Source organism: Cannabis sativa, chromosome 1, assembly GCF_029168945.1.
Source record: "Cannabis sativa cultivar Pink pepper isolate KNU-18-1 chromosome 1, ASM2916894v1, whole genome shotgun sequence".
Taxonomy (NCBI): Eukaryota; Viridiplantae; Streptophyta; class Magnoliopsida; order Rosales; family Cannabaceae; genus Cannabis; species Cannabis sativa.
In genome coordinates, this window is record NC_083601.1 from 53,889,165 (window position 1) to 53,961,253 (window position 72,089).

At 31.7% G+C, this 72,089-nt stretch overlaps 4 protein-coding genes across 6 annotated transcripts in view; 2 read left to right on the forward strand and 2 right to left on the reverse strand.

The window, feature by feature from the left end:
• The window catches only part of LOC115705922 (multiple RNA-binding domain-containing protein 1), a 7,616-nt gene extending 7,359 nt beyond the window's left edge, over nucleotides 1-257 (reverse strand). The window contains exon 1 of the mRNA XM_030633397.2: nucleotides 74-257. The gene's annotated coding sequence lies outside the window, so the exon portion shown is untranslated. The remainder of the gene's footprint in view (nucleotides 1-73) is intronic.
• Nucleotides 258-38,673: 38,416 nt separating this feature from the next.
• LOC133033619 (myb family transcription factor PHL6) lies at nucleotides 38,674-42,217 on the forward strand. 2 transcript variants are annotated; one of them, XM_061108595.1, is made up of 7 exons: nucleotides 38,674-39,029; nucleotides 39,993-40,843; nucleotides 40,943-41,141; nucleotides 41,226-41,302; nucleotides 41,384-41,423; nucleotides 41,504-41,579; nucleotides 41,674-42,217. In XM_061108595.1, the coding sequence occupies exons 2-7, from the start codon at nucleotides 40,211-40,213 to the stop codon at nucleotides 42,062-42,064; spliced, it is 1,416 nt and encodes a 471-aa protein (XP_060964578.1). In that variant the 5' UTR covers nucleotides 38,674-39,029; nucleotides 39,993-40,210; the 3' UTR covers nucleotides 42,065-42,217. The 2 variants fall into 2 exon arrangements, with proteins under 2 accessions (XP_060964578.1, XP_060964579.1); XM_061108596.1 differs by lacking the exon at nucleotides 38,674-39,029 and adding an exon at nucleotides 39,122-39,352.
• Nucleotides 42,218-45,142: 2,925 nt separating this feature from the next.
• LOC133033620 (cytosolic sulfotransferase 15-like) lies at nucleotides 45,143-46,369 on the forward strand. Its single transcript, XM_061108597.1, has one exon. The coding sequence runs from the start codon at nucleotides 45,226-45,228 to the stop codon at nucleotides 46,210-46,212; it is 987 nt and encodes a 328-aa protein (XP_060964580.1). The 5' UTR covers nucleotides 45,143-45,225; the 3' UTR covers nucleotides 46,213-46,369.
• Nucleotides 46,370-48,294: 1,925 nt separating this feature from the next.
• Nucleotides 48,295-64,573, reverse strand: LOC133033621 (uncharacterized). Of its 2 annotated transcripts, none has more exons than XM_061108599.1 (11): nucleotides 64,098-64,573; nucleotides 62,950-63,688; nucleotides 61,504-62,134; nucleotides 61,051-61,222; nucleotides 58,950-59,307; nucleotides 58,442-58,552; nucleotides 57,111-57,453; nucleotides 49,565-49,790; nucleotides 49,198-49,419; nucleotides 48,668-48,815; nucleotides 48,295-48,570 (listed from the first exon to the last, which is right to left on the reverse strand). In XM_061108599.1, exons 1-11 carry the CDS (start codon nucleotides 64,550-64,552, stop codon nucleotides 48,541-48,543), a joined length of 3,435 nt encoding a protein of 1,144 aa, XP_060964582.1. In that variant the 5' UTR covers nucleotides 64,553-64,573; the 3' UTR covers nucleotides 48,295-48,540. The 2 variants fall into 2 exon arrangements, with proteins under 2 accessions (XP_060964582.1, XP_060964581.1); XM_061108598.1 differs by having other exon boundaries at nucleotides 57,111-57,456.
• Nucleotides 64,574-72,089: the final 7,516 nt, after the last annotated feature.

Sequence of the window (72,089 nt, forward strand, 5' to 3'; positions counted from 1 at the left end):
ATATATATATATATATCCATAGCAGATTTTACAAATAAATATATATACTGCTGGGAATAGATTTTAGAAATACCTATTAATGTGTAAATAATGGGAAAGGAGATGATCTGGAGTTGTAGTTGAGGAGGCGACCGTTGACGGGAGAGAGAGAGAGGCTATGCTAATGCTTCAGTCCAAAAGAAGAGCAGAGTGAGTGAGTGAGTGAGTGAGTGAGTGAGAAGAAAGGGTTTGGTTTTAGTTTATGAATATCAGTTTAGTTTCTACAATTTTTTCTCTCCTTTTTTTAATTTAAAATAAATAAATAAATATAGCCTTTTCTATGAAAAAAAATTTAAGTTAATTATTATGGGGGAAATTTAATTAATCATACTTACATTAGCTCAAGAAAAACATTTCTTTATTATAACTTTATTAGGATAAAAAATTACCGTTTATTGCCATATGAAAAAATAAACAAAATTAGAAAACAAAAACTTTTTTTTTCTTTCAAAATTAAGAGCTAAGGCTGAGCATTGATCGGTATAGTCATTTTTTTATATAAAAATCCAGAATTCAGTTTTCGGTCTGGATTGGTGCAATTCAAAAACCGACCGACCAAAATTTGTTTTAAAATCGACCGTTTTAAATTTCAGTTTGGTCGGTTTAAACCTCCAAAACCGAACTTCTTTTTTTTGTTAAAATATGATTTACTTTATTCTATAAGCACATTATTCTACATTCTACAACTACAACCATACAAATTAATTGTTCAAAAACTAATTATCTTATTCTTTTAACTTTAATATTATAATAATATATAATAATAATTATACATTATTATTATATATTATTATTAACTACAATATATAAAGCAAAAAAAAACTTAATACATTAATATATATATATGTATAATGGTTAGTTTCGGTTTTTTCGGTCGATTTATTATCTAAAAAAAACCAACCGTTCAATGATAATTTTAACCGTGAGCAGTTTTTTCGATTTTCGGTTCCGTCGGTTTCGATTCCAACAGTGTTCGGCAGGTCAATTTGAACTGTTTTTTTCAGTTTTCTGGATTTCATGCTCAGCCCTCCTAAGAGCTTTACATGTTAGGGTGAAGTTTCTTCTCCTCCACAAACAAGTCAGTTGCTCCATAATCGGTGAAGCTTCTCCAAACAATTCTAGATTTGAAATCAACAAAACCATCAGCGATGTAGAAGTTTTTGTCGATCACCATGAATGTCACTGAGAAGATTTTTTAAAATCTCGATGGATGTCGGTGAGAAGCTTTGCTTCAAGATTTAATCATGGCAACATCGACCAACAAAAAGAGATCTCCATAAAAGCCAACGAAAGAAGATCAACTATTAAGGAGATCTCCTTCATACTTGCCCAAAAAATCTGGTTTTATATATATCTTTATATATTAAAAGTACATTCTTGGTTTAACAGAATATACTTTACAAATAAAAGAATATTCTGTTAAATTTAACGTAGGTTTAATCCTCCCGTTAATTTTAAAAAATATATAAATAAAACTAAACCCTAACTCATTTACACCGACCGTGCGACACTTCACTCATTTAAAAAACCAATCGACTCTTCCATTTTAGTCTCCCAATCCCAATCTGAACGACTATAAGGTGAGCTTTGTGATGAAGAAGTCTCAGAGGTCAATCGATTTTTTTCGCTGGGTTGGAGTCGACGATTGAAGGCATAAAGAACGATTTGGATTCTCAATCGCTACTTTCTAATCGAAAATTGCAATTTTAGTCGCTTCAGTCGCTAAGTGCAGAGGTTTCAAATTTGTGATTTACCAAAGATTTCTACAACTTCTTCTTCTGCTTCTTTCTTCTAGAGTGGATTGATGTCTAGGTAATTACACAGTCAATTTTGATTGCCTCAGTCGCATGAATAGTGGTATCAATTGGGTTTATAAATATTGCATGGTATCATATCGGGGTTTGCAATTTTAGTTGACGAATGAAGGTACCCACTCCCACTCCCATCTGGTTTCAGTCGCTGGATTGGGGTACCCAGACCCATGGAAACATTGATTGAATATTTAAAAGAAGGCAAATGTTTGTTCACACATAAGTTTTTGAAGCAATTGAATGTTTTCTCTTGCAGGTGTCCAACGAAGACTTATCTTTTCTTAGGAATGCTCTGTATCGGAGACCACTATTCATCATCTCTTCTGTTGTGGATGAAAAAATTTGCAAGTAAGATTTTCTATCTTTTCGAATTTTATTTTGTGAGTACTAAATATTAAAATATTTTATTTATGGAAATTATTTTCTAATTAAGGAAATGATTTTCTATTTAAGGAAATAAATAAATAATTGATTTTCTAATAAATGAATATTTTATATTCATTGAATCTGGACAAAATCAATTATGTAATATTCTATATATGGTCAGATTTCTATATTCATTACCTGATTTGATTTCCTGAATTAATTGTCAAAATATTCTGACAATTAATGTGGCGCAGATACTGATGGAGTATCTCACCTATAAATATAAGGTCTTGGTCCCCGAGCTCCTCACTCATTCTGAATTCATTCAGCAAATTCCATCTAAAGAGAGTTGAGAGAGCGAGGAAGCCCGAACTCCAATACCGAAGCTATCGCAGGGATTGAAGCTCAAAGATCAATGGCTAGAGGTATATTGATCCTTTCATTGCATATATTATAGATATGATTACAGTTGTTTTTCCGCATTTCATATCGTTTGTATATGCTATATTACATACATTATATTATAGTCTAACAGTTGGTATCAGAGCGGTTTAATCTCTGCCTTGATTTTATTTGAATTTCATATATATATATACATATATACACTGTTCATATATATATTTGTTTCGTTCTGTTCGTGTATATATATATATATACTCATATTCATATAATCCTAAATATATATATTTTCATACGTATATACATATATATATCTTTATTCATACTGCTCATATATATATATTATATACTTATACACGTACGGTATATTTATATTTTTATTTTTCAGTATATTTACGTGTATATATATTTATATATATTGTACATTATATGTATATTTTATCGCATAATAATATTCATTTTTATTTATGTGATATATACATGCATGTATATATATATAACATAGAGATAATCGGTGTAAAGTTTAATTTTTTCTGTTTTTTATTTTTATCGGTGTTTATTTCGAATTCTATTTATATTGTTATATTCGTATAGTATTATAGATCGATCTAAGCATTGAAAATCTTTTGAAAAACTTAAAGATGGAAAAAAATTTCAGTTAAAATTTTTTCGGACCCGATTAACTTCGTGTTATTAAAGTATATATTTTTTCGTGTTTTCGTGCATAAAATCTATGTGGATCTCTTTATTATTTGATTTAGAACATTTTAGATTTGAAAACACGCAATTTGGTCGTCGGAAACGCAATTTCCGATCGGGTTTGGGTCGGGTTCGACGGACCCGCGTGCAGAAAAACGGGTAAAAATCGACTCGATTTGGCTGGAGAAGACGACGCAAACGACATGTCATTTGTAAAAAATGACGTGTCGTTTGTAAAAAACGATGTGTCGTTTGTAAGCTTTATTGCACTGTCGTTGTTGAAAAACGACATGTCGTTTTTCACATTGTGGAAAACGACATGTTGTTTATAGTCTTATGCGTCAGCCCTGCATTGAGTAAAACGACGTGTCGTTTTTCCGTTGGGGAAAACGACGTGTCGTTTTCACCTGTATTCAGCGCCCTTTCAGATTGGAAAAACGACGTGTCGTTTTGCTTTTTGCCAAAACGACATGTCGTATGGCAGTGTGTTTTTTCAAAAAAAAAAAAAAAGGTGGGAAAATTCCGAATTTTTTTATAAATTTTTATTTATTTGGAATATTAATTATTTTCCTATTTTTTTGTTAATTTAGTCAATAAATTGCATTTAGTTAATTTTCCATTTTTGTTTAATACATATATATATAGTATAAATTGAAAATGGAAATTTGTTTAATTTGGTAATTTATTACATGATTTATTTAGGCATGTAAAAATTGTGCTAATTTGTGCATTTAATTATATATTACCAAATTTATGCAATTTATTGTCTAAATTAATTTTGAAAAATCTGCCATTAATTTCATATTAAGGAATTAGCATTTAATTAATAATCATACATTAATTGTATTATTTTGTATTTATTTGACAAATTTATGTTTAATGCAATTAATTTAGATTTGTATGATTTAAATGCTATACATAAATTCCTTTTATAGTGCTAGATATATTTAGAAATATTCAAACATTAAGATAGGTTGAATATTTTATTTAGCAATTAAGTTTCATAAAATTTCATAAAATTATTCATAAAATATTCATAAAACTTTATAAAATGAATAAAATATGAATAAAACGTAAGTAATTTTGTGGTTTGACATAAGAAAACATGAACCTGGGACAAATGCTCATATCTAGAACAGTTTTTTATAATCTTCAGACGACCACACTAGGAGCACTAATCTCAGTGATTGTCTATTATGTTAATAACGAGATTACTTTTAGGTAGAGCCCAATACCTAATGTCTAAGTGAAAATATAATTTTAAATAATTAGGGAGTTGCCACGGCATCTTTAATTATATAAAATTATATATTAATTGAAATTCACCTTAATGGACAAAACTTGCAATTAATTATTTGGATATAATAATTTTACCCCACATGGATTTTATTGTATTTTTATAATTAATTAGGATAATATATTAAGTTAAATTCTCTTAATTTACCCCACTGGGAGTTATGAGGATTTGATTTAATAGTGTTATCACAAATTTTAATTAAAGATAGATTTCATTCCTCCATTATTTCTAAATTAAATACTTCATTAAATCTATCGTAAAGTTCATCTAATTTTATTAGATTTAAAATTTAGCCCAGAGGCAATTTTAGATTTAATAAAATTTTCATCTTCATCATGTTTCTACATTGGTAAAACATGAATTCATTAAAGCCTCAATTCTTTTAACATCTAAATTTTTGTAATCCTATTCTTGCAGCTATTTCACCCACCTCTAAATACGCTGAAATCACAAGTGAAATCCCTGAGCTTAGGAGTGACAACTTCAAAATCTGGAAGGAACGAGTTCTTCTCCACCTAGCTTGCACTGACATGGACTATGCAATAAGGAAAGACGAACCAGCTGCTATCACTGATACTAGCACTACTGCTGAGATTGCACTGCGTGAAAAGTGGGAGCAATCTAATCGTCTTTGCATCATGTTCATTATGTCCAGAATTCCTATGGGAATGCGTGGATCGGTGGAGCCACCTGAGAAGGTGAAAGATTTTATCAAAGTTATGGATGAGCAGTTTGACACTTCAGATAAATCTTTGTTCATCAACCTCATCCAAGAGTTCTCGTCCACAAAACTCACCGGTGTCAAAGGAGTTCGAGAACACATTTCTAAAATGAGGGACATCACTGCTCATTTGAAGAAACTCGACGTTATCATTCCTGATACCTTCCTGGTTCATTACATCCTTCACAATCTTCCTCCACAGTATGGGCCTTTCAAAATTTCCTACAACACACATAAAGAAAAATGGACTATCAATGAATTGATGACCATGTGTGTTCAAGAGGAAGCCAAGCTTCTACAGGAGCAAGGAGAAAGTGTTCACCTGACCACTCAACCTAAGAAACGCAAACCATTCAAGAAGAACAAAGGGAAAAAGCCCGTGGCTCTCAAGGCTGCCATAAAGAAAGATTCCATCAAATGTTTCTTTTGTAAACAAAAGGGACATGCGAAAAAGGAGTGCAGCCAGTTCAAGAAATGGATGGATGACAAAGGTAATCCAATTTCCTTAGTATGTTATGAATCTAATATGGCTAATGTTAATCTTAACACATGGTGGATTGATTCCGGTTTAACAATTCACATAACAAATTCCTTGCAGGATATTCAAAATCTAAGGAAGCCAGTGGCAAGTGAGCAAAGCATCTTATCTGGAAACAAGATGGGCTCACATGTGGAAGCTATTGGAACATGCAATTTAGTTTTAAGTAATGGTTTTGTTTTAAAGTTAGAAAAGATCTTTTATGTACCAAGTTTCTCTAGAAACTTGATTTTAGTTTCAAGACTTATAACCTTGGTTTTTCCTTTACATTTTCAGACAAATATTTCAATTTATATTATAAATCTGAATGTGTTGGAAATGGTATTTTGTCTGATGGTCTTTACTGCCTTAATTTACAAAATAATACCACTAATAATGTTATGCATGTTCACGCTGGCACTAAAAGATGTGTTATGAAAGAGGATTCCTGTACATTATGGCACCGGAGATTGGGACATATCTCCATTGATAGAATTAAAATGTTGGTAAAAGATGGGGTACTCAATACCTTAGATTTTACTGACTTTGATACTTGTGTGGATTGCATTAAGGGAAAGCAAACCTCCAAGTCTGTCAAAACTGGTGTCCATAGGAGTTCTGAAATATTAGAAATCATACATACTGATATATGTAGTCCAGATATGGAGTCACATGGTCAGAAATACTTCATCTCATTCATAGATGATTACTCACGCTACATGTATATCTACTTACTTCATAATAAAAGTGAAGCATTAGATGTCTTTAAGATATTTAAAGCTGAAGTAGAGAAACAATGCAACAAGCAAATTAAGATAGTGAGATCAGATAGAGGAGGTGAGTATTATGGTAGATACACAGAAGATGGACAAGCACATGGTGCATTTGCGAAGTTTCTTGAAGAAAATGGGATTGTTGCCCATTACACCTTGCCCGGTACACCCGAGCAAAATGGTGTTGCAGAAAGAAGAAACCGAACATTAATGGACATGGTGCGGAGTATACTTAGTAGCAACTCTAACCTTCCTAAATCCTTGTGGACTGAAGCATTAAAGACATCCGTGTACATATTAAACCGAGTTCCAACAAAGGCAGTCTCAAAAACTCCTTTTGAATTATGGAAAGGTTGGAAACCAAGTTTGAATCATGTACGCATTTGGGGATGTCCATCTGAAGTCAGAATATATAATCCACAAGAGAAGAAATTAGACCCAAGGACCATAAGCGGATTCTTTATAGGGTACGCTGAAAAGTCTAAAGGTTACAAGTTTTATTGTCCATCTCATAGCACAAGAATTGTGGAATCAAGGAATGCAAAATTTCTTGAGAATGCCTTGATCTGTGGGAGTGATCAATCAAAGGACTTAGGTCCTGAGAAAGATCCTTCAGAACCTTCCACTTCAAAAGCAAGATTGATAATGGTTAACACTCCTGTAGTTCAAACGAATGTTGAACAACCATTACCAATCACTGAAGATCCACAAGTTGGTAATGATAATCCAGTAGATCAAGATGTTCAAGAGTTGCCTGCAACTGTTGAACAACCCTTGCCGAACTTTGAACCAATTTCTTTGCTCCCCAAGAGCCTGTTGGTGAAGTCTTAAGAAGATCTACTAGACCTATCAAACCAAAGATTTACAAAGACTATGTTGTGTATTTATTAGAATCTGATATTGGAATTGGAAATGATCCAGAAACGTTTTTACAAGCTATGAACAGCAGAGAATCAAAATTGTGGTACAATGCTATGGATGATGAAATGAATTCTATGAGGTACAACAGAGTCTGGGAACTTGTAAAGTTGCCTAATGGGGCGAGAGCCATTGGTTGTAAATGGGTCTATAAAACTAAGAAAGATTCCTTAGGCAACACTGAGAGGTACAAAGCGAGACTTGTTGCTAAAGGATTCACTTAAGAAGAAGGAATTGACTATACGGAGACTTTTTCTCCTGTATCAAAGAAAGATTCCCTCAGAGTCATCTTGGCATTAGTTGCTCATTTTGATTTAGAGCTGGAGCAGATGGATGTAAAAACTTCTTTTCTGAATGGTGATCTAGAGGAGGAGGTATACATGAAACAACCAGAAGGATTCTCCTCTAGTGAAGGTCAGGATTTGGTATGCAAGCTTAAGAAGTCCATCTATGGATTAAAACAAGCATCCCGTCAATGGTATTTAAAGTTTCATGATGTCATCTCTTCCTTTGGATTTGAAGAGAATGTCATGGATCAATGCATATACCTGAAGGAAAGTGGGAGTAAGATCGGTTTTCTTGTTTTATATGTGGACGATATTCTTCTTGCATCAAATGATAAAGGGTTGCTACGTGAAGTGAAACAATTTCTTTCAAAGAACTTTGAGATGAAAGACATGGGTGAAGCATCCTATGTCATAGGCATTAAGATTCATAGAGATAGATACCGAGGTATCTTAGGTTTATCTCAAGAAGCCTACATCAACAGAGTTTTAGAAAGATTTCATATGAAAGATTGTTCACCGAGAGTTGCTCCAATTGTGAAGGGTGATAAATTAAATTTGAGCCAGTGTCCAAAGAATGATTTTGAAAGAGAACAAATGAAGAACATTCCTTATGCTTCTGCTGTCGGAAGCCTAATGTATGCTCAGGTGTGCACAAGACCCGACATTTCTTATTCTGTCGGAATGTTAGGAAGATTTCAGAGTAACCCGGGGATAGACCACTGGAAAGCTGCAAAGAAAGTTATGAGGTATCTTCAGGGTACTAAGGATTACAAACTGATGTTCAAACGAACTGACAATCTAGAAGTAGTTGGCTACTCAGACTCAGATTTCGCTGGTTGTACTGATTCACGTAAATCTACATCTGGTTACGTGTTTATGTTTGCTGGTGGAGCTGTGTCCTGGAGGAGTAACAAACAAGCCTTGACTGCTACTTTTACTATGGAGGCTGAGTTCGTTTCTTGTTTTGAGGCTACATCACATGGTGTATGGCTAAAGAGTTTCATTTCAGGCCTTAGAGTGGTTGATTCCATTGCAAGGCCGCTAAAGATGCTCTGTGACAATTCAGCTGCTGTTTTCATGGCTAAGAACAAAAAAGGTGGAAGTCGAAGCAAGCACATCGACACTAAGTACTTAGCTATTAGAGAACGTGTTAAAGAAAATAAAGTGGTCATTCAACACATTAGCACTGAATTGATGATTGTCGATCCTATGACAAAAGGCTTGCCACCTCATAAATTCAAGGATCATGTGGAGAACATGGGACTTGGTTCCCTTATGTAATTTGTACAAATAAAGTTATTATTAATGAAACTCTTATTTTGATTTTTCTCATATTTATGCGCATCTTAATTTTACATTTGAGAAAAATTTCAGAGGACCTGAATAAACATAAGGTTTGGGGTTTATTCACTTAAGTACATTGCCACATAAAGTACATTGTTATATAGTAAATGTATTGTAATACATGGAAGATAATACTCGACTCATAATGAGGACATGTCGCTATGATTTGTATGTTTATTATATAATGAGGAACGTTGGGTTTGAATATTTTAGTTTAAATGCTGACCAAGTGGGAGAATATTAAAATATTTTATTTATGGAAATTATTTTCTAATTAAGGAAATGATTTTCTATTTAAGGAAATAAATAAATAATTGATTTTCTGATAAATGAATATTTTATATTCATTGAATCTGGACAAAATCAATTATGTAATATTCTACATGTGGTCAGATTTCTATATTCATTACCTGATTTGATTTCCTGAATTAATTGTCAAAATATTCTGACAATTAATAAGGCGCAGATACTGATGGAGTATCTCACCTATAAATATAGGGTCTCGGTCCCCGAGCTCCTCACTCATTCTGAATTCATTCAGCAAATTCCATCTAAAGAGAGTTGAGAGAGCGAGGAAGCCCGAACTCCAATACCGAAGCTATCGCAGGGATTGAAGCTCAAAGATCAATGGCTGGAGGTATATTGATCCTTTCATTGCATATATTATAGATATGATTACAGTTGTTTTTCCGCATTTCATATCGTTTGTATATGCTATATTACATACACTATATTATAGTCTAACACTAAACTATTCTTTTTTTTTTTCTCTTTTAGTTCTTGAACATAAGTTTTGATTCCCCTCTCTTGAAAATTTTCCTTTGCTCTGTTTGGTTAATGATAATCTAGGAGTAACCAAAAGTATGTGACTAAAATGGACTATTATGATTGCTTTTGTGGGTTTCTTTTTCTTTCTTAAGTTTTCTCAACAGCCAAACTGGGATTTACTTATTTTAAATAAATGTTCTCTTTTTGTTAATTTTGTTAGCAGATTTTAAATAATTTATATATATATATAATAGCTTTTGAAAGTTAATGTATTTTTCAGTATAATGTGAATCTCACTGTGGAATTGAAATTTTGATTTGCTTCATTGGACGGTCATAAAGCTTAAATAAATGTTCTCCTCTCAGCCTTCTCACGCGATTTAGCAGATGAAGCATGGTTGTTCAAATCGATGAAGCCAATCGAAAAATCGGGTAAATCCAATGATGCTCTCTGATGTATGGACGAAACTTCTCAACGATTTTGGTTGGTTTAAGGTACTATCTTTCGCTTTAAGGTTTAGATTAATCATCTACCTTTATTTATGAATTCTTTTTTTCTTTCTATTAGAACTTCGATAATCTCGCTGGTAAATCCCTAAATTATAAATACTTATTTATCTAGTTGATCAATCAATTAATCCATACCTGTATATGTATGAATTTATCTATACATAAGATTGATCAAAGATTTGAAACAATAATCATTTTAATATTCCTATTAGATATGAAACAAAACAATGTGTCCTGTTTTGTTGGATACTTTGGGGTCTGGTCCAGAGTTGGCCCACTGCCAAAACTACATGAACCACTGAAATTGTGGCCTCAAAAATCAAAGCCCCATTTTTTTTCCCTTTTCACATTCTTTTATAGCTCTGTGCTTGTCTCAAATCAGGGTGCTTTGATTATTATAGCAGTGGTTTGGTTACAAACAATGTCTTCCTCTTGTTCTGTGTCCACACCACTCAGAACAGAGCTCTTTAACTCCATTGGTAGCTCTAAGAGGCTCATAATTAGCCCATCAAGAACGTTTCAACATAGTAAGCCATTTCTTTTCTTACTTTACTTATTTTTTATTAATTATTATTTATTTATTTGGTGGTTGCCTTGATGTCACTTCTTTTGATCTGATTATATGTGAAGGCTCTACGTATTTATAGTAGTTAACTGGAAGTAATTTCTTGTTGTTTTCTGTTTAATTAGTGCTTTTCACTTATTTTGTATTAATTCTGTATTGTTAATACAAGTTTGGGGTCATTTCCAAAAAAAAAAAGAAAGGCTGAGGTTCTGTTAAAAATAAGAAATGGAAGTAATATCTTAACTTGATTTTAATTTTCAAATTCTGCAGATGTAGAGTTCAATTATGTAGTATGTTGTGAGTGTGTGTTCTCTAATTCTTCAATTAATAAAGAATATACTACAATAATACTAGAAAGCATTAGATTATCGATGTCTTGAGAAGCTTCTGAGATGGTTTGTTTTCAGTCTTGTAAATTTCTCACTATAGGTTCCGCCAGCATCTTGAATAGTGATTATCTCTTGTCGGTTTCATCTTGAATGTATATTGGTTGACATGAACCGACTTTTTATTTTACTGGATGCAGGGCTGGTGCTCCACCTGTTCAAAGAAGGTTTGGAAATGGAAGGTTTGCTTCTAAGGTACTCTTTTGTGCTCAGACTATTAGTCTTCTATAAGCTCCTGCAGATTACTGTTTGGCATTCATTTTCTTTATAATTATAGGCTCACCTTCTGGTTTATGTGATTTGCTGGGGGATAATAATTACTATTCTTGCCACCAGTTTCTTGAATAATAATTCTTAATTATAGAAGTAATGATAACATAGGGTTGGAAGTAATGAAAACATGGAAATGAGAATGTGTGTGAATTTTCTTTTTATTGCCCAATGGACTTTAAACGGTAGACTACTCTTAACCAAACATACACATTGTGCATTTCAATTTTGGCAACGGGTGTTCAAGGTAAGAGTATTTCTTTTACATCTTTAAAGTTCCTTTTCGATTATGTTGCTTTCCAGATGAAGATGTATTAAGCTCAGTCCACTAGTTTCGGCCCAATTTTTTGGGTATCTCCGAATGCTTGCCTTGCTATTATGATTCTAATGATTTTGACCATAGCTGCCTTCTCATGAGTTGTCATCCAAAGGTAGATACAGATGCACTTGAGGTGGATGATGAGAACTCTCAAAGAAATGTTTTGCAATATACCCTTTGTTAATTTTAATAACTTCAACAGAATTGACGTGACTAAGGAGTTCCCAGCTATTATCAAAGAGATATTAATATTCAAGCATTCACTATTTGAGTTGGTTATCCTCAATGTGAAAACTGATTGTTTTTTATTGCCTTGTACTTAATAGATAAAAGTTTAGTGGACATAAGGTATTGTTGGTTATCAAGAATACATAATATTTTCTTTAAATTTTCTGAAACAAATATATTGATCCTTTTAATTTTTCCGAAACCAAGAGTAAATGTTAAAGTCATATGTTGTTATGACTTATCTTAAATTATTTCATCACAGTAAGAATAATTACTATATGAGTATAAATAAATTGAGATAAACTTACTGTTTATTATTAATAACAATGTGTATAGCATAGATTTATATATACAATTATGACATTTTTAACAAGTTTATTTTTATAAAACAAATCGTTTAAAAATTACAACTAGTTACCGAATTTTTAAACAAAAACCACTAGAACTTAAATAAAATTAATATTTACGTGGCTCGCCACGTAACTTTCATCTAGTATATAAACAAATATGATGATGTTTAGTGTATTTGATTTAGTTATTTTTTTAATAAATTATTTTTATTTGGTTGCTTCACATATACTACTGATTTTTATTAATATTTTTTTTAGTATTCTTTGGTACTTTTGGAAAATTTGGAATGAAAATTAATAAATGAAATTTTCTGGATAGTATAATGAGAACAAGTTAAATTTTAAAATAAGACTATGTTGTTTTATATAGTTGTCATGTCTTTTTTGGTTGTTGTCCATGATCTCGCAGAATAAAATATAAATATATATATATATCTTTATCTTTATATATTAAAAGTGCCTATCTAACGGCATTTCTTGGTTTAACAGAATATACTTAAAAATAAAAGAATATTCTGTTAAATTTAACGATGTTAATAGGTTTGATCTCTCGTTAACAAATAAATAAACCCAATAAATAAACCCAAAAAATTAAACAATCTTTTTTTTAAATTAAAAAAAAAAAAATCATCTTAGCCACATATCTCTCTAACAAACCGGATATTTTCAATTTTTGATTTTTTTTTTGTTATTTTTAGTACCTATGCTACCGTTCAATTTCCTTGGTTGCATGTAAGATTGCATATTTGAAAAAGAAGTAATATATGATGGAAGTATAAAGAAGAGTGATAACCACACGAAGCAATGCATATATTGTTGGGAATTATTTTACCAGGATCTTAGATCTACTCACAAGTATGTTTATTAACATCCTAAATATGAACTTTCTAAAACGATAAAATAAACACATATAAAGTTAAGAAAACCTTACATTGATGCAGCGGAATAAATGTCTCCTTCCCCTCAGATCTCTAACCCTTGGTTCCTTTCTGTAGCAGAGTATAATCAAGATCTGAGCCCGAATCTCCTTCTTCTTCAAGCTTTGATCCTTCACAGTCTTCCAATCTATGATTGAGTTACTGCTTGCTGTGTGTGGGCACTTACTCTTTCACTAGGGTCACGAAAAAGATGAAGGAAAAGAGGGAGAAGTATTTCGGCCAAGGTAGAGAGTGAGGGTAGGCTCAGTTTTTCTGAAGAGAGAAATTTCTGTCAGAAAGCTAATGAAAGCATGTGTTGTGAATGAGCCATCACTTTCTATTTATAGGCAACTTACTAGGTTTAGGTTAGATTTATTTGGCATTAAAATAATGAAAATATTAATTTGAAAAAGCCTTATAAGTGGTCGGCCATATGGTGTTAATGGGCCTCACTTAATTTTGCAATTTTATCAAATTGTATCTCTATTTTCTCAAAAATGCCAATTTTCCAATTCTAACCTTTTAAATGCCAAAACTAATTATTTAATAACTAAAATAGATTATTAAATAATATTGTCATTTAATTTAATTATTAATTAGACATATAAAGTCCATTAATAAATAAATAAACCCAGAAAACTCTTTTCCTTACAATTTCACCCCTGCTTAGTGAAAATTCATAAAATTAGACATAGTCTAACTTTAGAATTATAATTGACCAATCACGAATCAATTAATGAGTCTTACAAGCAGAATATTCTCAACTAGAATGGGGACCATGGATCTATATGCTGAGCTTCCAATAAGTGAACCAAATTTACCAAGTAAATTCCTACTTATTAATTCTTCGTTGAATCCACTCTTAGAACTTAGAATTGCACTCTCAGACTTATATAGAGCATATTGTATGTTTCACGATACCAATATACTATCTCATTTAACCATTGTTATAATCTTATTGTGATTTAAAGATCCTCTATATAGATGATTTACATCGAGATGGGATTTCTTTACCGTTCTCACCCCTTAATGTATTTTGCCCCTTAAAACACTTAGCTACCTGTAAATGGTGTTTAGTGATCTAATAATTAGTCAGTTAAACAAGAGCTCATCCATTTACTTCTATTTGCTAAGCTCGAAGGGAATCATCACTTAACTTCTATACACCAGTAGAAGCTATAGATTCCATATTTATGTTCAAAGACTCCCACTCAATCATACTATCATGTTCCCAAAATATACGTATCACCCTGACCCAAAAGTAGGCTTAACTAATAAATCAAAGAACATGAATAGCACTCCTGAGTTGAGCCCAAGCATATCAGGATTTAGATTCTTTTAATCTTAAGATCAACTACGATATTGACTTGGAAAGATATGTATAAGGGTAAGTTTGTAATATCTTAACTTAGTTGCAATATCGGTCCAGTCCAATGTATGCTCCATACATTCGAAACTAGTATACTTTACTAATGTCCCGGAAAGAACATAACACTTACGCCAAGTGTAAGTATACATCATCGCTGATTATCACATTAGTGTAAATCCAATAACACTGATGAAACAGGGACCAAAACTTTTGATTCATATGATCACAATCACATTCCACTGTGTTGACGATACTGTAATTGTGAATAAACATATGATCTGGATTTAACTGATTTTGTGTGTATGAATGTAATAAACATATTAAACATATTAAACCATTAGCATGTAAAATTCATGCAAACATCAATCACTTCAAATTTCTTATATTGATAACTAATCAGATTGTAAAGAGTTTTATTTAGGGCATAAAACCTAACAAACTCCCACTTGCACTAATATAAAACAAACTGTGCAAATAGGTCAATCTGATGTCTTGATCTTCAGATCAAGTGTAGTATATTTGAATCCACCCAAACTTCTGGAAACTAGTTCATAAATACACTTATGAAACATCCTTTACTATATGCTTTACTCATCGAGGATACCGAAATCTTTCTTGTTTTAAAAGTACATACGAATTAACGAGAAGACATATCTCTCATATTTTAAAATATGTAATTGAGATAATACAGTGTAGACTTTTCTTCAGTGATATAACTTTCTGGTATTTTCGAATAGACCAAGTTATAGTTCTTCTCTGGTAGAGCTTGAATTATTATACAATAATTCCTCCACCCCCAAAGTAAGCACCATCTCATATAAATCGAAATTAGATGGTGAGATACAAAGACAACTGATACACAGTTCCTTAATATCTGACATATAGATCACTTTCATAAATCCTTCTTGAATATCTTCTAATGTTCCCTATTTGATTACATCTCAGATAGCTCCCACTCAATAGCAGATGTCTGGTTAAATAATACTTCTAACCTCTGATTGTTTGGAGAGTTACCTAGTTGTGACTTTTGTATTAGTCTGAAACGACTAAGTCATCAACATAGCAGACTAGTATTTGAAGTGAAAAATACAAGCCAGAGATTAAAGTAATCAAAATTAAGATACCATCAAATTTTATGAGGATTAAGAATTCTATTGTTCAAGTCATTTGAATGGACTGAACTAGAGTTCTTTATCTTATTCTCATAATTCTGATAAGCTATACCTATCCATGTGAATGGTTAGATTTGCTTTTCAGTAGTGTTCTTAAGTACCTATCACAATTATCAACCTAATGAAGATGGGTATAGAACTTTAAAATTCTCCCACTCAATTAAGGTAGTGTGAAACTTTAACAAAGAACTTTCAAAGGTATCAAACTTTTACTTACAACAGTAAAATTGAAATGGAACATACAATCAAGATCAAGAATTTATATTGACAATAGCTGACTCATTATATTACTTCTATGTTTAAACAAGATATGTGTTTCATAGGGAATTGTGGAATAGACTCCACCCCTAAGAATATACATATAGGGTACTATGGATAACCTCCACCCCTAAGTATATAGAGATTATGATCCACCCCTAAAGGTTGTAAAGATCATGATTCTCTAAGTGTGATAGAGTTTATGTGGAGTTGAATACTATCCAGAGTTCATTAGATATAAAAGATCGTTGAACTGCATAGTTTTCTTAACTTTTCTCCACCCCTATCAGATCATAAGATCCTTTTATTAAACAAATTCTTAATAATTGTATGAGAATTAACAATTATTAATAAACATAGAAATAGTTTCTAGTGTTTATATAATATAACTCTATGAAGAGTTGTAAATATTATAGAATTTGCATCAATAATAAAAACACTTACACATACAAACATACAAATATAATGTGGTAATAATTGATGAAGATAAATAAAATGAAGCTCAATCTCATAATTTGCAATGGTGATTTCGAAAATAAAACTTTATTAATAAAAAAAATGTATTGCAACAGTATGAGAGAAACAGGGATAAATATCCCTAACTAAAATTTGAAATCCAAATTGTCTTTAAACTAAAACAATTAATTCAAAAATTGAAGAGCTTCATCTTCATCTGGACGATTTCACCCTTGGTCCAGCTTGCTGATCCAACTCATATGAGTTCAAGTAGCTTGGCCAATCAGAAGAAGAAAACAAATAAACAAAGTTAGTCCAGAATCATAAATCCAATTGGATAACAATTCACTAAACTCTTAAAGTTTATTAATGGAAATACCTTGTTTCTTTGCAAGAAGTTTAGGACACTGGGGTTTCCAATGACCTTTTTCATTGCAGTGGAAACATTTTCCTTTAAGTGTAGCATCACCAGAAGGAGCAGCCTTTTTCATGGCTTTTGCTCGCTTCTTGGTGTTCTTCCACTTCTTCTTCGATTTGGGCTTTGAAGCAGAGGCAACATTTGCTTCAGGTTTTATCGTCCCATTACCATTACCAGGATTATGAGGTTTACTCCCTTTCTTCTTGGGTCCTCCAATCAAATTTTCATAAGTTTGAAGGTCATTGACTAATTCATGAAAGTCAATTTCTTTCTTATTCATGACATAATTTGATGTATATGGTAGAAATGCTGGAGTCAGGCTATTCAAGATAAGACTAACTTGAGTAGCACTGTCCATTTCAGCACCATGATCCTGGGCTTCTTGGAAATAACTGGACATGAGGAGGACATGATCACGCACGTTTTGATGAGGTTCCATCCGTGCGTTAATGTACTTCTTAGTCGCGTCAAAGCGTGACTGAAGTGATGCCTTACCGAATAGCTCATTTAACTTCGTCATAACTTCAGCAGCCTTCTCAGTTTTAGAAAACCGAGTTTTGAGGGTGTCAACCATGCTAGAAAGCATAAAGTATAGAGCTTTGTCATTTGCTTTCTGCCAACGCTCATACTTTTCTTTCACAGCTTTGGATGCATTATCCCCAGGCACTTCAGGTGACGGCTCAGTTAAAACAAACAAGGCACTTTCTCCTATGAGAGCAATATTAATGTTCTCATTCCATTTATTAAAGTTAGATCCATTCAGCTTGTTTTCAGTCAACAGTGATAACATGGGATTCATTTTGACAAAACAGGATACTACAAAATAATAGAAATCGACAAATAGAAATTAATAATGGTTTAACACAAAATCAATTCAGAAATTATAAGCACATAGCAAGTAGGAATGATATGATAAAATACTTAAAAAAAATTCAATCCTAAATAATTTCTAAGGTTTTCAACAAACTGATATCAGTGTCCCGTTTAGGCGAGAGTCAAAGCTACCATCCATTGAATAGAGTTGTCAGCTCATCTAAAATGTTAAACATTCTAGCAACCTTTTATTCGATCAAGATCAGAATCCAGCGTTGTCCCGTTTAGGCGAGAGTCAAGGCTATTCTATCTTATGAGCTTCTACCATTGTTTCGCAATTTGCAAGTCAAATATGGTCGCCACCATTAGGGTGATCTATACCATATAAAACACTTACAAACCACTTATCATGCGAGATTAAACGGTGCGAAATTGCTAATGAACGTTCCTCCATTAGGGAGGATTACTCACTAAAACAAACGCGGTGTAAAACCCATAATGGAGATCGAATATCTTAATAATAATAAAGCTCATTGTTTAAAATGTATTTTCTTTATTATTCTAATAAATAAATCTCATTAAATTCTAAATTCAGAATTAAAACTCAAAAAATAAGAATTTAATATAATATTTATAAAATTATACTTAGATGGTGATTGAAATTAAATTAATTATTTCCATCTTAGTAATAATCTTAAATATAAATATTAAGGAAATTAATTTAAGTTGAATTAAATAAATAATTAGCAACTTAAAAATTTCCTTTGAGAATATATTTATTGGGTTTGAAAATTTAAAGTATATAAAAATATACAATTTTCGAAAATAATAAAAAAATAGAAAAGAAATACTTCAAGCAAAAATATCACCTATCTAGATATTCTTTTGACTAGTTAATTCAATTTCTAATAATATATATATTTTAAATTCACTTATTTTAAATTAATCAATTAAATGAAAAAATCATTGACTTGAGTTGGTCCAAGAATTAATTAAAATAAATAATTAATTTACAACTCAATCTATTTTTCAAAAAATTCGCAAATATTGCATAATTAAAATGCAAATTTTGAAATTGATTAATAAAATAAAGAAAAAAATATATATATTGAAAATTATTTAAATTTAAGTTGAAAAATTAAATTTCAACCTAAAAATAATTTTCTATTTAATTAAGTGTCATGAAAAATCAATAAATATTTAAGTATCATGATGAAAATCAACTTAGATATTTAGATTTTTCAAGTTAATTAAATGTATTAAATTCAAGAAATAAATAATTAAGTGTAGAGAAGGCTTAATTATTTATTTCTATTTAATACTAGGAAAAATATACTTAATAAAATTGTACCAAAATTAATTATTTAAATAATTAATTTCACAAAAGTATAATATTTTCCTATTTAAATATTAGAAATAATAAGTAGTCTAGAAATTACTATCTAGAAAATATCTTATTTGACTAAGTATCTTTTCAAAATTTGAAAAATATCTAATTTAAGTTGTATAGAAAAAATCTAAAACTTAAATAATTTCAAATCTAGATTTAATTAAATATCACAAATTAAGTTGTAACCACTTAATTTGAAGATATCTTTTAAAGTTAATATTTGAACAGATATTAACCAAAAAATATCTAAGATATTCCATTTCAAGTTAATATTTGAAAAGATATTAACTTAAAAAATATCTTAAGAATCTTTAATAACTAATGCCTAAGATTCCTCAACTTGATTTAAAATTTAAATCAAATATTCAAATTTAAGTTAGATAAGAAAAATCAGTTGATACAACTAATTTATAACTTAAATAGGAATATTTAATTAAATAAGCTCCAGAAAGAATCTTAGTTAGTTAAAATTCTATATTTAATTAAATACAAGAAAAATACAAATAGTTTGTCTAGAATTAATATCTAAAACTAAAAGTGTTTTTCTTAAAATTAACTTTAAAATATTAAAATGAAAATAAATTTTCATATATTTTAAAAGTTAATTATGTTGCTAATTCAATTTTTATTAGGTCAAACTAATATAATTAACCTAGTACAGTTATTCAAATCAGGCAAATGGGCCTTCACAATTGGGGTAGTTCATGTGAGGGGGTGCTGGGTTCAGTATGTCGTACCCACTTCTATGGCACCCAACTCTCACACAAGGCCCAAAAGAGAGGAATTTAACCTTAAAATGAATAACTGTTATTAATTGAATAGGTCCAATAACTAAATGGACCTAAATAAAATCTATCATGGTGTGACATTTTATTTAGCAACAACCTATATGCATCTATATAATAAAATAAACATATAGGCTCACACAGGCACACTTTGGATGGATCCTATCATGTTGCTAGGTCATACACAGATGAAAGAAGATTGTAAAATTTACCTGTTACAAATTATTAACTTGACCAAGGGAGCCATCAGATCATTAGATCTGGCAAAAAGTAACCATGGCTATTTGCAATCAAGTAATAATAGGTTTTTAAAACTTACACACAAGCTAAAAACACATACTCCTGCAACAAGGTTAGCTGGATAGTTGGAAGTAGGATTTATTTAATTTTAAATAAATAATTTCGAAAAATAAATAATTAAAAAAAAATTTAATTAATTTCAAAAAATAAAATAAAATTAAAAAAAATTAATTTCGGAAATAAAAAAAATTTCGAAATTTTAAAAAAAATATTTAAAATTAAACATGCTTTTTGAAAAATTAGGTTTCAACCAACCTAAATATCATTTCAAAATTTGCTAACTACTTTTAAAAATTAAATGTTATTTTATAAATAAAAATTAGAAAAGATAAATAAAATATCTTTTCAGATTTTTAAATTTAATTTAAATAAATAAAATAACAAAATTTAAAAGTTAGCAAAATATCTTATATCTATTTAAAATTACATGATTATAAATATCTTATTTTAAATTTAAATAAGGTCAAAATATCTAAAAAGATTTAATTAAAAAATCTTAAAAGATAAGATAGTTTTAAAATATCTTAAAAAATAAGATATTTTTAAATATCTTAAAAGATATTATAAATATCTTTAAAAGATATTATAAATATCTTAAAAGATAAGATATTTTTAAATATCTTAAAAGATATTATAAATATCTTAAAAAAAAATCTGACCTTAAATTTAAAAAAATATAATCAAATTTAAAAATAAGATAGATTTTTTAAGCAAAAAGATAAATACTAGTTCTATTCAAATTCAAATTACACTAATATTTTGAATTAAATTAAAAAAATTAAATTAATTCAAAATGATAATTAGAATTGAATTAGGAATAGTAATAGTATATATATAAAACCATACAAAAAATTGGAAGTTAAATCCATGAAAAATTGAAGAAAATTGAAAAAATTCGAAACTGTACGGACAGTTCTGCGATCGCAGGAAACTATCAGCACAGCCCCGATTTTGTCAAATCTTCAAAAAATCATAACTAATTCAAATAAAATCCAAATTGAGTTCTGTAAAAGGCTAACTTGCTTAATTTTTTCCATACTATCCAATAAAAATAATTCCAGAATCCAAATAATAATTATTTTTCACGAAAATTTCACAATCATCAATCAATCATCAAATAACACTCAATACAACATGACACCATCCAAAGAACATACAAACAATCGTTTTAAAGTCCAAATTACATGTAAGTAAATCAATTACCATGGCTCTGATACCAGTTGTTGGGAATTATTTTACCAGGATCTTAGATCTACTCACAAGTATGTTTATTAACATCCTAAATATGAACTTTCTAAAACGATAAAATAAACACATATAAAGTTAAGAAAACCTTACATTGATGCAGTGGAATAAATGTCTCCTTCCACTCAGATCTCTAAGCCTTGATTCCTTTCTGTAGCAGAGTATAATCAAGATCTGAGCCCGAATCTCCTTCTTCTTCAAGCTTTGATCCTTCACAGTCTTTCAATCTATGATTGAGTTGCGCTTCTTGTGTGTGGGCACTTACTCTTTCACTAGGGTCACGAAAAAGATGAAGGAAAAGAGGGAGAAGTATTTCGGCCAAGGTAGAGAGTGAGGGTAGGCTCAGTTTTTCTGAAGAGAGAAATTTCTGTCAGAAAGCTAATGAAAGCATGTGTTGTGAATGAGCCATCACTTTCTATTTATAGGCAACTTACTAGGTTTAGGTTAGGATTTATTTGGCATTAAAATAATGAAAATATTAATTTGAAAAAGCCTTATAAGTGGCCGGCCATATGGTGTTAATGGGCCTCACTTAATTTTGCAATTTTATCAAATTTTATCTCTATTTTCTCAAAAATGCCAATTTTCCAATTCTAACCTTTTAAATGCCAAAACTAATTATTTAATAACTAAAATAGATTAATAAATAATATTGTCATTTAATTTAATTATTAATTAGACATATAAAGTCCATTAATAAATAAATAAACCCAGAAAACTCTTTTCCTTACAATTTCACCCCTGCTTAGTGAAAATTCATAAAATTAGACATAGTCTAACTTTAGAATTATAATTGACCAATCACGAATCAATTAATGAGTCTTACAAGCAGAATATTCTCAACTAGAATGGGGACCATGGATCTATATGCTGAGCTTCCAATAAGTGAACCAAATTTACCAAGTAAATTCCTACTTATTAATTCTTCGTTGAATCCACTCTTAGAACTTAGAATTGCACTCTCAGACTTATATAGAGCATATTGTATGTTTCACGATACCAATATACTATCTCATTTAACCATTGTTATAATCTTATTGTGATTTAAAGATCCTCTATATAGATGATTTATATCGAGATGGGATTTCTTTACCGTTCTCACCCCTTAATGTATTTTGCCCCTTAAAACACTTAGCTACCTGTAAATGGTGTTTAGTGATCTAATAATTAGTCAGTTAAACAAGAGCTCATCCATTTACTTCTATTTGCTAAGCTCGAAGGGAATCATCACTTAACTTCTATACACCAGTAGAAGCTATAGATTCCATATTTATGTTCAGCACTCCCACTCAATCATACTATCATGTTCCCAAAATATACGTATCACCCTGACCCAAAAGTAGGCTTAACTAATAAATCAAAGAACATGAATAGCACTCCTGAGTTGAGCCCAAGCATATCAGGATTTAGATTCTTTTAATCTTAAGATCAACTACTGATATTGACTTGGAAAGATATGTATAACGGTAAGTTTGTAATATCTTAACTTAGTTGCAATATCGGTCCAGTCCAATGTATACTCCATACATTCGAAACTAGTATACTTTACTAATGTCCTGGAAAGAACATAACACTTACTCCAAGTGTAAGTATACATCATCGCTGATTATCACATTAGTGTAAATCCAATAACACTGATGAAACAGGGACCAAAACTTTTGAATCATATGATCACAATCACATTCCACTGTGTTGACGATACTGTAATTGTGAATAAACATATGATCTGGATTTAACTGATTTTGTGTGTATGAATGTAATAAACATATTAAACATATTAAACCAGTAGCATGTAAAATTCATGCAAACATCAATCACTTCAAATTTCTTATATTGATAACTAATCAGATTGTAAAGAGTTTTATTTAGGGCATAAAACCTAACATATATTTCTGTTTCTTAAGCTCTGTTCTTTAATATGAAAAAAAAAATGTTAATTTCCATTTTAACTTTTAAAAAAGTCCATCTATTTGTTAGTAATAATAGTTTGGTGTTGTATAAGGGTCAGTTTTTGGATATTAATTTTAAATTTATTTTCTTTTTTGCATGCTTGTTTTGGTTACTGAAAAAATGCATGAATGAAAAGATATAACTTTACTGTTCTGATACTTTGCAGATACTTTTGGAAGATACTAAGGAATACATTAGCTATGCACCCAAGGAAGAGACTAAAGCACAAGACAAACGCCCTTTTGATCTTCTGGTATGTTAGTTTTGATTGGGAGAGAAGACTTTTTTTCACATTACCTTGAGTATCACTACATGTTGATTGGTTTGGACAGGTGATTATTAGCCCAAAGCTTCAAAAGAAAAGCAACAGGTATATAATGTGTATATTATCAGCACGTATATTATGTAATTGAAAGACTGATATCTTTCACGTATGCATCAAACATTTAATTTCATATTGTGTATCAAATTGTATATATTTCAAGATAAAATCTGCTCTATTATATTTATATATATATATTGAAGTATCACTGAACCTACCTATACTATTAATATTTTTTATCGTCAATTATATGAATTTACAAATATATATGGTTTTGTGTCCAACTAATTAAATAAATACATATATTTGTTACACAGTTTAAACAGACATTTTTGCTAATTTAAATTGTGACATTCCAGTCGCAGTTCTCCACTCATTGAAGGAAGCGTTGAAGTGCAGATAACACTCTTAAACTTCTCGGTGATCCGGAGGTGAATATCATTTTGTCATGTGATGTTTAACTTTCTATGTGTTAATTTTATACTGACTACCATAGTATTTATTTTAGTTAAGATTATTCATTATTTAGTTTTTGAAAGCTTTATTTTCACGGTTTTAACAACAATATAATGTTCCACTTAGATAGATTTTTCTATTTTTTTTTATTTTTTGTTTAAATATGAATTTGAATTAGAATTTATTTTTTGTATTAAATAAATATAAATTTATTTTCTATTTAAAAGTTATTTAAATTTTATTTAAATTACTGTTATGTTTTTATTTTTTATTTTTTTGAAGTAGCTGGATATTTTTAGTTAGGCTTATAAATATCACCAAGCAGTTTTAATTGTACAAGCTTTTATACGCATTCTTATCTCTTGGACTTGCCTCTATCAGTTGACACAAGTAAACTTGAAATATTAGACCAACATTCCTCTAGGCTTAACCTCCTAATGCTCCACACTTGGCTATCCTTCTTCCTCAGCATAGCACTTATTTGAAGACCAAAGCTTGCTATTCATCCTTGTCTGTCTATATCAATATTTCAAATTATTATTTTTTATTTTATTACTGTGTATTACATTACTCTTTTCTTTGTTTGTCGCAACACTATGAAGATTTCTTCTCCAAATTTCGGTGATGTTGCAGAAAACATATTCTCATGTATTAATTGCAGTTCAATTAAAATCATATTCGGACGAGGTAACTATAAAAAAATAAATATGTAAAATTTATACATTTTCATAAATAGAAATATATTAAAACTTATTACTAATTATTTTTATAGAAACATAAGTTGTTTGTCCAAAAAACTACGGAGCAATTATCAGCAAAAAAATAGAGAATTTAGTTGTATGTAGACCCAAAACGAACAATGAGTTCAAAGTACAATCAATTCACCATTCAAGCAGCTGAACCAATGGAAGATTAGGCAGAAGTTTCACTATACTCTTTTTAGTTTTTCTAATAATATTCCATATATTAAGTCATTTTTTAATATTTTTTTCTTCTATTTTAAGATCGCACATTTACTTTAATTTTTGTTACATAATGTTTGCTTTAAAATCTGCAAAACTTATGTCTTGTTCCTCCAAATTTTTTATAAGTAAATAATAAGTATTATTTTGTTATGACTTATATATACTTAATTTTATTTGAATACCCAATTATAATAGCACAAATATTACTTTAATAAAACAAATTATTCGTATGATCATACCTTCACACACAATCTAAATAAGAAAAACTAAAAAAAAAACTAAACTTCAACTAAAATTAATATTTACGTGCCTCGGCACGTAACTCCTAACTAGTATATATATATATATATAAATAAACAACACAAATACAAAGAATAGTGTGACTTTTTTATTAAGAATATCCATGAAAAGGTCAACTCGATAAAAATTATTGGGCGGGTTATACTTTTTTTTTTTATTGAACGGACTAAAATTAGATATTTGCAACCTCACATTTATATATACTATAAACTGACTAAATCGACCGATGTAGACTCTTAATTACTGCCGAAATTTTCCTAGACGACCGCACCTCATCCATTCCATATTTTCTCAATATTTTCTTCCTTTTTTTTCTTTTAATTTATTTTTAAATTTACAATGTTGAAGAAATCAGCATATTAGCTTTTTTTCAAATGTATTTAGCAATTTAATAATAAGAGACCATAATAAATTTCTTTAAATAAAAATTATTCTCAAAAGCAAAATAACTTTATAAATAATTACAAAGAAAAATGTTTGTATCACTACCAAAAATACTACTTTTAGTGGTATTTTTTACTTTTAGTCAAAACAAAATTACTTGTTATTAAAAAGTATTTTCTAGTCAAAAAAAAAAATTGACAACTATGCGAGTCATTGTAAACGACTCTCTACTTTTTTGTTAAGTTGTAATTTTTCGTTTATTTTTAGAATTTGTAATTTTTTGGTTAATGTGGTCAGGTGGACTTATGCTAACTTAATTGCTAGTATGGTAAATCTTTCTTCAATACCGGTTGCTATCTTTTGTAATAACCATAAAATCTAATTTTTTTCTATCTATAAAATGCCTTTTTTTCAAAAAAAGAAACTGTTATAGCAAAGTTATTTGTGAATACAGGTATTTTAAAGATCACACATTGCAACACATGCTCTGTCTTGTTTTTGCATTATAAGTCTTTTCCATCAAAATATTCACGAGAAAATAATACAAAAATTTAAAAATATGATATTCTTAACTTTCATAATAAAAGTATAAGTATGACATAAAAAATCTCATAAAAATGTAAAAAAAAAAAAGTCTATAATCTCAAATTATTATTTAATTATACTATAAAAAAGTTAATTCTTAAATTGTTTCCAATAATTTCTACTTTTAAAAATTAACCACACATAACATATTTTTTTTTAGTTAATTAGGATTTTTGCCCCCTAAACTTTGACATATACCAAATCATGCCCCTGAACTTTTTAGGTCGTTAAAAATGCCCCCTGAACTATTGAGATTGTTGGATTTAAGGACTTTTGTCTAATTTCATTCAATTTTACTATTTCAGTGATTGTTTATGTACTAAACCATGCTCCCCAGACTTTGATACCTACCAAATCATGCTCCTCGAACTTTGACATGTACTAATTTATGACCTCTGAACTTTCATCCATATTAGAATTTTTTACTGAAATTGGAAAAAAGTCCTTAAATCCAACAATTTCAATAATTCAGAGGACATTTTTAACGACCTTAAAAGTTCAGAGGCCAAAAATCCTAATTAACTTATTTTTTTTGTAAGGACCACACATAACACATTAGAATCAAATATTAGGGATTTGTCTATCGATAAATTACAATAACATATAGAATAAATGGATGATTCCAAAAAAATACAGAAATAACAAAAAAATTTATAAAAATACGGTTGTACGGAATTTAAATATTTTTACGATTTTATAATTTTATTTACATAAAATACAGTATTTTGATATATTTTTATGTTGTACTCTTATTAATTTTTTGTTATTTATATGTTATTTTTTTGTTATTGTTTGATATTTTTTTTTAATGTTATATTTTTATTACTTTCATGTAATTTTCTTATTATTTTTGTGTTGTTTTATAAAACACCGTAAAAATATAAAAAAAAAAATTAACATAAAAAATATAAAAAATTTACAAAAAAAAATAATATTTTATGCACTTATCCCTATAATAAAAGTGAAAATTACATGAAATATGGGATTTCATAACAAAGTTAGAAAAATATGGCATTTTTAGGTTTGCCACTTTTCTATGGCATTTTTTCACATTTAAGTTTTTTATGGTATTTGATATGCCATATTTTTATAAACTTATTATCCAATCCCATATTTTATGTTTTTGTTTTTAGCTTAATTAGTTTTATTTATTTTTTTTAATATATTTTACACTTACATTTTAGGGTTTCTTTTTATTTGAAAAATTTACACCAAATACTCATTTTTTTTTTCAAACATTACATTTTTAATTTGACAAGGACATTTTACTTTTATACTTTTATTAATTTTTTTTTTCTTTTTTACTTATTGAAACTTCAAAAAGTTTTTTTTTTTGTCTTTTTTATATATTTTTTAGTCAATTTTAGCTCTCTTTTTTCTTTTCAACTTTTAAGTCAGTTGCTACTTTTTTTTTTCTTTCTTTCGCTTATCTCTCTCTATTTTTTTTTTCTAATTTCTCTTTGTGTCTCTCTTTTTTTTTTTCAATTTTTTTTCTCAACCTAATTTTTTTCTCTTAATATATATAATAAGTGTACATTTTTATATTTCATTTTTTTTTTTTACAAAAAATTAAACTTGTTTTTTTATTTAAACTACTATTTTTTTTTTTGTTAAAAACTAATTACTCCATTAAAAACAACAGAAAAAAAAACTAGTTTCATCAATATCATCCTGAAAAAAAAAACAATATAAAAAATCATAATCTAAAAAGAATCCAAACTTTAAAAACTAGTTTCATCAACATTGAAAGAAACTAATAATTTCATTTAAAGAATACAAAAAATAGTTTCATCAACAAGATAATGAAAAAAATTACAATCTAAAGACGATACTAACTTTAAAAACCAGTTTCATCAATATTAAAATAAACGAATTATTTCATTAAAAGAGGCAAAAGAAATAGTTTTATCAATAACATAATAAAAAATACACAATGCCTAATAACTAAACTTTTACAAATTAACGATACTAAATTTAAAAACCAGTTTCGAACATATAAAATTTATATCAATACTTAATAATCAAACTTCTAACTTCATTCTTTATTTTGGCATTTAATTTTTTATTTGCTTGCTCAAAAATTAGAGTTAATTTAAACATACAATATGCAGCAAATATAGCAAAGAGAATCACAAATTAAAATCAAAGAGAAAAAAAAGAAACAAAGAAAATTAAAGAGACAAAAGTGCAATAAAAACCATAAAAGAATAACAAAAAAAAAAATGAAGGAATGTGAGAAACCAAATAGTAAAACAACCAAAATAAAAACAAACAAATAAAAAACCAAGCGCTTTCTTGAGATAAATTAATAAAAAATTGAATAAAACTCAATTATGAACAACAATAAAAAAAATTAATTACTTAAAAAAACCAGCTTATGAAAATAATAAAATAATATGTATGCGAAATCGATTAATTAAAAATAAAATAAAAATTATTGTTCAAATATCATACAATAATAAAACCGGTTTTATACAAACGAAAAAATATATAATAATATCATAAAAATTGAGCAACCCCATTACAGAATAGTTAAAACATGTGAAACCAGTTTCGACAAGTGAAATCAGTTTTGACGTTATAAAAAATCATAACAAAATACAAATGTTAATAATAAAGTTAATTGAAACGAGTTTCATCAGACAATCAAATAAAAACATACACACACACAAATATACAAAAAAAAAAAAAATACTAATCACAAATATAATCAAAACAACACATAATGCCTACCAATAATTTAATAACAAAATATAAGTGTAAGTTTCCAACCTAGAAACAAAATAATAAAAAAGTAACTTGAAAAAAAATTCTAATAACATAATGAAACTATTTTTTTTATTCTTTTAATGAAATTAATAGTTTCTTTCAATGTTGATGAAACTGATTTTTAAAGTTTATATTATCTTTAGATTATAATTTTTTATATTGTTTTTTCTTCGGTGATGATGTTGATGAAACCGGTTTTTTTTTTTTTTTTTTCTGTTGCTTTTAATGAAATAATTAGTTTTTAACAAAAAAAAACAAAGAAAAAAAATAGTAGTTTAAATAAAAAAAAAAACAAGTTTAATTTCTGTAAAAAAAAAATAATATCTATAGTTGAGATCATTTTTTATTTATTTTAGTATTTTATTTTTTTAAAAAAGAAAAAATAAATAAAAAGAAACACAAATTTTAAGTTTTTTATGGCATTACTCAAGACTTTTTCCCATATTTGTAAGTTTTTTTAAAAAATGCCATATTTAGTGTATTAAGTTTTTATGCCATATATATCAAAACTTATCTTTATTTTCCCATATTTTTGTAAATAGCCCCTTGCTTACGCTCTTCAAAATAAAATTTGCTTTTATTAACTTTTTTGGGCTTGTTTTTTTAGTGCAACTATAACTAATTAAAATGGGCTTTCACATCAATGGTAAATTTGGGCTTTTTCTTCTTTTCTCTTTTCAATTTGATCATTATAAGAAGCATCCCCTTTTATAATAACCATAATTTAATTTATTTATTGATAATTGATCAATAAAAAAATAAAAAATTGAATCAATTTAAATATATTATTAGTTAGTAGTAGGGTATCAATATTTGAGTTCATATATGATTGAGATGGGTTTGGTACCTAAAAAACTCATAACATCATTTGTAGTGTTTCTTAAAATCATTCTAAAATTTTGAGGTCATGGACCCTACTTTGCCTCCAAATTTCAAATTGTACTTAATTGAAACACAGAGCAAAAGAAAGATGGCCCAACCCAACCATTCTCACTTCACCACTAACCACAAATTAAATTAAAAAAAAATACAATAAAATAAAAAAAAAAATAATTAAAGCTAAATTGACCATTCCTTTGCTCCATGAGCTAGCCACTATAACACTTATTCGAGTTTCCTCATCTTCTATAAGAGTATCTCCCGCGATATTATTTATTTATTTTTTAATTTTTTAATTTTTATAATTTAAAATAATTTTTTTTATATATATTTTTACAGAATTCTACATAGAAACTCCTTTAGCAACTAACTGAGCAACTTAAATCACAATTAAAATTCACATAACAATCCACATAAAAACCACAGAAAAAACCATCAGAACAACTCAAACTATAAATTTTTTTAAAAAAATAAAAAGATAGTATATGGAGTAATTTTTCTTATTTTTTTAGCTAAAATAACTAAAAAAATTAGAATAGGGAAATATTTTTATTGTTGTTGCTCTAACCATATTCTTTATCATAATTAGTATTTGATTATTTTAATTATAATTTATAATTTAAATTTATTAAATTTAAATTAATTTATAAAATAATAGAAAAATAATGGTGTGTTCCATTAAAATACTATTAAAAAAGTTAGCAAGGAAATAGAAACCTCTCTATCCATTTTTTATTATAGAGATTAATTTTTTATATGATTAGAGCTTATTTTTGTAAATCTCACTCTCTATTTTAATTTAGAGAGCATGGTTGGAAATGTTTTAATCATTTGAGTAATATGTTATATATGCGATGTAAGATTGAAACTTTTGTTTTATTAAATGATAAATTAGACCTTATATTTTTTAAAATAATATATAATAATACTTTGAATTGATTTTTTGTCAAAATAAAATTTAATAATAACACAATCTAGAGATGTTATGACAAAATTATGTATACTTTATGTATCTATTTGTACTAAAAATTATATTTGAGTTGGTTATACTAAAAAATATTAAAAATTGAGCTCAACATACCATTTTTAAAAATAAAGAATCTAATTTATTATTTAATAAAATAATAAATCTAATCATGATATAAAATAGTATTAACCCATTTTTATAAATTATAACCCTTCAAGGATTTAAACTCATACCAAAATTATATTTAACACCTTAACTATTGTAACTAAACGTTTTATTGCTATATAATACTATAAAAATACAAATTTGTAACAATATGGTTGCTCAAGTAAATTAAATACAATGATTTTTTTTTCTTTCTTTCCATTATATGTAATAAAGAATATCCTTTATTCTTTAACCAAATTACATACATAATTATGTGTGCATATAATTTGTTTGAACAAGTTGTAGCTGCTGAGATATGATAGTAGAATTGTCATTTTCTAATGGTACCCACTCCCAATCCATATCATTGTAGCTTTTTTGTGATGGAGATGCCAAGTTGGGCAAATCACTTTCTCTAATGCTATTTATCTTCATTTATTGGTCTATACCCACCTAGGCAGGTAATGTAATCAAAAAAGAAACCCAATTAATTTTACTTTTTTATCACTAATCATTCATAGCTAATTATGACCACTTATCCTTTTCATTTTTTTTAACATAATAAAAAAAAATTAAGATTACAAAGGTAACTATGTTAACCAATAAGATAGTTTTTTCCATTCAAAAAAATTTGTTATCTAACTTAAGAGTATACTTGTGATTTAAAAATATAAGGTTTTTTTTTTTCTTATTTATACTACTGTAGCTAATAGAAAAAAGTGATTTGAAACTTCAACATCTTCTCCTTTGACTGTGACAAATTTTTGACAACCAGAGCTACTGAACTTCGACTCAAGAGAATGATTGATAGAGGAAGAAGAAGTTAGGTTGCAATTTATGTTACAATTTGGGTTGCAAAGAAGGCATAGTTAAGATTGATTGCGATATGGTTTAATGGTTATTCAGGGTTTGTAATTTGCGATTTAGTATGATTGAGATTAGGAGTGAGCAACATTCAAACTAATTCAATTAAACCGAGTCAATTCAATCTAATCTAATTACAAAAAATTAGATACCAATTATAATTGGATTGAATTGGATATTAAAAGTTTGATTCTAATTGGATTCGATTAGTTATTGGATGTCAATCTCAAAATCTAATTACAAACAGATCAAATCTAATTAAATTTATATATATTAAAAAATTATTTGTATTTTAAAAAATTTACATGAAAAATTAGAAAAGTAACTTTTATTACAATTTTATCTCTACAAAGGTAGAATAACCTTTATACCTCTTTTTTTTTTTTCTTTATTTACCAAAATATCTCTTGTACACATAAATTTTTTATGATGATGTCATTATACTACAATGACACTCCAATTATTTTCCTTATCTTTTATATACACGTCCTCTATTTTATTTTCACTTTTCATTTTTAACTTTTCATTTCAGTTTCATTTTAAATTATTTCTCAACGATCAAAATCAATTTTCTCTCCAAAAAATTGCTCCTCATGATCTCCAACTGTCATTGAAGCTCCACTCAACGATTTATCTTTCTATTTTTTTCTTCCAAATTATGTGTAAATGGATGTGACCTAAGAAGTCCATTTGTAAAAGTTCTAAACTTGCAACAATTAATGTTAAATTATTGTTGAACAAAGGGATATGGAAACTAACTATAGTTAAAGATGATGACTCAAATGAAGATTTTGTTCAACCACCAACAAAATCCATCACGGTCCTTTGAAGAAAAAATTGTAGAGAAAAGAGTTCGATTCAAGAAGTTAAGATGGGAAAGAAGCATGCAGATCAAATTCTCAAGGTTTAATTTCAGTTTCTTTTTGGGTTTTCCCTAATTTTGGAATGTTGTCTCTATTTTGTTTAGTGTTAGAGATCGTGAAGAAAGACATTCAACAAGAAGGACATTCGGGCTCAGATCTTGATAATACTCTGCGACAGAAATGATGTAAGGGTTAGAGATCTGAGTGAAAAGAGACATATTATTCCGCTGCACCCAATGTAAGGTTTCTCATACTTCATATGTGTTTATTTATTGTAACGCCCTTACTTACGTAAAATAAGATGCCATAAATAAACTGGCGTTAAGATACTAATGTTGTCTTTATTAAAAAAAATAACACTTTTTAAAACATGGGTACCCAATTGAAAATAAAGTATTACCACTTAGGGAAAAGTAACAGAAAATTTAAACGACATCATCCTCGATAAGTTTAATAAATTAAAAAAAACTTTCAGCGGAAGATGGCCAAGACCACACGCAGTTACATGATCACACGAGATACACCCAATGCTGCCCAGACTCAACTTGTCACCGAAAGCTTACAGGCTTACTTATCTGCACATAGGGGGTAAATAAGGGGTGAGCTGCAAAGCCCAGTAAGGAAAAACAAAATACTATGTACCAGCATTCACACATCATAGCACAAACATATACATCAAACATACAACAACCTAATCATAAGTATAAATAGAGGCAGCCACACAAATACTGAAATACCACACACTCACACTCACAATCACACTCCAGCTTCCATACAAATCTGGAGTGTCTTACGTTCTTAACCAGAACGCAGTACCAATAACCAGTGCACCCTTACGTACACTGCCTCACTTAACACATCACCATACATGTGTGGTTTCCAACCACTTCCAAGTACCTGGAACATGATTAAACAGCCATATACAATTCATCGATAAAACACTATTTCACTGAAACTATCACATTCCACAGTTTCAATACAATTTATTCAAGCAGTCATACTAGATACTCAAACCATATAAAAAGCAAGTATAAAGTATAATTATTTTTCCTTACCTCAACTCCGCTGTAATTAACTCCTACGATACCTTCTAGGCCCTATAACAATTAGTGAAACCCTTAGTCCACCAATAAACTCAATATATTTATTACTCTTACTGTACAGCAAGTTTAGCCTAGAATTTGACTCATAAAACGTTTGAATTAGAAGTCCTACTGTTCACAAAGTTTTTAGTTGATTGAAAGACCTTTCTAACGGTATAAAGATCATCAAAATCGGAGCTATAACCTAGGAGTTATGCATGTTTTCTCAAAACAGTTTCTTTAAAATTCTGGATCACGCCGATTTCTGAATACAACCTAAAAATAAATGTTTTAAAAATAGTTGCACCCCGATCTAGACAATACTTTCTTCATAAAAAATGTAGCTATTTTTTCTAAGCTTTAAAACGAGATAAAGATCTTTTAAAATGGATCAAAAGTGAGAGAGATATTGAATTTTTATTGAAGACACTTTTTCTGAAACAAAACTTAAAACGAAATACCATAATCGAGTAAAGATCCTAACTTTTGACTGGTAAGAACTCCGAACTAGGGAAAGGTTTCTTCAAAGAAAATATGGATTATTGAATTATCTTTCTAAAAGTACAAGAATCGCTGTAAAATAATAGATATCGAGAGAGATATCACACTTTTACTAAGGCAATATCGGAAAGAAATTTTAAAAAACTGTAAATCGACAGTCAGTGTAAAACATGAATTTTTTGACATCGAAATAATCAGAATTAGGAAAGAGTTTCTTCATAAAAAATATAGATCATTAAATTATCTTTAAAACGGTACCTAGATCACTGAAAACGGACCTATGGGGAGAGAGATATGATAGTTTTATGAAAGCCTGTTTCTCTGAAAACGAAAATAAAAACAACTACGAATTTTACCTGAAGATTTCGAAGACACGGAACGATGATCGGTTGATTGCTGACCCCGAAGCTCTTAAGATTAAAACAATTGATTTGGTTCAATAGAGAGGATAAAAAAAAATTGAGAGATGGTGAGAATAAAGGAATACGATACTATCTGGCTGCTAGGGTTCTAGAGTATATACGTATATAACATATCGTATAATAGGTTTAAATTTAAAAATAAAAATCTAACTAATCAGATAAAATTATGCTGATTTAAATTTAAATTTTAAATTTTAAACTAACTAAATTTATTTATCTCACTATTTAATATATATATCTTTTTTTTTTCTAGTCACACACGCACCACAACAACAACAACAATAAAAATATTTATAATAATAATAATAATAATAATAATAATAATAATAATAACAATATAATTGTATCACACTTAATATACCAAATACCAATATATGTATATAAACTGGATATTACATTTATAATCGTTTTAGAAGTTCATATTTAAGGTGTTAATCAACATAGTTGTGAGTAAATCTAAGATCCTAGTAAAATAATTTTCAACAATTATCCCATTAGCCCGAGTACATCTTTCTCATGGTACTCAAGGTCATATACTCCGAGGACTAAGGGAATGACCATGTTGGCTATAACCCAATGGTAATAGGCCTAGTAATTCCAATCATCATCGTGATACACCATTATTCTTCTCAACATAGCTACAAGTACAATAAGGACATGCAACAAAGAAAAACTTTATTAGTCATTATGTCAACAAAGCTAATGGGTAACACAACCAACTTACAACATAGCAAGAGGCACTCGGCCCATGTCGTACACTTATGGTGTTGTTAGCTCTAAGAATTAGGTGTTTCATTACCTTCTCTCAAACTCACGAGCAATTAACAATCCACAAAAATAGCAAAATTCTCTTGAAGAATCGGACCACAACAACCTCCAAGAATCATTGGAGATATTTTCCAATCCAATGCGGGTTAAAGCTTAACTCAATGTCTCGCCCCCTAAAGAGGGGTGCACCACTCCCTTCTCCATATAAAGGGTCAAGCATAGTCTTGAGAGGGGATCTAAAATTTTATCAGCATAAATTCTGCCATTTTTACTCTTTGCATTCAAGAAACTCTCTAAGCAATTCTAGTGTTCATTTACTTATTACTATTGCATTTTTGGTATTATATTCTCACTTGTTGCGACTTTGCGTCAGTTGACTAACCAATCAACAAAAACAAATAAAATAAAAATTATATTTTTATTTCCATTCAATTCAACTTTATTATCTCCAACTAAACACAATTTAAATTCTTAGTCGATCATACACATACAACATATAGTCAGAAGCGAATTGTGATAACTTTTGTTTTTACCATACAAGCCGAAAGAAGAAAAGAGAAATGATGAAAGTTCGCCCAAAAAAAGCGAGTGAGCCAAGAATCAAGATATGCCATTACTCTTTTCTGATATATTTTATGTTTAGAATTGTTACCGTGGGTTTTTGAAGGAATTTAATAAAATAAAATTTAAAAGTTAATTAACTGTAAGTCTCATATAAGAGAGATAATATAGAGGTTTAAATTATCTTAATTGGATGAGACAAGATAAGACTTCAAATAAAAGGTCAACAACTCATGCTAACTTACGTGCGTATATACCTAAAGTAGAATTTTCCCCTTAATTACAAACTACTTAAAGGAGTGACCAAATATTAGTTAGTTGTTTTACAATCAAGGAATATGTATGTTCAAAAAAGGAATTAATATGTAAACTAGACTCTTCTTAAAAAATTACTTTTTTTTTTTTACCTTATTCAATTCTAACTCAATCCCTGCCGTTTATCTTAAACCACTTTAACAATAGAGATAAAAATAACTATCATTCATCACGTATACTTTTTTATCAAATAATAAAGGTACATAAAAATGTTGAGTAATTTTATATGTAACAAATATTGTTTTAAATGGATTTTAAATATTATAATTTCAGTAAAAAGAAGACATTAAAGAAGACGGAATAATAGACGAGAATATCGTTAACTAATTGTGAGGCATTACATATAGAAGGTGTTGGGTACCACTCATGCTCAAGATTAATATAAAAGTGTCATAAAATTGTTTTTATACTAAATATAATATTGTTATTGGACACTAATACTTTTTATAGGTAGCGCTCACAATTAGTTAGTGATATTTTCTAAAAATTATTTTTTAAGTTATATGAGACTCGATACTTAATTACATCAATAGCGGTATGACACTGAAAAGAATACTAAGCACTTTCAATAATTTTCTACTAAATATAACTCAACTTTTACATCTCTCAGAGATGGTCTTACATTAATATTATTTTTTTGAATATAATATTATGAAAAATGCTAAAGGGTACTTATAGTAACTAACACTTTTATGAGGTGTAATATATTGGTACAATTTAATATTAGGTCCCACTTGTTTTACTTTAATAAATATTATAAATAATTACTACCAATTAGAAGACAATACTTAATCACAATACTAGGCACAGTAACTGTCTCAAGCTCTCCTCTAATTAGGCATATCCAGATCCGATCCAATCATATATTGGATGTTAGATTTTACCATCCGATCCGATCCAATTAATTTCCACCATCCAATCGATCCTATCCATTGGATGTATTTCATATATATTTACTTGTTTAATTTGAATTTATCCAATATTTTAGACCTAGTATTTTTTGGATCTGATCGGATCCATTTAATATTTTAGGTCCAGTATGTATTGGATTGGACTGGATTCATCCAATCCAAAAAAAAAACAGTAAAATTTTAATGTTAATTTTCATATATACATATAAATTTGACGTATAACAATATAAAATCTAGTTACTCATTCAAACTAAAAGAAAATACTAATTAGTTTTATTGGATTTTAGATGTATTGGATTTTTAGACACTTCATCCACCATTCGATCCGATCCAATTAGATATTCAAAAATAACATCTAATTCGATCCAATCACAATTAGATATCTAATGTTTAGCGGTCGGTTATAATTGAATCGATCGACTCTTATTGGATTAGATCGATTTATGCACACCCCTATCTCTAATATTAAGGTATTAGTGTGGAGCTATTTTTTCTTGAAAAAAGACATTAATAAATAAACGTCATCATATAATTATACACTGCACCTTTTTATATACAAAATTAATTAATTAATTTTCTTTAGTATAAATGCGTACGGATAGAGACCCCGCCATTTGTTGTCAAATGAAATGCGTGGTTACCATTCAACCAAGTGGGACCCATTCACATTTTAATGTTATAGATTTCTTCCTCTCAAGTGATTCTTTATATATATAAAAAAAAATTAGAATTTTACGGAGTTGGGTTTTATGGCGTAATATTTATATACACTAGACAAAACAAAAGCACAAAAATGGTCAATTTTGGTCCTCAAAAAAACCACTAATGAGGGTTGGTCTACATGGACTAAAATGGTATATTCTCGTTGCATTATTTTGCCAATTTGTAATGTAATGATCAATACAAAGAAAGAAAATGAATTGATATTTGTTTGTTGAATAAAATAAGTAAGAGAAAAGTCCAAAGATGAAGAAGAAAGGAGATGACATTGGCATCTGACAAATGACAAACCAGCTACTTTCAAAATGTAACACACCATTGGAGCGTCTACTTAACTTCCTCTAACAGAGCGCGTGGGATACCAAATTTTATTTTAACTATACTCACTTGCTTGCCCTTCAATGAAAGTTGAAAGCTTTCCATTTTTACATGGCTTACCTCATCACATCATCCTTAATTTCTCACTAACTCAATCATTAGCCGCAACCCAAAATAACCAAATACCAAATCTCAATTCATTTTTTTCTTCTTACATTTCTCTACAACTCTTATCTTCTTCTTTATCTAAATCTACCTTCTTGTTCCTGATTGGGGTTCTTCTGCAACTGGGTATTTTCTTTTTCTTTCCTTCTTTTGTTTTTGGTTGGTTTAATGTAATGAAGCAAATAATAAAAAAGTTTCATACTTTATGGTTTTTTGGTTTTGTCTTCAATTTGTTTTTTTCTTTTTTAGAAAAGTCTTCAGTTTTTGTTTTTGGTGATTTGATGTGATTTTTTTTTAATATTTTATTTTTGGAGAGTTGGGCATTCTACACTTGTTATGTTAAGTTTGTTATTTTCAGCATATATTTTGAGTTTTGTTTGGCTTGTTTAAATCTAGGATTTCCATGGCCAATGATTTTGTCCCATTTTTGCATTCTTGAGGGATAAAATGTAAGATGAACTTTGTATTTATTGAATATTACTAAGCAGATTAGATTGATTTCTTGACAACTTTATGGTGCTAGTGTTCTCTGATTTTTGTTAAAAACTCATGTATCCAAATTTGTTTCAATCTTTTGATATGTGAAATAGTGCCCAAATAGGTGCTGGTGTTGCCTTCTATATGTGATCTCAGAACAAGTTTGAGTCCTTGGAATTTCCTAGGTTGCCACCTCCAATTGGAGATATATAATATTATCTTATCTTTTTAATTAATACTGCATTTACTTAAACAAGGCCTAAATGTGATTGTGATCTCAATTTGCTGATTGATGATGTTTGTTTTTGACATAGTGATCTTGAAGACACTATTTCTTCTTTTGGTGATTGGACTTTTGAGGCAATTTGGTTTGTTTTTTTATGAGATAATTGTGGCTCTTATGAGCAGAAAAAGTCAATGTCATTTCGGATTAGAACTTAATTATTTTGATTTAATGATGACTGTAGGATCATTTTCTGCAGTGTGGTGGTGCACTCCTAGTTTAAGAAAAATTAATCAATTGAGTAGGAACAATAAGGGTCTATAATCATATATATTTTCTTTCATATTAACATTGAATAATTATAAACTATTGTCATTTTCTGTTTGCAGGAAATACTACTTCATTTGATGGATTGGATTATTAGGCAGAGTTCCTTTAAACTAAGCAAAAGTTGTTGAAGTACACCAATATGGCCACACCAGAGAAGCAACTGCAGCCAATTTGATTTGTCAAAATGTGAATTTTTGTTTCTTTTAGGAGAAAAAAGAGTATGGATTGAAACTAAATCAGGAGAGGATATTATTCAGCTCGGGTTTCATCTACCGCCATGAGTCATCAAAGTATTGTTTCAATGACACAAGGAGAGGCTTCCAAAGAAGTCTCAAGCTCATATTGCATTCCTTTATGTCCAGGGCAGAGTTTATTGGGTGGTGAATGTTCATCTTCACTTTCATCGCCGTTCATACGCACACAGTCTCTTAGTTCTCCTATACATCCTCCTAAGTACAGTTTTGGATCTAGTTCTAGTAGTACTCCTATGTCTCCTGGTTCTCATGTTGAGCATACTAAGAGTTCATTTTCGCGGTCTTCTGTCTTCTGCACTAGTTTATACCAGTCTTCAATGAGCTCAGAAACACAAAGGCATCTTGGGAATTTGCCTTTTCTTCCACCTCCATCGTGTAACCAGTCGGTTTCTGCTGTTGCATCAACAAGTTCTCCATTGCTTTTCAGTGGAGATTTAAGCAATCAATTTGATGAGGACCAATCTGATTCAGCAGAAGCTCTCATGAAAGACTTTCTTAATTTATCTGGGGATGCATCTCATCATTCTCACAGTAACTTTCATGGTCTGAGCTGTGCAAGTGATAGTGTAGCATTCACTGATAACTTGGAATTGCAATATTTGACTGATGAACTTGACTTTGGTATCTCTGACCACGCAGAAACTCCCAGAGTTGATGTAAGTTCATTATGATACTATTATTTCTATTAGGGGTTCAAGCTGCATTGCCTTTACTTGCTGTAACCTTTTGAATATTGATTTCTTCTGTTCATTCAGGAAATATATGAGACTTCACCAAAACCATCCATAGGATTGATGTCTGATGACGGTTTTCGCTCAACGGCTCCACCTGTAGACGCCCTTTTAAACGTCCCATCTCCTGGACCTGCTGCTCTACATAAACCCCGAATGCGATGGACGCCTGAACTCCACGAGCGATTTGTAGAGGCTGTTAACAAGCTTGATGGAGCTGAAAGTAAGTAACCAAATTCTCCTTTTTGTATTGACATGGCGATGGGGATGCTAAAACTTCTTACTTTACCTTGCTTTTTGAATGTAGAGGCTACTCCAAAGGGTGTATTAAAGGTTATGAAAGTTGAAGGCTTAACAATTTACCATGTTAAAAGTCACTTACAGGTAATGAAATTTGATTCTTACTTTACTTGGTTGAGTATGGTTGGTGATGGAATTAACAGCTAATCCTTTTTATTATTGTAGAAATACCGACTTGCCAAGTATATCCCAGAGAAAAAGGAAGGTAAGGAAGACATGATGGTTTTTGGTCATTACTAAAAATGTCTCAAATGAATGAGTTTAACATAAACTTTGTCACCACAGAGAAGAAGGATTCTGCTGGCCTTGAAGAAAAGAAAACACCATTAAGTAGCTTCGAAATCGATAGCAAGAGAAAAGGGTCAGCATTGTCCTTCCTGTGTTTTATATTAAACCAATCATTGTCTTCTATTAAGAATGAAAATCCAAGCTCTCTTCCCTTTTTTTTTTTACAGGAGTATTCAAATCACCGAGGCTCTTCGAATGCAAATGGAAGTTCAGAAACAATTACATGAGCAGCTTGAGGTTCAAAGGGCTCTTCAATTGCGCATAGAGGAGCACGCGAGATACTTGCAAAAGATCTTAGAAGAACAGCAGAAAGCTGGTAGTGCCTTGGTTTCCTCTCAAGCTTTGTCATCATTGAGTAGCCCGAGCTGTGAAGAGTCTCACCAACAGCCTTCCCCTTGTGCTGTTGTATCATCAAGCCAACAACTAGACTCTAAAACCGACTCTGCATCGTCCTCTCCCCCATTCAACAAGCACAAATCTACTCAAAGTAGTCATGATTGTGATCCAAAACAAAGTAACAAACGAATCCGTCTTCATGATGATGATGATGATTGTTGAAAATTCTCAATTGTATGTTATGTGAGCTTTTTGTATATCATTGAGTTAGCCAAATTTGTAGTATATTTGTTTTAGTTTTGGTATTAGTTTTTGACTCTTTAAGCAATTTGATTGATAGATATGAAAAACTGTTATCTTATCTTTCGTTTCAAACAACCTCTCCTCACCTCTATTAATGCATTGTAAAGTTTTATATGCATTTTTCTTATTACATGGTTTTTCAATTAATGAATATCATTTTTTTGTATATTTTATATTATTTAAGACCGAAACAAACTACCTTTCAAAAAAAAAAAAAAGACTGAAACAAACCACACTAATATAATTAGCCTAATGAATATGCTATTATTAGTATTATCTTCTTCCCCATCAGAGAAAATACTTTAAAAAGATGGTGTATTTTTGGAATATCATAACCCTCTCTACAATTTCCAATGGCTTCAGGTCAGTATTTTTGCTCATCTTTTATCATCTTGTTCTTTAATTTAGCAAAGGTTCTATAGATTTATGATTTAGAGTTTTTTTTATGTTAAAGTACTTTTAACAATATATTTAGATCTGTCATATATATTTTTTTGAATTTTATAAATACTAACATTATAAACCAAAGAAGGAGACTGTTATATGAGAAAGTATTAGAGTGAGTGTGCATTTGAAGTGTACCCTATATGGTGGGTCTAATGAAATGTTTAGTGGGCAATATGAATACTTTTGAAAGGGTGAGTTTTAAATTCCCACTTGTCAAACCCCTCCCCTTACCCCCACAAAGCTTATAACAAAAAATATTCTTTTTACACGTTTTTCTTTTAATCAAATTCACTTAACTTCTTTTGCCTTTTTACATCTTTTATGCTACATTTGCTTACATGTTCTTCATACAATGTTATCTAGAAAATAATCAAAACTCATAATAATACATTTTAAAAGTAACCAAAAACACAGTGAGGGTAGCAGATGATTATAACGTTATTAATATAATTGAATAAAAAATCTCTCAGTTATTCAGGCGCAGAAGTTCTAGCTCTAATAATAGTTGCATTTAATTGGTTGTTGGAATTGGATTTCCTCTTATTTCTTTTGAGCCTAGTTATTTAGATTTGATCTTTGCATTTTTTAAGAGATTTTCTTTCTGTAATAATTTAGGCTCTCTATTTAATGTATTTTTTAATTTACTGTCTAATTTTTCTAAGACGTCCCTTATTCATGCAAATTATTCGGCCAATATAACTACTCACGAATTAGCTGCGCATAAACTTAGAGTAGATATGGTGAGCTAATTTGGATGGAAGATCTTCTGATATATATATAGAACACTTCTAAATGATTATTATTTATTGATGGGTACTAAATAGATTTAACTATAAATATTAATTTTAAAAATATTAAACTATTAGATTTTGGCCTAATATCGAATAATAAAAGAAAATTTTCAATTTCTATACTTAATTTTGCTACTTAATTAAAAAAATATTAAAAAATACTTCTTTTTACACTATATAAAATATGTTTATATAAAAAATATTTAAGTCAAATTCAATATTTTTTTTATTATTTTTTTTTTTCAATTGATGGAACAACCCCAACCTATATAATGTAAAAATGAGAAAATTTTCTAATTAAATAGAAAAATTAATCATAAAAACTTAAAATTTTCTAATATTATCTACTCATAGGTAAGACCCATCAAGAGTGTACCCACATATAATATATATGTCATGTAAATTCAATTACACTAAATATGATACTTTTTTTAAAAAAATATAGAGTAAATTATCATAAATAATAAGGAATACCATAAAAAACTTAAAAATTTATATAAATTTTACTTCTATATAATCAAAACTAATTTTTTGAAAACTACATAAACTAATTTCTTGATAAATGATATTTGGTAATTTTTGCTCTGACCGATCATCGCTATGGGTTGATTATCGGTCACTTTTTGTCAGAGGTGGAGCTGGTGAACGAAAGTGAATAGGTGTAGTTGTTGAGGGGTGGTAGAGTTAGGGTTTGATAAAGAAGAATAAATGAAATTTTTTATTTTTCTAAAATTATTTATCTAAATATTAAATATGGGCTTTAAAAATTGAATTTATTAAAAAATACCATAAAATAGCTAAAAAAAGTCATAAAAATAGTCAAACTTATTATAGCTGTCAGTAAAAAAAAATGAAACCCATATTTTCTTGAAACAAAGATTGCCACTTTCATTAAAGCAAATCAGCTAACAAAATAGCTTCCAAACTAGAAGGGACATACCCCCTACTAGAAATACAATCAGGACATGAAATAGAAGAATGAGCTAACTAGTTAGCCGCTTGGTTCCCAGATCGTTTAACAAACTGAACTGAAATATGAAAAATATAAAAGGACCGTATAAGATTAATACAATCCAAAATAATAAGACCAAGAGGAGAAAGAATTTGGCTCTTGCTATTGATAGCATTAACCAACACAAGACAATCTGACTCCATAATCACCGCTGTAGGACAAAAGTCCTCAGCAATCCTGCCTTCTTCCTAGCTTGATTTAACCCAACTCAAAGCCTCTTTCATTGACAACGCCTCAGCAACAACATGATCAATTTCACCTCAAAGTTTGACAGCAGCAGCAGCAGCAAAACACAACCCAGCATGATCTCTAGCAATCCAATTGAACAAAGCTCTGGGGCCACATGGTGCCTTTGGAGTGGTGTAAAAGTTGCTACTTAACAGCATTGCATGCATGCCTACTGACCAATCCAAATATGTTAAAGTAGGTAGCAAGCACTATTAGAAATAAATATAATGTCCATCCAAATGAGTTGTATAATTGACCGATTTAACACATCATATATATTCCAGCCCATACTCATACATACTAATGCTCCACATAATTACTCTACTCTCAGTGCTCTTTACTTTTTACACCTAATTGATTTATAAAGATGTTCTTTTTACGTAGTAAAATTAAAAAGCAGGGTGATGATGCAATGTGCATGATTTGGACTTCCATGATTTATAGTGTATTATTACTTTTCCCACATGCATTGATTTGCAGTACTACTCATTAATTGCATGCATGTTTAATTTATTAATTAATTACTCAAATTTCATTCCAATATTTTGTATATATAAATACATGTGAAGAGTGTTTTACTCACAAGAAGTAGTAAGATAAATATGAAGAATCCCATTCCCATATCTATTAATAATAATGATATTGATATTGATCTTGATAAACTTCCTAAAACCAAAGGATGGTTAGGCTCTTCTGTTCTTTCTCTTTACCAAGGTTATTGGTGTCCTTCTAGAATAATTCCAAACATCAAGCTCTTCCAAACACACTTTCAACCTCAAAGCCAAGACATCATTTTAGCATCATCTCCAAAATCAGGCACAACATGGCTCAAAGCTCTCCTCTTCTCCATTGCCAACCGCTCTCGCTACACCCTTTCAAACACTCCCTTACTCACTTCCAATCCACATCAACTCCTACCCTTTCTCGAGTTCAATCTCTATGCCGAGGCCAAGGCCCCTCATGACCTTGGCCCCGATGCTCCAGTCACCACACCGCGCCTCTTCTCCACACACCTTCCCCACATATTGTTGCCCGAGTCGGTCATCAAGAGTTCAGAATGTCGTATTGTCTACATTTGTAGAAACCCTCTCGACACGATTGTCTCATTCTGGCATTTCGCCACTAGAGATCGTGTCGAGAGCCAGTCACAATGGATGATAAAGGACTATGTGGACAAGTTTTGTCTAGGCGAACAAGGGTTTGGGCCCTTTTGGGATCATGTGTTGGGATATTGGAAGGAGAGTTTGGAGAAGCCGGAAAAAGTATTGTTTTTAAAGTACGAAGATTTGAAGGAAGATATTGAAGTTCATGTGAAGAAGATTGGTGAGTTCATAGGGTGTCCTTTTTCTGAGGAGGAAGAGAAGAAAGGGGTTATTGGTGAAATATCACAGCTTTGTAGTTTGAAGAATTTGAGTGATTTAGAAGTGAACAAAAGTGGCAAGTTCATGCCAAATTTTGACAACAAAAGTTACTTTCGAAAAGGACAAGTTGGAGATTGGGTTAACCATCTTAGTCCCTCCATGGCACAACACATTATTGAAATTATTGACAAAAAGCTTGGTGGTTCTGGCTTAGAATTTATATATTAACTGTGATTTGAATGAAACATCAAAAATCTGGGTGATTTTTATTTAATTAGTTACTGTTATTACTATTAGCTTGTTGTATTGGAAGACTTATTAATGTTTTTAATGCTTTTGGCTTTGCTTTTTATTATGCTGAATTTGAGTGTATTATTTATTGTGTGTCACTTTGTACTTCTGTTTTGTGTTAAGGTGTTGATGGTGTTTGGTTTTGTGTAATGAAATAATAATAGTAATAGTAATGTAATAATTAATAAGAATTGATAATAACATTTAGTTTATTGTTGAAAAAATTATTTTAATTAGAATTATTGATTTTGATTTGAAGTGTGAATATAATAGAATACGAGAGCTCTATTTGCATCTTATAAAATGATAAGTATACTTTATTGTTAAAAAAAATAAACTTAAATAATTTTTAAAAATTACTCTTCATATTTTTTTAAATTTTTTTTCCTCACATTATATTGTGAATACTTATTTTGATTTTATTTTCATATTTTTTTTTTCTAAATTATGTATATATTTTTTTTCTAAGAAAATTTTATATAATTTTTTATTTTAATTTTTTGTCATAATATTTAAAATATAATTTATATTTATTTGATAGGTATATATTTTTTTTAAGAATATGAAAAAAAAAAGAAAAAAGTTTAAAAAACTTAATACAATCAAAGATATAAATTTAATATAAAATAAAAACTATTAAAATTATTAAAATAGGATGTTTTTAAAAATCTTGGGTTATAAATAAATTTTTTCAATAGAATAATATGTGTATTGACCAAAGTATCCTTGTTGTTTTATTTTTATAATTATGAAATGTTTTTCTAAAAGAAACAAAGATAAAATAGACCTTTATCTTCTTTTTACTAATATTTTTATTAAAATATTATATTACTCTATAAATCTATAATATAGTGTAATTGCAAGGAAGATTATATTAGTTTTTGTATGTAATTATTATCAATGTAATAACTTGAGTACAAAAGCTAAAATAGAAACCAAACAATATAATGGCTCTTTCATTATCATCACGATTTACATTTTAGTAAACAAAACATCACCTAAGAATGTGGAATTTCAAAAGTTTAATACTCCTCTTTTAAGGCGCGTTTGATACGTCGTATTGTATTGCGTTGGATTGTATTGTATTTAGTATTATTTAATACAATACTATGTTTGGTATGACTTGTATTGATAGATTGTGTAAAGTTATAATATATTTTTAATACACTTAATTCCAACACCAACAACGGGTTGAGTCCGGGTCAGGGTGCAGGATCTAGAGTCCAGGTCTCGGGGTCTAGGGTCCGGGTTTGGGGTTCGAGTCCCGAGTGCGAGTTCGGATCCATGTCCGAGTATTGGGTTTGGGTTCGGGTCCGAATCCCGGTCGGAGATAAATGTTGACCCCGGATCCTTCGTAAAAATTATAATACAAACCAATACAAACCATTTTTTATGTATTAAATAATACAACATACATTGTATTAAAAATTTAAGTCGTAATAATTAATACAATACATTACTTTATTCAAATATAGTGTTGTTTATTATTTATTACAATACGATCCTTATATGACTTACCAAACGAGTTCTTATTGTTTTGTTTTTACTTTTTTTTTTCACGTGACAATTGTTTTGTTTTTAAATAAAAAATAAATAGAATTTTTGTCGCTGGACTATGACACTTGTAGAATTTTGTTCTATGAGTTTTTTTATTGTGAAAATTTCCCTTAAATTATATAAATTATAAAAATCTCCCTTAAATTACACTTTGCTCATTTTTTTTTTAAATAATTTATTTATGTAACTATAAGTTATGGGCATAATTGCAGTCCAATAGATAGCTTAGCGAGATGGATAACTTTCATCTTAAACTCTTGTAAGAACCTTCAAATTTTATAGAAATTCAATTTTTTGAATTGGTCCATGCCTTGTTCATCAATAACCTCATTCAACCACATATTCATGTGGTCTTGTTCATCCCGCGAAATTACTAGGAGTGTCAATGTACAAACATATCAATGTAATGATATGATGTTAAAATCATTGATGCCCTTTTCAATTTATATAGGATACCAGAACTGAAGGAGCATATTGATGTGTTCTCTTGTCTTTGTTGTTATAACCTTCAAACAAATACAATACATGGGAATTGGTATTGTTATTCACCCATGATCACTATTTTCAAAAGGAGTATGGGACAATCTTGTTATAACTACAAAATTTACAAGTACATCATCAAAAACAAGGTTGTGTACAAGTTCTTCACTTACCTTGAAAAATGTAGAGGCGTGTTTCATGGAGCTTGATAGGGGCCTATCAATGAAATCATTCACTCACATACTCAGGCACCTCTACCTAAAGATGGCATCATTAGGTATTGTTGTGAACAATAAAATAAATACAAACAACATACTCTAGGATTGACCATTGGCATTTATCACTAATATCATACTCCAAAATCATCTTCTAGGAGGATTTCATAGATGTCCGTCCTCAGATTCAATTCCTTATCTCGCATAACTTCTTGAAGATCTGAAAGTTCTTTTGCAGACAGAATCAAGTTCAGTTTGGCAAAACCATCCATCCAAAGCTTTTTGGACCTGAGAAATAAAATGACATACTCTTCATTTGTAAATGTAGTCATTTAGGAAATAGCAATACAAAACTATATAAATTTGTTCAAGTTCTCAGAGAAGAAGTCTACAAAAGGACTTTAGAATTGGCAAGTGTAACATTTTTTCAATGCTGGAAAAAGGTATATGATTGTATCATCATTGAAAATAAAATGCACCATTAAAAAAATTCAATATGAAAAATTATAGGAAAAATGACTTCTATATCTAGGCGCAGAGAATAGGGGTTCTTACACTCAGAACCAAATCACAAAACAATCATTCATCCAAAAAACATGACAAATAACATAAATAAACCACGTCTTTTTCTCAAATACACAGGCATTATAACCTTGCCACGAGCTCTTACCATGGACAGGCATGTATTGCCCGGAAAAATATCCTCCTTGCTGCAGAAGGATCACACGTTATGTTAACCTCATAAGCAATGTAAGACCGCCATAGCAATACTGACCGACGAAGTGTATCATTTCCCAATGCTCTCTCAAACAATCCACGAACCCTGTGCTGGGAGCCACCTCTACTTATCTCAAATGACAAGGCAAAAATCCAGATAACCACAGATTGTTTCCTGCAAATATAAGCAGTAAATCTTAAATATTGTCCATGACATTGCCACCTTCTCCAAAGTGTAAATGCTAAATTGTTGTCATGGCAATCTCATGTGCACCTACAGATAAATTTCTATAAACAAAACAAAAAGAAAGAAAACTCACTTTTGATTGTACTCATCAAACATCCGCCGTAATTTATTTGGTGTTGTGTATAGGTTCCCAATATGCACTAAAGCACTACAAAGTTCAGTGTTGAAAGGAAATACTTGCAGCCCCTCGCAGATGGACTCCCAACATTTTGAAGGGCTTAATTGATCCAGATGTCGCTGCAGCATCTTCACATAAAACTTGAACAAGAATTCAATTTGATAAGTATGACTCCTCCTTTCTGTGGGTTTACACAAACAGTCCTGTCAGACTAAAGCATGTTTTGAAATTTTTTCTTGCATCTACAGAGCATTTATGATATACACATGAATTACATCCCTATGATGCGGGAAACTCAAAACCATACTTCATACTAAGATTCTATGTGTATATGATATACTACAGTAGTTAATATGACAAGAAAACTCCCACTTCCAAGCACTAGAGATTAGGAATATTCTGAAATAAACCCCTTCCTCATGAAGTGGCTTTGGAGGTGTTGGGCCCCATTACCTTGTTGGGCCGCAGGCTCACTTTCACTCCCACATTAGTATGATATCGTCTACTTTAGGCCTAAAAGCTCTCGCGGATTTGTTTTTAAGCACCTTCCTAAAAAGCCTCGTACTAATAGAGTAGGTGAAACACTTATATTCAAAGCAACTCTTGCCTATTCTTTTCAATGTGGGACTTGGGTTGATACACCCTAACAAGAGGTTTTTCTCAAGAGAAAGAACTCTGTAGTACAGAATCATTAAAAGCAAGGAATCGATATATAGTGTTAAAGAATTAGCTGTATATTAGGTGTAAAAGAATTAGGATAACTTGTATTTAGTAATTTCCTATTTTGTTGGTAGTTTCCTATTTCCTAGTCTCCTAGCTTTGTATATAAATATGTACTATTCTATGAAATATACATATAATTCGATTCACTATTTTCTACATGGTATCAGAGCATTGTGATTCAAAATTCGAAATTCGAAATTAGGGTTCTGAAAAAAAAAAAAAAAAAAAAAAAAAAAAAAAAAATAAAAAAATTAGGGTTTGAGTTTAGGGGTGTTTTTTCGAAAACCCTATTTGGAGTGACCATTTTTTCTCACCGCCCACATAGGAAGACTGCCCAGCCGCCGGACTGCAAAACCCAAAAGTCCGGCGTCCAGATTCACCGCGCGTGGGGCCCACGCGCCGTCGTCCGCCGCTGCCAACCGTCCCACGCGCCGGCGCGTGAGGGCGCGTCCGGCGTCTTCTCCGGTGTCGGTCGACGCCCGTCCCACTCCTGCTCCTTTCTCGTCCTCCTTGCTTCGGTTTTCGGCGGTTCTTCGCATTTTGTGGTTTGATACTTTTGTCTTCTTTGTGTTTGGGTATCTATTCCTTTGAGTTTGTTCTCTTCCTTTTTCTGTCAATTTTTTTTTGGTTTCGAGATTATGGCAGAGATAAAATCAGATTCGAAGTCAATCGTTGTTTCTGATGTGGTTCCCGTAATGTCTAAAATCACGGACCATAAGTTGATTGGTTCGAATTATTTGGAATGGAGTAAGACTATTCGACTGTATTTGAGGAGTATTGACAAAGATGATCACTTGACTGACGATCCTCCTGAAGAAACAAACGATTCAAGGAAAATATGGCTCCGTGAGGATGCTCGCTTGTTCCTTCAAATTCGAAATTCTATCGATAATGAGGTAATTAGTTTGATTAATCATTGTGAATTGGTTAAAGAACTAATGTGTTACTTGGAGTTTTTGTATTCTGGCAAAGACAACATCTCTCGCATATATGATGTTTGCAAAGCTTTTTATCGCGCGGAAAAACAAGATAAGTCTCTTATGAATTATTTTATGGCTTTCAAGAAAACATATGAAGAACTTAATGTGCTATTACCCTTTAGTCCTGATGTAAAAGTTCAACAGCGCCAACGAGAACAAATGGCTATTATGAGTTTTCTTGCAGGACTCTCATCTGAATTTGACTCTGCAAAGTCACAAGTTCTCTCTGGTTCTGATGTCTCCTCTTTACAAGATGTGTTTACTCGTGTTCTTCGCACAGAGACTACCTCTTCAACTCCTCTTAATAGCGCCTTGGTGAGTCGTAATAATTACGCACCGGAAAGAAACTCTACTCCAAGTGGATTTAAAGGAGGTAATTCACAAGGACCTGATAACCGCACACCAAATTCTGGGAGCATCATGTGCAATTATTGTAAGAAACCAGGCCACACCAAGTTTGAGTGTAGGAAGTTACAATTTAAGAATCGACAACAACACTCTGCCAATATTGCAAGCACTAGTGATGCATCTGACAAATCGGTCCTTATTTCGCCGATGAATTTGCCAAGTTCTCAAGGTATCGTGAAACACTTAAGTCTTCATCTTCTTCTCACATCGCGATTGCCGATTCGAGTAACTCTAATGCACGCCTTCTTTCCAAATCCTCGAAATGGGTCATTGATTCGGTGCCACGGATCATATGACAGTAATTCCCGTCTCTTTTCCACTTTTCGGATCTCACGGTCCCACTTCGTTGTCACCTTAGCCGATGGGTCAACAAGATCTCGTTCTTGGATCCGGCACTATTATTCCTACACCTATGCTATCTTTATCATCGGATCTTACATTTACCTGATTTGTCCTTTAATTTGCTTTCTGTTAGTCAACTCACTCGTAATCTAAATTGTTGCATCTCATTCTTTCCTGATCATTGTTTGTTTCAGGATCTTATGACGAAAAAGATTATTGGTAAAGGACATGAATATGGTGGCTTGTATGTTCTTGACCCACTTCCGCCAACCTCTATTGCTTGTTCGAGTGTTGCTTCCGCTTTTGAGGCTCATTGTCGTTTAGGTCATCCATCCCTTCCTTTGCTCAAGAAACTGTGTCCCCAATATAGTAGTTTATCTTCGTTAGAATGTGAGTCATGTAAACATCATCGTGTTAGTTTGAGTCCACGTGTCAATAAACGTGCTAGTGTTCCTTTTGAGTTAGTTCATTCGATGTTTGGGGTCCTTCTCCTATTTTGTCTCAACTCGGATTCGGGTATTTTGTTACTTTTGTGGATGATTATTCTCGTTTAATTTGGTTATATTTAATGAAAATTCGTTCGAGTTGTTTTCTATATTCGTGCTTTTTGTCTTTGAGATTCAAACTCAATTTAATGTATCTATTCGTACTTTGAGAAGTGATAATGCCAAAGAGTACATGTCTGCTCAATTTCAATCTTATATGACCTCTAATGGCATGCTTCATGAAACTTCTTGTGTTGATACGGCACCTCAGAATGGTGTTGCAGAACGTAAAACGTACATCTTCTTGAAACTGCACGTGCTCTCTTGTTTCAAATGAAAGTCCCTAAACCTTTTTGGGCCGATGCAGTTTCCACGGCATGCTTTCTTATTAATCGCATGCCCTCTTCTGTTCTTAATGGTGAAATTCCATTTAAAATTCTTTTTCCTAATAAGTCATTATTTCCAGTTGCTCCGCGAGTATTTGGTAGTGTTTGTTTTGCTCGCGATGTCCGTCCATCTGTCACCAAATTAGACCCTAAGGCACTAAAGTGTGTCTTTCTTGGTTATTCTCGTCTTCAGAAAGGGTATAGGTGTTACTGTCCTGATCTCAACAAATATCTTGTTTCTATTGATGTTACTTTTGTAGAAAATACACCTTATTTTTCATCTTCCACTACTTCTACTAGTCAGGGGGAGGATGATGATTTGTTGGTTTATTCTGTCACATCCTATGCGCCTGCTCCATGTTACGGCGGGTCTCTTGTTCCTTCACCGCCTCGGTCGTCACCCCCACAATGTCTACACCTCCACCACCTCCACCACCTCTACCACCTCCACCACTCCCTCGGCCTCCTATAGTGTACACCGGGCGCCCCCTCCTCCACCTCCCGTTTCATGTCCCGCACCTGCATCTTCGTCATCAGATCTGGACATCTCAGATGATCTTCCCATTGCACTACGTAAAGGTAAACGTCATTGTACTTTTCCTATTACTTCTTTTGTGTCTTATAATCATCTCTCCTCTTCTTCTTGTTCTTTTATTGCTTCTCTTGATTCTATCACTATTCCTAAAACTGTTCGAGAAGCGATGTCTCATCCTGGTTGGCTTGCTGCAATGATAGAAGAGATGAATGCTTTGGTTGCGAATGGTACTTGGGTCTTGGTTGATTTACCTTCCGGAAAACAGGCCATCGGGTGTAAATGGGTGTTCACGGTTAAATTCAATCCAGACGGCACGGTTGCTCGCTTAAAGGCCCGTCTTGTTGCCAAGGGTTATGCTCGAACCTATGGAGTGGACTATTGTGATACTTTTTCTCCTGTTGCTAAACTCACATCCGTTCGACCGTTCATTTCCATGGCGGTACTCATCATTGGCCTTTGCATCGGCTTGATATTAAAAATGCTTTTCTTCATGGAGATCTTGAGGAAGAAGTATATATGGAGCAACCTCACGGGTTTGTTGCTCGGGGGAGTTAGGGCGAGTTTGTCATCTTCGCAAATCTTTATATGGATTGAAACAAAGCCCTCGTGCTTGGTTTGGTAAATTTAGTCGAGTTTGTTGAGAAGTTTGGTTTGTTGAAAAGTAAGTCGGATCATTCTGTGTTTTATAAAAGATCAACTTGTTGGTATCATTTTGTTAGTGGTGTATGTTGATGACATCGTTATTACTGGAAATGATACTGAAGGCATCTCATCCCTTAAGTCTTTCATTCACAACCAGTTTAACACGAAAGATTTAGGGGAACTCAAGTATTTCTTGGGGATTGAAGTTACTCGGAGTAAACAAGGTATTTTTCTGTCTCAAAGAAAGTATGTACTTGATTTGCTAACTGAGACAGGGAAATTGGGATCAAAACCTTGCAATGCTCCAATGAATCCAAATTTGTGCATCTTACACGTGATGGGAAACCATTTGAAGATCCCGAGAAATATCGCGGGTTAGTTGGAAAGTTGAATTATTTAACCGTGACTCGTCCGGATATTGCATTTCCGGATTAGTGTTATCGGTCGGTTCATGTCTTCCCCAACAATTCATCATTGGGCGGCATTAGAACAAATTTTATGTTACTTAAAAGGAGCACCAGGACGAGGTATAGTTTACAAGGATCATGGACATACCCAGATTGAGTGTTTTTCTGATGCAGATTGGGCAGGCTCCAAGGTAGATAGACGATCCACTTCAGGATATTGTGTATTTGTTGGTGGCAATCTGGTCTCTTGGAAGAGTAAGAAACAAAATGTTGTATCTAGATCCAGTGCTGAATCAGAATATAGAGCTATGGCCCAGTCCGTGTGTGAGGTAATATGGATTTATCAGCTTTTGACTGAATTCGGGTTTAAGACTTCTATTCCAGCAAAATTATGGTGTGATAATCAAGCTGCTCTTCATATTGCCTCAAATCCCGTATTCCACGAGCGAACTAAGCACATTGAGATCGATTGTCATTTTGTTCGTGACAAAATTCAACAAGGTCTGATCTCCACAGGATATGTGAAAACCGGAGAACAACTAGGAGATATTTTTACAAAAGCTTTGAATGGGGTGCGGATTGACTATCTTTGTAACAAGCTGGGCATGATTAACATCTATGCTCCAGCTTGAGGGGGAGTGTTAGAGAATTAGCTGTATATTAGGTGTAAAAGAATTAGGGTAACTTGTATTTAGTAGTTTCCTATTTTGTTGGTAGTTTCCTATTTCCTAGTCTCCTAGCTTTGTATATAAATATGTACTATTCTATGAAATATACATATAATTCGATTCACTATTTTCTACATATAGCAATAAGTGAGACTCTATGTTTCCATCTTGGCCTTGAGAATGTCCTCAAGGTTCCACAAAAAATGTGCTTCTTCTCTTAGGAAAATGCCTGAATAAAATGAGCTACCTTTCAATAGCATTCCCGGCCTTGGCCAAATTATCCTCCGAAAAGAATGGCCACATCTCAGATTTTGTTTATTTGTATGCACAAGTGGGCCTTATTGGATTCTAATTGGAACTTCTTTTTGAAAGAAACTCTAACAATAGACCGAAAATTCAAAGAACTTTGAAACTTGGCGGGGATTAAAGCTCTATGTCACTACATGGAAAATAGAAGAGCTTGTGTGATGATTCAGAATTTTTTTATTGTAAATCAACTTTGATAAATTGACCGTGGATGATTCTGTCCAATGCAGATTCTTATATTCTCCAAAACAAGCTAAGGCTTATGTGTCGAGGCCAACAGAGAGTAAACCTCCCTAGTGGGAGGCTCCATTGAGGCATAAGTTTTGAACTAAACCAAAGAAACATAAGCCTCAACATTATTTTTGGCACATTAGTTCAAAATATGTTCTGAGGCATAGGTTTCGAACATTTTGATAAGCCATAAGCTTGTTGTTGTATGTCTGATCCATTCATCTAGGTCGTTAATACCCAGTGAGCTAGAGTTTATATCAAGCGAGGTGGAAGATAATTGACGTTAGAGTTGTGATTTATGGGAAGAGGGGTGGGCCCTTCAAAAACGATTCTCCAACCTCAATTAAGAAGCATGAACAACTCTTTTGTCATGGCAACATGCCTACATAGATACAAGATAGATATGGTGATGAGTGACAATAGGCTTATTCACTGCATGTGGGTTAGCCCAAATACTTCTAAAGTTGTTTGTTCAATCTAATTTGATTGGAAACACATCATCACTAGAATGGTTCTATGATGAAGGTCACATACTGTAGGGGCACTTAGGAATGAATCTGTTGAGGACAAAGCGATACTTGGAGAGGTGGGCATTGATAGGAATCCACTAAAGAGTAGCAAACATATAGATGAGCTGTTAGTAAAAGGGTATATTGGTTTTTGTAGTAGGTGGATGAGCTGGTCTAGAGGTATTGTTAGTAAAGAGTAAATAGGGAGAAGGAGAATTTGTTATTTTTGTATTGAGCTACTGCTCACTAGGAAAGAACCAAGCTCTCGACTCTTAGTATTAGCATATGGGTATGTAATGCTTAGTTTTGGCTTGTTACATCTCTACTCCGTACAAGAGTAAGATCAATATTATATGGAAAGATGCACAATCATCCAGTTTAATCAACTTGATGAAGTCTCAGAAAATTGGTCAGTTAAGCAAAGCATAAATCAAAATCAATGACTTTTTGATGCAACTGTAGTGTAGGAGTGAAGCAGTGACAAATAAGTTATAATCCTAACTATTATGGGTTTAAAAAAGCTCTAGTCTACATTGTCAAATGCCACTGCCCTTTCACTCATTATTATTTTATTTTTTTTGTAGGGATCCTTCCACTTATTTGGAATCCTATAAAGATGAGCTTAAGGACACTAGAAATGATTTATGTATTAAAAAAAAACGACATACATACATACATAGAATACATACATCGTGGGGTTGAACATTTTGGAGAAAAAAGAAATACATATATACCATATAGGATCCAGAACAGAACAATAAAGAAGACATGGTATATAATATAGAATAATTAAGGAAACATTGCATGTAATACACACTACCGTATGAAATGTATTGGCATTTTAACAAGTATTTTCAAATGCAAAGAAAAAATGCATACCTGGAAGCACCATTGTGAAAGCCTGATCCAAAACTTCGATACCTACTCTCCAACCAGAAGTTAGTTCTTCAAAAAACGCTGCTGAACATAAAAGAGAAACAGATTGATCATCTATAGTGCCACGCACCCATGCCGATTCCACTGTTCTTATTTTTTCTTTGAAACCTTGGTGAGCTCTTAGCAATTGCATACTTGACGATTGACCTTTAAATGGAGCATAAGTTTCACCACTGCCTAAACAGGAAAGTATATGTATTGCTCGAAATGATGATTCCTGGCTATTATTTGCAAGCTCTGTCTCCGCATACCAGAAGTATATAAGAGGTTTATTAGACTGAAACTCCTGCTAGATTGGTTACATTCAAGAAACGCATAAGAAACTTATGGGACAGTTAAATTTATATAAAAGAAGAAAATAAACTGAAAATTTAACAAGCATAAATCATATTTCAGCACAATAACGAGGCTCAAGAGGGGCAACCTAGGCTAGTATTGTGAACTGCGAATTACGGGCATTAAAACTAATTTTTCTTTCAATGCATTCGTATGAAAGTAAAACTTCTTTTAATTATTCAAGGTAATTGATTTCTTTACTATAAATAGAAGGGAGACATGTGGATAGTGGTTGTAGTCATAGAACAACAAAGGAAAAGAATACGCACCAAATTCCAACTATTTTACTTTTGAATTAGAATTGCTTTAAATATATTTTTGAAGATAGTATAATCTTTTAACTGTATCACATGGTGTCCATTCACGTATTAACAGTATATAGTGGAAAAATGACAACTGACATTAATTTTTAATATAACTTGTACAAACATTGGAGCAAAAGAATCATTTGTTATACATCCTCAACATTTACTATGAATATTGAATACTGTAACACAAGGAACCAAATTGAAAGTAGGTTCAAGAAAACCCATATCATAAATTATACATGAAACCAAATTTAAGTCCCACAACATTAGACACTGAATAAAATGAATACCACGCAAGCCCTTTTTTTGGACCAAACTCTCTCTAAGTGTGTACTAACACCATCTAAACATCTATTTAGGTTTTGAACTTTGTTTTGTCACCAAGTACTATGAAATGCGTCAGTCAATATTAGGCAGTCACAAATCAGTTAAAATAATATAAACTAAATTTAGTATGTACCACAGTGTCAAGATGTCAATCTACCAGAGAACAAACCCTCATGATCTTATCAAAATAAATATTCTAGTATTGATCAGCATCAGATTGGGAAACATCATAACTAGACAACATTTAAGCAATTAAAAATCAATATCATAAGCAAGACATTCAAGGAAGAATATAGATCTTACCAAAGGGAGTCCTTCAATAGACGACAATGCCATATCAAATACTCTTCTTGCATGATCAATGTTACCATAAAAAGCTTCTCTTCGTGCATAAACACCACATAATAATACATCCTACACACACAAAGTACATAAATCAACATTTTCAGAAAACTTTCTACTTCAAGCAGACACAGGTAGCACTAAAATCTAGGGAATGGGACAAGAAACAAAGCCAGACAGAATTACAATAATCAGAGAAGTTGAAATTGGGGTTATAAACCAAGTGCCCTACACAACCTCTTGTAAACTGAACCATTCTAACAATCTAACTCAGAAAACAAACAACTTATAATTCTAACACAAGAATTGCATCCTGCACTCTACCATTTGCAGTTATTAATTCCCATTCAAAAATTGGAATTCTTGTTCGTGATGATGCATACCGTTATTTTAGAGAGAAAATATGTGTGTATCCTTAATGGTAGAAAATAGTATAAGTAATTACAAAATCAGACGTAGCAGCTACTACCTGCCTATCATTTTTCAAAAGACGTTTTGCCAGTGCTCGGCATGGGGTAACTGAACAACTATCAGAGTTCATTTTTGTAACAAATAGCTCTTCAGTAACTAAAGTAGCTTCCTCTACAATGTAATTACGCGGAAAAGCAGTTAAGCAAAGTAGCGTAACGTTACGAAGAAATTTCATCATGCCAGTCCTCCTAGTAACATCATTGGTGCTCCCCAAAAGAGATTCCAAACTGGAACCACTAAGACTGTTTTCAAGTTTGTTTAAATTGTCGACCTTTGCCAAAGTCTGTAACAAAGAATCTGATATTTCTTCCAGGCTAAGGGTGCTCTCGATCCAACTCAAGTCATTTGTGCAAATCCTGTTAATGAAAGAAGGGACAGTTAGTCATCTCCAAACACATGTATTTGGTAAATTGGCATCAACTTTGCACGTGCTAACACTAAATAAACTGAACAACCTAAGAAGTTAAACCATTAGAGCCAATATATTGTATTTTATATAGGTACATTATTAACTAGAGACTCTTTACTCTTTATAATTAAAAAGCATTTCATTGTATTTTAGAATTCACTCGGGGATTGATCTTTGATTGTCCTAGATCATATACCAAGTAAAATTTCACTGTGTCCCTTATAGCAACAAAATGACTCTTACAGTAATGCTTGAAACTTCCACAATTACAAGCCTAAATAAAGACACAGTATAGCCTGAAGCGCAGCTTGGGTCATTGCACAAGGCTCCATATTTCCCAAGACCCTTTTTTTTTTTAAAAGACAAGGCCAAATTTTTTATTTACTATTATATACATTAATAAAAGTTTAATAAGTGGAATGTGTGCACTTAAATAAGTGGGTATGTGGTCCCAGCATGTGTGGGTTTAGAATAATATTTTCTTTATAAAAGGCCTAATTTTAATTTTTCACCTAAGGCCCCAAAATGCTAGGGCTGGCTTAACATAATGAAACTTGCATAATCCTTGAAAAAACAAGCACAGTAATGTATCACATTCTTAGCACACACAAAAAAAAATGCATAATTGCAATCAAAAAGGCTTTTCTGGTGTTTATTCCAAATATGCATTAGGAGAATGCACAAAAGATCTAAAAATACTCTCAAATTCCAAGCACAATATCAAAATCACATTTCAAAGTTGAATATCATTGTTATACATTATTGCCAGAATCAAATCCACTATTTTACATGTTCATGTGTGAATCTGCATCCTGTTGCTTTTAAACTTGCTCAACAACAACATTCAAGTTTAAACAGAGGACAAAAAGAGACACATTATGAACAGCAAACAAAGACAAAACAAAAAAGCAAAAGACAAACACACATGCTTATGCCCAAACAATGTCGAGACACTCTACTTTTGAGTTTAGAAATAGGAAACATGAAGTAGAGCAAAAATAGAGGGAGGCAATCATGAAGGCTAAGCATCTCAGTACCAAGTAACCAACCAAACACTTTCAACTAAATATGAAACGCAAGCCTTCAAAACAAAAAATAAAAAGAATACTGAAAAAGAAATAGAATGAGACCAACCAGAAAATGTAAAAGATATTTACATTTTCTTTTAAAATAAATAAAGAGCATGAAAACAAATGTTCTCCATTCTCTAAAATCCTCCAATACTCAACAACACAAATTCTCAATCTGAGATTTTCTGAAGAAAAAGAGGTCCCATGAATGATTCATTCAAAACAAATACACTGGAACATAATGAGCAGCAAATCTGGAAAAAGCTGGAAAGTATTGCACAGTATGAGTTTTATATGCAGAAGTTACAAGTCAATAGTGCAAATTGTTAGTGCAAGTTTACTCTCATGAGACAATAACGAACTTATAACCTACAGCTTTAATTTCATATTTAGCTACTTCCCTTTTTACTCTCACTTTCTCTAGAATGGTTTAATCAAAAAACTTACTTGACTCTCATTTGATTAATCTCTTGTTCCTAGCCTATAGCTATTTAAATTTCTATTGTCCCGGTTGCTGTCAGTCCACACACTTCAATTGTAACTCACTTTCATTACGAAAACACGCTATGCTGCAGCAAGAGTTGAATTCAGCAGGTACAATTATTGAAACAGATTCTTACCAATGAGATATTTTACCACCAAAGAAATTGATCAACTGGAGCAAAAGTGACAAACGAGCCTCACTTGAGCTCAAGGAAAAGAGAAATTCATTGACATCTTCATACATTATTACTCTCACAAGTTGCTCATCTGTTTCTGCATTGGGTGTATCATCAGCACGGAGAGCTGCAACTGTAACAATCAAAGTCAGCATATGTCCTTCAATGTCATGCACCAATATACACACACACACACACACACACCCACTTAGATATATATCTGTCTGTGTATTGTATTGTATATTGAAAATTTGAAGTCATAAATTAAGTACAAAACTGGAAGTTAATAAAGGATAGATAAAGTATGAAAAGGTTCTTTCAAATAAAAGAAGTATGAAAAGGTTAGGGGTGGAATTGGCAAAATAAAATAACAGATGCAGAACGCAAGAAGATAAAAGGGGAAGGGATAAAAACCTCCAGATTTCGTGCGCAGAGGCATCCATTGATCACAATCCCTTGAAAGCTCTTCTTTTGACCATCTGTTCCAAGTTGAGACATCCTTAACCTCATCACTAGATGCAACATCAACGTCAATGCCTAGCTTCTTTAACAACACTTCAGTATCATCTTCCAGATTTATGTCTTCATCTTCTAATTCTGATTGAGGCTCCTCACCTTTGATATCATCTTTGGTGACATTATCTGGATTTCCACCAGAAATCTTATTTTTGGCAAATGGTTCGGACCAACCTGTCCAACCACCTTCTTCCTCCACATAAGTTGAGGCTTCCTCTTTAAGAATCCTTTGTCTATTTTCTTCCTCTTTCTCCAACCATGTTGACCAACCAAAGGCACCATCTTCTCCTACTCTTGCACCATCACTATCCCAAAAGTGCTGAAAGAGTCTCTGTTTACTTTGCTCCGTAAGAAGTAAAGAAGGACATAACAAGCTATATTCGATTTCGGCCTGAAATAAAGCAGTGGCCAACTCTTGATAACCGGCCTGCCACTCAAACCTGCAAAGGCTGAGAAATATATCAACGAGACCAAGTTCTAATTGAACGTGAGCAGAATCCAGGGAAAAGGATTTAGCTGCATGATGGACCTGCATCAAAGGAAGGAACAGCATTCAACAACAAGTGTATTATTCAGAATGTTTATAATTAATTATTACTATTGAAGATTTATATGTTATGAAAGTACTAATTTACATAATAAATATTTAAGTTAATACATACATGATAATTAATCACACTGAACAAGTAATATCACATTATTCTGCAACGATACAACCCAGATATTGCAACTACCACATAACCGCATTTATTCCATTATCAATATCATCTGGTTTCTTAGAGATTGACAATGCTGTGGAAACGACCACTTAAATCATTTTGAGTCTAATACCTTCGTTGTCAACATATTAAGCTAAACAAAATGATCTGACACATACAATTTGTTTCTTTAAAAGCCAATATCCTCATCTTCGCTTGTACTTGTATGATCCAACCATCCATTTTCTTTCGATGTCAAGAGATATTTATTTTGTATCTGTTTCAAGAATCCACATAAATTTTTATAAATGCAAACAACCATGGCTTTAATGGGGTTTTGTTCTTCTATTATATCTCCTAGTAGTAGTAGTAGCAGCAGCAGAACTGTACTATATCAATATGTTACAGTTTTATGCAGTTTTTCTGTAAGTTAGATGATTTTTTTATTAGGATCTGTTTGGAAGTTACAGTATAATTACATGGTCGTGTATGGAGACATACTCGAGTTTGTGTAGGTACTATCAAGAAAACCAGGCTCCCTTGTAGATAACCAGCAAAAGCAGTAATTAAGAGAACTACTTTTCTTTATGAATACACAGTAGAAAAAACACATAAAAGTTACTAAATTTCAAATAAACTTGAGAACCTGCTTAGAGTGTCTACTGCATGCAGCAGAGAGAGCTTGTATTGCGTTTGAGTACATCTTTCTCATCTCTGAAACCTTGAAACTAGAGAAATCCCCTTGAAACAACACCAAGAACTCTTTCCAAAGCTTATAATTTCCTGAATTCAGCACAAGTATCTTCTCAAACCGACCAATAAATACATCAATGTTATCTCTGCTCCGATACGCCTTAAGAAGAGAAAGCAGTAGTTGTTCATTATCTGGGTTAAGCTCAACTGCCTTCTCCAATATGCTTATCTTCTTCTCAAGTGTTTGTACACGAGCACCTTTTTGGGATTGCATAGCAGCCACCTTATCTTGGAACTCTGCGAATCCTAACCATGCTTTTTCATCATGGGGTCGTTCCCTAGTAGTTTTGTTGAACTCCCGAGTTTTACGTAGGAGTTCATCTTCCCACGATTCTTCAGTAGTTTGAAAACCAACATCTGACAATGGAATGAAATCACCACCCGCAACTGTTTCTGAGGAACTTTCGGTTTTGGGAGCAACAATACGAAGACGCTTTAAGCTCTTCTGAGACTCCACGGCCATATATTTTGCAGACCAATAACGACCACCGGACCTTAATTTGTTGTCCAATGCATCCACATCACTATCCATATCCAATGCATAAAGCATTGGATTCCATTGTCTCAAACCTCGAAAATCAAGTCCAGACAATCCTTGAAATGCATAAGGTTTGTAACGAGCAACATCCATTCTACACATCATCACAAGTAAGAATACTGAATTCATTCGTAAATACATAAATGTATACGAAATAGAAAACCGAAAAATTAGGTGACGTTTGGTTAGAAAGAATGAAAACTAGAAATGAGAATGCCAGTAAGAATAAGAATGGAATAAATTTTAAAAAATATATATATAAAAAAAAATTATTAAACTCTTTCATATTAAATGGAGTAATCTTTCGACCAAAATGATAGGAAAAATTATTACATAAGAATAATTCAAATACTTTAAATGCAACTAAATTAAAATAAAAATTGTTTCATTTCCATTCTATTCGATTTTATTGCCTCCAATCAAACGCCTTAGTTATCAAAGTTTAAAGTTTCATGTTCGTTTCAGCAAAAACAAAAAACAAAAAAAAGAAGAAACGTAGGTACCTGTAAAGAGAGCCGAAGACAAAATTGTCAGGATCGCCTTTAGAGTCGAAGAAATAGGGTTTGGAATTGGAGGGTTTGGAATCGGAGCTACTCCATGGGCGAGGGGCATTGGACCTCCTTAAACTCCCGATATCGTGGTCCAACTCAGGGGACCTTCGATGCTTCCTTTTCTTCTTCTTCTTGATCTTGCCGCCGACTGTGTCCAAGTCTTGGTCGTCGGAGTCCAGCGTTTGATAGACACGCGCGGGAGCTGTAACAGGTTCAGGGTCGTCGTCATCTTCTTCAGATAAGTTTTTCGATACGTGAGATGAAACGGCGTCGTTGAGGAGTGAAAGGTCGGCGGTGAAGCTGGGATTGCAGAGCCAATGAGATCGAGATTGAGATGAAATTGAATCTGAAGGTTGGGAGAGAAGAGGGAAGAGTGAGGTTTTGGGTCCTTCGTCTTTCCCTTCCATTTTCAATCCAAATTTTAATTTTGGGTATTAATATTATAATAAAATTAATTGGTAACGATTGTAAAAAAAAAAAAAAATTAATTGGTAACGGAAACTGTGAGATTAGGGGAAATAATAACTTTAAACTTACCATTAACATGGAATTACTCGGACATCATGGACTTGTGTTTCAACATGGAGATATTTTATATTATTATTGATGTATTTTAAGATATATCACTAGTCATATTATTTAAAAGTTATTAAGTGATAATTATTATTTAGGAAATTTGATTTTTTATGCTTATATATACTTAATTCTTTTTTTTTTACACAGCCATCGGGCCCCATCGGACCCACTATCGGGCCCACCATCGGGCCATATTAAATTCTATTTTTTTTACACAGCCATCGGGCCCCATCGGACTGACTATCGGGCAGGCCATCGGGCCTTATATCGGGCATTTGTCTTCAGCTCAGATTCAATTTTTTTCATCATGATGCATCGGGCCTACATCGGACTGCATCAGACATGCATCGGGCCTGCCTAGAAAATGGATTTTCTAACCCAGAAATCACATATTCAAAAACACTAACCTTTGACATTGGGTCTGTGGGTCGCGGTGGTCATGGAGAAAGGAGTCTTCAGTCCGTCAAACACGGTGGTCGTCAGTCACAGTCGTCGTGGGTGGTGGAGAAGGGTGTTGATGGGACCGACGGTGTAGGCGGTAGGCGGTGAGAAGTGGTCGATTTTGATTTGGGAGGGGTCGGCGTTGTAGGTGGTGGTGAGGGGCCGGCGTTGTAGGCGGCGGTGAGGGGCTGACGTTGTAGGCGGTGGTGAGGGGGGTTTTGATTTGGTGAAGGGTGGGTTCAGTGGAGAGAGAACCGAGAGAGATAGAGGAAGAGAGAGAGTTGGGGTATTCCTATGAGAGGGGTATTCTTGGGTTTTTGATAAAGTGGTCATATATTTTCAATTTTAAAATGTATTAGTTTAGGCATAAAATATTAGGATATTTTATGCATATTTTTTCAAATTTTCCTATTATTTTTTTTAGCATTATGCAATTTAGGGTTTATTGTTCTTAAATCTATGACTATCGGAGGACCGTTGTGCATCACTTTTCTATTGGACACGTTGAGAGAAAAATTAGTTTTCATGCACTAACGATTATCTTAATCGAAATAGATAAAATCTCACATTTCTGATAGTGGTACCCCTTTGTGAAATATGGCTCGAACCAATCTCGGAATAATTTTTGCCATTAGTCACAATGAATTCGTACTACTAAGACGTGAATATAAAGATTGCTTTCGGGTAAAAATTGGTTAAAATGGCCCCCTAATTCAAAAATAGAAAATATTCTTCTTTTCAGGGGAAATTTTAACAAGTTTTTTCCTTACTCCTACACTCGTTAGTTTTTTTTGTTAAAATCTCACCCTACACCTCTCCAAAAGTCGTGAAATTTCACGGGGACGAAGCCAAGACCGCTGTACATCACTTTTCTATTGGACACGTTGAGAGAAAAATTAGTTTTCATGCACTAAAGATCATTTAAATCGAAATAGTGAAAATCTCACATTTCTGATAGAGGTACCCCTTTGTGAAATGTGGCCCAGACCAATCTCGGAATATTTTTTGCCACTAGTCACAGTGAATTCTAGACGTGAATATGAAGATTGGTTTCGGGTAAAAATTGGTTGAAATGGCCCCCTAATTCAAAAATTGAAAATATTCTTCTTTTCAGGGGAAATTTTAACAAGTTTTTTCCTTATTCCTTTATTCGTTAGTTTTATGTTAAAATCTCACCTTATACATATCCAAAACTTGTGAAATTTCATGGGGACGAAGTCAATACCGTTGTGCATCACTTTTCTATTAGACACAATGAGAGAAAATTAGTTTTCATGCACTAACCATCATTTTAATCAAAACAGTGAAAATCTCACATTTTTTATAGTGGTACCCCTTGGTGAAATGTGGCCCGGACCAATTTCGGAATATTTTTTGCCACTAGTCACAATAAATTTGTACTACTAAGACGTGAAAATGAAGATTGGTTTTGGGTGAAAATTTGTTGAAATGGCCTCCTAATTCAAAAATTGAAAATATTCTTCTTTTCAAAGGAAATTTTAACAAGTTTTTCCCTTACTCCTTTACTCGTTAGTTTTCTGTTAAAATCTCACGCTACACATCTCCAAAAGTCGTGACATTTCACGGGGACGAAGCCAAGACCGTTGTGCATCAATTTTCTATTGGACACGTTGAGAGAAAAATTAATTTTAATAAACTAACGATCATTTTAATCAAAATGGTGAAAATCTCACAATTCTGAAAGTGGTACCCCTTTGTCAAATGTGGCCCGAACCAATCTCGGAATATTTTTTGCCACTAGTCACAATGAATTCGTACTACTAAGACGTGAATATGAAGACTGGTTTCGGGTAAAAATTGGTTGAAATGGCCCCCTAATTCAAAAATTGAAAATATTCTTCTTTTCAGGGGAAATTTTAACAAGTTTTTTTCTTAATCCTTTATTTGTTAGTTTTCTGTTAAAATCTCACCCTACACATCTCCAAAAGTTATGAAATTTCACGGGGACGAAGCCAAGACCGTTGTTCATTATTTTTCTATTGGACACGTTGAAAAAAAAATTAGTTTTCATGCACTACAATCATTTTAATCGAAATAGTGAAAATCTCACAATTCTGATAGTGGTAACCCTTTTTTAAATGTGGCCCGGACCAATCTCAGAATATTTTTTGCCACTAGTCACAATGAATTCGTACTACTAAGACGTGAAAATGAAGATTGGTTTCGGGTAAAAATTGGTTGGAATGGCCCACTAATTCAAAAATTGAAAATATTCTTCTTTTCAGCAGAAATTTTAACAAGTTTTTTCCTTACTGCTTGACTCGTTAGTTTTCTGTTAAAATCTCACCCTACACATCTCCAAAAGTCGTGACATTTCACAGGGACAAAGCCAAGACCATTGTGCATCACTTTTCTATTCGACACGTTGAGAGAAAAATTAGTTTTCATGCACTAAAGATCATTTTAATCGAAATAGTGAAAATCTCACATTTATGATAATGGTACCCCTTTTTGAAATATGGCCCGAACCAATCTCGGAATATTTTTTGCCACTAGTCACAATGAATTCGTACTACTAAGACGTGAATATGAAGATTGGTTTCGGGTAAAAATTGGATGAAATGACCCCCTAATTCAAAAATAGAAAATATTCTTCTTTTCAGGGGAAATTTTAACAAGTTTTTTCCTTACTCCTACACTCGTTTATTTTCTGTTAAAATCTCACCCTACACATTTCCAAAAGTCGTGAAATTTTAAGGGGACAAAGCCAAGACCTTTGTGCATCACTTTTCTATTGGACACGTTGAGAGAAAATTAGTTTTCATGCACTAACGAGAATTTTAATCGAAACGGTGAAAATCTCGAAACACTGATAGTGGTACCCCTTTGTGAAATATGGCCCAAACTGATCTCGAAATAATTTTTGCCACTAGTCACAATGAATTCGTACTACTAAGACGTGAATGTGAAGATTGCTTTCGGGTAAAAATTGGTTGAAATGACCCCCTAATTCAAAAATTGAAAATATTCTTCTTTTCAGAGGAAATTTTAACAAGTTTTTTCCTTTCTCCTACACTCGTTAATTTTCTGTTAAAATCTCACCCTACACATCTCCAAAAGTCGTGAAATTTCATAGGGATGAAGCCAAGACCGTTGTGCATCAATTTTGCTATTGGACATGTTGAGAGAAAAATTAGTTTTCATGCACTAACAATCATTTTAATTGAAATGGTGAAAATCTCACAATTCTGATAGTGGTACGTACCCCTTTGTGAAATGTGGCCCGACAAATTTCGACATATTTTTTGCCACTGTCACAATGAATTCGTACTACTAAGACGTGAATATGAAGATTGGTTTCGGGTAAAAATTGGTTGAAATGGCCCCCTAATTAAAAAAATAGAAAATATTCTTCTTTTGAAGGGAAATTTTAACAAGTTTTTTCCTTACTCTTACACTCGTTAGTTTTCTGTTAAAATCTCACCCTACACATATCAAAAAATTGTGAAATTTCACAGAGATGAAGCCAAGACCATAGTGCATCACTTTTCTATTGGACACGTTGAGAGAAAAATTAGTTTTCATGCATTAATCATCATTTTAATCGAAACAGTGAAAATCTAACATTTCTGATAGTGGTACCCCTTGGTGAAATGTGGCCCCGACCAATCTCAGAATATTTTTTGCCACTAGTCACAATGAACTCGTACTACTAAGATGTGAATATGAAGATTGGTTTCGGGTAAAATTTTTTTGAAATGGCCCCCTAATTCAAAATAGAAAATATTCTTCTTTTCAGGGGAAATTTTAACAAGTTTTTTCCTTACTCCTACACTCGTTAGTTTTCTGTTAAAATTTCACCCTACACATCTCCAAAAGTCGTGAAATTTCACGGGGACGAAGCCAAGACCGTTGTGCATCACTTTTTTATTGGACACGTTGAGAGAAAATTAGTTTTCATGCACTAACGAGAATTTTAATCGAAACGGTGAACATCTCGAAATACTGATAGTGGTAACCCTTTGTGAAATGTGGCCGGGACCAATCTCGAAATATTTTTCGCCACTAGTGACATGTTGGAAATTATTTTACCACGATCTTAGATCTACTCACAAGTATGTTGATTAACACCCTAAATATGAACTTTCTAAAATGATGAAATAAACACATATAGAGTTTAGTAAACCTTACATTGGGTGCAGCGGAATAATATGACTCCTTCCGTTCAGATCTCTAACCCTTGTATCCTTTCTGTCGCAGAGTATTATCAAGATCTGAACCTGGATCTCTTTCTCTCCTTCTTTAGTGCTGAAACTCCTTCTTGCTGAAAGTCTTTCTTCACGATCTTCCTCACTATGATTGAGGTATCACTTGCTGTGTGTGGGCACTACTCTAATCACTAAGTATTTCGAAATCTTAAGGAAGAAGAGAGAGAGAGGGAGTGGGCGGCCAGATATAGAGAGAGAAGGCTCAGGTTTTTCTGAATGAAAGTGTAATTTTCTTAAAGCCTTCACTATCTATTTATAGCATTCCACTAAGGTTAGGTTTGAATTATTTGGCATTAAAATAATAAAAATATCAGAGGATAATTCCTATAAAAGTGGCCGACCATGGCAGTATGGATTTGGGCCTCACTTTTTGCAATTTTGCAGTTTTATCACTTTTACATCTGATTTTCTAAAAAAAAAACGCCAATTTTCTAATTCAACCATTTAAATGCCAATTCTAACTATTTAATAACTATAAATAATTATTAAATAATATTGTCATTTATCATATTTATTAATTGAACCATACAAAGTATCATAATTAACAAATATGCCCCTAAAACTCTTTCTTTACAATTTCGCCCTTACTTAGTGAAAAATTCACAAATAGACATAGTCTAATTTGAGAATTATAATTGATTAATCAAAACCAATTATATAAGTCTTACAAGTAATATTATCTCAACTAGTGGGGGGACCATGGGTCTATATAACCGAACTTCCAATAAGCAGATCAAGAATTTATTACTTAAATTCACTAACTTATTAATTCTTCGTTGAATCCACGCATAGAACTTAGAATTGCACTCTCAGTATATAGAATTCTCTATATGTTCCACCATATAGACACATCATTAGTTATCCATTGTTATAATCCTAATTTGATCAATGATCCTCTATATGAATGATCTACACTGTAAAGGGATTAGATTACCGTTGCACCTTACTATGTATTTTATCCTTAAAACACTTGACCCCGTATAAATGATATTTCAGCTTATATGAAATGAGTACTCCACCATTTATTTTTGTTTGGTCAAGCTCGAAGGAGATCATCCTTTGCTTACTATTCGCCTGATAGAAGCTATAGATTCCATGTTTATGTTAGCGCTCTCACTCAATTGCACTACCGTGTTCCCAAAATGTACGTATCACCCTGACCTAAAAGTAGGCTTAACTAACAAATCAAAGAACACAAATAGCCTCTTGAGATTGAGCCTAATCATAACAGGATTAAGATCATTTGATCTAGGATCAACTAGGCGATATTGACTTGAATAGATATTACGGTAAGTTTAATAAATCTAAATCAAAGTTCAATATCGGTCCCTTCCGATGCATACTCCATGCACCCAACCTGAGCTTTACTTTAACCAGTGTTCTGGAAAGAACATAGCATTTCTCCAAATGCAAGTAAACTCTTGTTGTAGATTATCATATCAGTAAAACTCTGTGTCTGATAAATCTAGGAAACTTTATTCACATAGTCATGTTTACTTTCCAAAGTGTTGACAACACAATAAACAGGATCAAGTATGTGAAAAGGGTTTCAGATGAATTTATAAATCAAATAGACAAGCAATTGATAAGGTGAACCAAAACATGCACAAATGAATGAAAAATACTTCTGCTTCTTTATTGATGTTGAATAAAATAGATTACATTGAAATGGAGTTTTATTTTGGGCATAAAACCCAACAAACTCCCACTTACACTAATATAAAACTAATCAGTACATATCAGTTAATCCTAAATTCTGACGGTGCTTTTCAAATGCAGTGACGGCCAAGACTTTGGTGAATGGATCAGCTATGTATTCAACTTCCATAGTCGAGTCCAATATCGTGGTTTGTTTTGCACTTCTCCAAACCACTGCTCCACCCCCAAGAGTAAACACCATCCCAGATGTAGATTTCCTGTCTTCAAGACTTGCCTGGAAATCTGAATCAGTGTAGCCTATGGGATTTAAAGCACCACCCTTGTAGACTAACACAAGATTCCTTGTACTCTTTAAGTATTTCAGAATATACTTAACTGCATTCCAATGTTCCTGTCCTGGATTAGACTGATACCTGCTCACGATTACCACTGCATAGCAGATGTCAGGTTAGTGCATAACATTGCATACATTAGACTTCCAACTGCAGAAGCATAGGGAATTTTCGCCATGTCCTCTATCTCTTGAGGATCAGTAGGAGACTGTTCCTTAGATAGAAGAATACCATATCTAGAAGGCATGTTTGCCCCATTGGTGTTGTTCATGGAGAATCTCTCTAAAACTTTGTCAATGTAGGTTGTTGAGAGAGAGCAAGAGATCTGTTCTTCCGGTTTCTGATAATCTGAATACCAAGAACATAGGCTGCTTCACCCAAATCTTTCATATCGAATTGAGTGTTGAGCCATTCCTTGATGTGAGTCATTTTCTTGATATTGTTTCCAATAATAAAAATGTCATCAACATAAAGGACCAGGAATACTACTACTTGGTTTTCCTTGAGTTGGTAAACACAAGGTTCATCTTCATTTTGAAGAAAGCCGTAGGTCTTGTTGATTTCATCAAACCTTTTGTTCAATGAGCGAGAAGCTTGCTTAAGTCCATCGATAGACCTATTTAGTTTGCAAACTTTCTTTTCCTGCCCTGGAAGAACATAGCCTTCTGGTTGCTCCATATAGATGGTTTCTTCAAGTACCCCATTAA

What these genes read in the sequence shown, in the direction of transcription:
- LOC133033619 (XM_061108595.1), top strand. Translation starts at nt 40,211, where the DNA reads ATGAGTCATCAAAGTATTGTTTCAATGACACAAGGAGAGGCTTCCAAA. An exon ending in CAGAAACTCCCAGAGTTGAT is followed by an intron (nt 40,844 to 40,942) that starts GTAAGTTCATTA and finishes CTGTTCATTCAG; the next exon opens with GAAATATATGAGACTTCACC. An exon ending in CAAGCTTGATGGAGCTGAAA is followed by an intron (nt 41,142 to 41,225) that starts GTAAGTAACCAA and finishes TTTTGAATGTAG; the next exon opens with AGGCTACTCCAAAGGGTGTA.
- LOC133033620 (XM_061108597.1), top strand. Translation starts at nt 45,226, where the DNA reads ATGAAGAATCCCATTCCCATATCTATTAATAATAATGATATTGATATT.
- LOC133033621 (XM_061108598.1), bottom strand. Translation starts at nt 64,552, where the DNA reads ATGGAAGGGAAAGACGAAGGACCCAAAACCTCACTCTTCCCTCTTCTC. An exon ending in GTCTTCGGCTCTCTTTACAG is followed by an intron (nt 63,689 to 64,097) that starts GTACCTACGTTT and finishes GATGATGTGTAG; the next exon opens with AATGGATGTTGCTCGTTACA. An exon ending in TCCTAGAAGATGATTTTGGA is followed by an intron (nt 48,571 to 48,667) that starts GTATGATATTAG and finishes TGCCATCTTTAG; the next exon opens with GTAGAGGTGCCTGAGTATGT.